The sequence below is a fragment of the Chiloscyllium plagiosum genome, chromosome 16, assembly GCF_004010195.1.
Source record: "Chiloscyllium plagiosum isolate BGI_BamShark_2017 chromosome 16, ASM401019v2, whole genome shotgun sequence".
Taxonomy (NCBI): Eukaryota; Metazoa; Chordata; class Chondrichthyes; order Orectolobiformes; family Hemiscylliidae; genus Chiloscyllium; species Chiloscyllium plagiosum.
This window is the reverse complement of record NC_057725.1, coordinates 10,679,246-10,751,334: the sequence shown is the minus strand read 5'-3', so window position 1 is coordinate 10,751,334 and position 72,089 is coordinate 10,679,246. Positions and strand designations below refer to the sequence as shown.

At 41.8% G+C, this 72,089-nt stretch overlaps 1 long non-coding RNA gene across 1 annotated transcript; it reads left to right on the top strand.

The window, feature by feature from the left end:
- Nucleotides 1-26,117: 26,117 nt before the first annotated feature.
- Nucleotides 26,118-50,084, top strand: LOC122558028. Its single transcript, XR_006314005.1, has 3 exons — nt 26,118-26,139; nt 28,840-28,846; nt 50,011-50,084. It is a non-coding gene; the product is annotated as an uncharacterized LOC122558028 (long non-coding RNA).
- Nucleotides 50,085-72,089: the final 22,005 nt, after the last annotated feature.

Below are 72,089 nucleotides of genomic sequence, written 5' to 3'. Positions count from 1 at the left end.
TTGCTATGGCGTTTCAGCAGAAGATGGAGTTTTGTTCTTTTAATTTAATGAATGTGATGCGAATCAACATGTTTGGATTACTATCTATTAACATCATTAATCCTTCTGGTTCTGGACATTTCTGCACTAGCGACTTGTCGCATCTCATTGATGCCCAGGCTCTAGGGCGTAAGGAGTTTGTTTACAGCATACCCAGCCTCTTCCTAGCACGGTATCTCTGGGGATTCTCCAGTTGAACTTTTATTGGGACACAAAGGAAGCATTGAAACCCTTCAAAGATTTGAGGGAAAGGTCCAATGTGTTTATTTTTCAAAATCAGTACAGAAATAGTTGGAGAAACACAGCAATCTGTCAGTATCTTTGAAGAGAAATCGGGGTCAATGTTTCAGATAGTGGTGAGCACATTGTGAGCAGGTGAATGCAGCCGACCAGATTGAGTAAAGTGCAGGTAAATCACTGTTTCACCTGGAATGTGTTTCTGGGACATGGGGTAGTGAGGAAGCAGGATCTATACAGGCAAATGTTACACCTTCAGCGGTCGCCGAGCAAAGTGCCACGGGAGGTGGGGGGGCCGCAGCGGAGGTGGTAGGGCGGTGTTGGAAATGAAGGAGGTGTGGACCAATGTCTCCTGGAATGAACAATCCCTGTGGAATGCTGACAAAGCAGAAGAGGGGAATATGTGTCTGGTGGTGGCATTCCACTGAAGATAATGCAAATGTCCTAAGTTATCCTTCCTTTTTACTTCATTCCTAGTCTGCCTTGAACTTTAATCTTGCACACGTGCTAACCTGCTGCTTATCTTTCTACTTGACTCCATACTCCCTGTTGCTTTTCCTTTCCCTTCCCCGCCACCGACTCAAAAGTTTAGAGTCCTGGTGACCATTCCACTTATCCTTTTTGCCAGAAGTACAGATCTCTCCAGTTCCAAAACTGATGCCAATGTCCAATGAAATGGAATCCCTCTCTCCCACACCAGTCTCTTAGCCACGTGTTTACTTCCCTAATTTTCTTATCCCTATGCCAATTAGCACGTGGATCAGGCAGTAATCTGGAGATTAGGACTCTTGAGGACCTGTTTTTTTGATTTCCTTCCTAGTGTTTGATCACCCCCGAACAGGTCCTCCTTCCTTACCTTGTCTATGTTGTTTGTGCCAACGTGGACCACAACAACTGTAGAACATCGAACATAAAACAGTACAGCACAGTACAGGCCCTTTGGCCCTTGATGTGCTGACCTTTTATCCTATTCTAAGATCAAATTAACCTACATGCATCTATCCAAGAGTCACTTAAATGTCTCTAATGTATCTGACTCTACTACCACCGCTGCAATGCATTCCATGCACCCACCACTCTCTGTATAAAGAACCGATCTCTGACATCTTCCCTAAACCTTCCTCCAATCACCTTAAAATTATGCCCTCTCATGATAGACATTTCTACCATGGGAAGAAGTCTCTGGCTATCTACTTTATCTCTAGTACCTCTCATCATCTTGTACACCTTTATCAAGTCACCTCGCATGTTTCTGCACTCCAGTGAGAAAAGCCCTCGCTCTCTCGATCTTTCTTCCTTGGAAAGTCTCCTCTGCACCCTCTCTAAAGCTTACACATAAGGAGGCAACCAGAACTGAACACAATATTCCAGGTATAATCTAACCACAGCTCTATACAGCTGCATCATAACCTCATGGCTCTTAAATCAATACCCTGGCTCATGCATCTGCCCCACAGAACTCATCTGTTCCTACCTTGATTTTTGCTCTCCTTATCAAGTCCCACAGGGGGTGAGATCACTGAGGAACTGAGGTTGGAGCCAGTCAGGAACAATTGGCCGAATGTTTGATGATGGGGTGTCAGTGCAGGGGGAGATAGGAAGAGGTATCCGAGAGCTGGAGCTCAGCTTCTGTAATGTAGAGGTCAGTCCACCAGACAGCAACAGCACCACCCTTATCGGCAGGCTTGATTGCATTATCAGGTTTGAACTGAGAGCACCGTGTGCAGTCAGTTCAGAGGGAGATCGGTTGGAATGGATATGGAGGGACAGAGAAATTAAGGTGAGAATGTGGTAGGAATTGGAAGTAAAATCCACTTCCAGACGGGAGAGAGGGAAGCTGCAGTGACGATGTAATCGATGTACTGGAGAAAGAGTTGTGGACGGGGACCAGAGTAGGACTAGAACAAGGAATGTTCCACGTTCCCCACAGAGAGACAGGCATTACTGGGATCCATGTGGATGCTCATGGCCAGCCCTTTGACCTGAAGAAAGTGGGAGGAGTTAAAGGAGAAGCTGTTCAGATTGAGGATAAGCTCATCCAGGCGGGGGAAGGTGGTGGTGGGTGGGGATGGCTTCTTTTTTTTCTCAGAAGAAGCAGAGCGCCCTGAGACCATCCTGATAGGGGATGGATGTGTAAAGAGTTTGCACGCCCATGATACAGAGGAGGTGGCTGGAGCCAGCGAACTGGAAACTCCGAAAATGACATAAACCGACAGAGGAATCACGGATGTAATTGGGAAGGAACTTGATAAAGGAAGCAAAAAGTGGTGAGTTCTGTGGGGCAGGAGCAGGCAGAAACAATGGGTCTGCCTGGGCAGTCCTGTTTGTGTATTATGGAAAGGAGGTAGAAGCGATCTGTGTGGGTTTGGTGGACGATCAGCTTGGAGGCAGTGGTGGGGGGAGATCAATGGATGAAATGAGATTGGAGACAGTCAGGAACAAATTGGCCTGATGTTCGATAATGGAATCATAGTGCAGGGGGAGATAGGGGGAGGTATCCGAGAACTGGTGCTCAGCCTCTGTAATGTAGAGGTCAGTCCACCAGGCGACAACAGCACCACCGTTATCGGCAGGATTGATTACAATGTCAGATTCGAACTGACAGAGTGGAGTGCAGTCAGTTCAGAGGGAGATTGGTTGGAATGAGTAAGGAGGGACAGAGAAATTAAGGCTGCCTATGTCAACAGCTCTCGAAGAATAGGTTGAGGTAGAGTAAAAGGCCAGAGGTGGGGGTTCCAGATAGAACGAGAGTGTTGTAGATAGATGGAGGGGTCTGTGGGACGGGGACAGGACTCTTGACGAAAGAAATGGGCACAGAGGTGAAGATGGAAGAATAGTTCAATATCAAGTCATCCCTGAAATTCGTGGAGGGATAAAACGAAGAGTTGTGCTGAGTGTAGAATGTTCAGCGTCAGAGGGCAGGAGGGATTGAAAACACTGAACAGGTTTCAGGGTTAGGAGATGCAATGGAGAGGGGAGGGAGAAGCGTGGGTATCTCAGAGTTATCCCAGCTTGCATTTCTCAATGCTTGAAAGGAAAAGAAAAAGATTCTTGTTGTAATGTCAATAAAGCTGGAGGATGAAGTGGAATGGGTAGAGCAGGACAGCTCACAGTGAGGTGATGCTGATGGACAAAGAGGTTGAGGGTCTACATATGGCAACACATAGTAACGAGTGTAGATCACAGGATGTAATCAACAGTGGGCAGCACGGTGGCAAGTGGTTAGCACTGCTGCCTCACAGCGCCAGAGACCCGGGTTCAATTCCAGCCTCGGGGACTGACTGTGTTGAGTTTGCACATTCTCCCCGTGTCTGCGTGGGTTTCCTCCGGGTGCTCCGGTTTCCTCCCACAGTCCAAAAATGTGCAGGTTAGGTGAATTGGCCATGCTAAATTGCCCGTAGTGTTAGGTGAAGGGATAAACGTAGGAGAATGGGTCAGTGTGGGCTTGTTGGGCCGAAGGGCCTGTTTCCACACTGTAAGTAATCTAATCTAATCAGATGTATTGTACATCACAGAGATACCTGTGATTCTGGTCGGATTCTTATCCTAGCTACAGTCTGTTCTGAAGATGGGTTACTGGACTCAAAATGCTAACTCCGCTTTCTCCCCACAGATGCTAGCAGACCTGCTGAGTTTCTCCAGCAATTTCTGTTTATATTTCATGTTTCTAGCATCCACAATTCATTGTGTTTTTTTCGGTATTTTTACTCTTATTTTCAAACTTGCTCCCACCTTTCAAACGTTCTTCACAGAACAGGAAATTTTCTGTTTCATTTTAGTTTTGAGCAAAATAGGTTGGGTATAAATTGTATTAGCTGGTCTCTGTTCAGTGCCACTCCTATCTGGTTTAATCATACCCAGTTATCAAAGAACGGTTGGGTATGTCTAAAATAGAGACAAGACCAGCTGAAAGATCAATTGACTAGTTGAAATAATTGTGCACTCAGACTTGACCAGGCGCTAGTTTTGATCTGTTGGAATTAAATACAATTCTTGAAATTTTTAAAGTAAGTTTGTTTTTCAGATGCTGTGAGACTATGCCCAGTTGTAATATACAGGGGGCATTGGGGATTTGGTATGCCAAATATTGGAAGTGGACCATTAAAAATGGGTGTATTGAAGGTAGAATACCCATTGATTGTTGCGTGGGACAACATAAACTCTGCAAATTATGTGATGATGTGGAAGAGCTGGTGTTGGACTGGAGTGGATAAAGTTAATCATTACACAACAGCAGGTTCTAGTCCAACAGGTTTTTCTGTTTACTAGCTTGCTAGTACTTCCAAATAAACCTGTTGGATAATAGTCTGGTGTGGTGTGATTTGTTTGGTATGCTTTCCTTTATTGGTCAGAGTGTTGAGTACAGGAGTTGGGAGGTCATGTTGTGGCTGTACAGGACTTAGGTTAGGCCACTGTTGGAATATTGCGCGCAATTCTGGTCTCCTTCCTATTGGAAGGATGTTGTGAACATTTAAAAGGCATCTGGATGGGTATATGAATAGGAAGGGTTTGGAGGGATATGGGCCAGGGGCCGGCAGATGGGACTAGTTTGGGATGGGATATCTGGTCGGCATGGATGAGTTGGACCGAAGGATCTGTTTCCATGCTGTACATCTCTATGACTTTATGACTCTATGTGAGTGAGGAAAGGTTGCAAGTCAGCTGAAAAGGTGCAGTGGTAGTGTTCCTACTTCTGAGCCAGGCGACCCAGGTTCAAGTCATACTCCTCCCAGAAGCATGCAATAATGTCGATGAAGAGGTTGACTGTGTTTATTTATGAGTCAACTAGCTTGAAATAAATGGTGAAGAGAAAAGAAATAGCTCGCACTTATCTGGATGGGAATGAATTATCAACAGCCTTGTTGTTTTACAAAAGAAATGTGCATACATCAAAAACATTCCGGATCGAAGAAGGGGAATGCCGGAAATCTGAAATGAAAACAGAAAATGCTGGAGAAACTCAATAGATTTGGCCAGGCGGAGATAAAAACAGAGTCAATATTTGATGTCCAATATATTTTTCTTCAGATCGGATGTCTTTATACTATTTCTTCTGACCTAATTCATGTTGAAACTTTGGCTGTAAATATAAGGGATATAATGGCCTAGTGGTAGTATTGTTAGGTTATTAATCCACAGATCCAAGCAATGTCTGGGGCCCTGGGTTCAATCCTGCCAAGGCTGATGGTGGAATTTGAATTCAGTAAACCACTGGGAATAAGGTTCCATTGATAACCATGATTAATTGGGGGAAAAATCATCTGGTTCACTCATGTCCTTTAGGATTGGAAAACTACCACTCTTACCTGGTCTGGACTCCATGTTGACTCTAAACTGACCTCTGAACAATTAAGGACAGGCAATAAATGTTGGCTTAGCCAGTGATGCCCACATCCCACGAATGTAGTTTTTAAAAAACTCATTTTTTTAAAAGTGAACAAAGAGAATTTGTTAGTTGCACTTTGTGATTAGCTGTTGCATGTGGAGAGTATTAACTGGGAATTCACTATAAATAGGAAGAGTGAGGGACCATGTGCTGCTGTGGTAGTGTACATACCTCTGGTCTGTAAGGCCTGGGATGTTTCAGTGCAGTCAATTATTTTATTTAACAAATTATTTCAGTTGTCCAATTTTGTCTTTTTGCCTTCAAGTCATTTTATTTTGGCTTGTTTCTTAAATTTGGGGTTTTGTCAAATGTTGTGAATTAATCTTATTAGTTTATCTCAGGTTTCTGGTCTCAGTTTCTGTTACAGAAGTATTGTCTGTTTTAAAACAGTTTAAAATAAATCCCTCCCTCCATTTCCATCGACTATCCATGAGTAGAGATTTGTTTATCTTCCTGTGATGATCTGAAGGGTGTGAATATAGTGCCATGCTGACATCTATTGACATGCTCCACTCCCTCTGTTTGTAGATTCTAATTTTGACTTTTTAAAGCCAACAATACCATCGTAAACTTAAACTAACAATAGAGTTCTATCTTATACATGCTTAGATTTGATGGGTGGTGGAGTCAGATGGTGGGGAGAGTGAGAGACAGAGGATACTTCACAATGCAGGTATGTTCACAAACATACCACAGAGACTGACTCAAAAAGGATTAAGAGATTATTCTGTTGCGTACATAGTCACTGAGGGATACCAGTTTATCAATTACCTTGCTTTTGAAATGGAGTCCAAAAGTCTGGAGCCAAATTTAACAGTTGGAAGTTCCTTTGTGGAATTTTTTTTTGGCTCGTCAACAGTCCAGGAGCTGCGAACAATTTCTTCTTGATAAAATTCTTTGCTGTTCCTTTGAGAAACATCGCTGAGCTATTTTTTTTCTGCTTTTGGATGTGATGAAAGAAAGATGATCACTTTCAGAAGTACATATGCAGATTGTTGGCTGCTTTTTATATGCCAGAGGCTTTCTCTTTACACCTGGAGTTAAAGGTTTTGATATCACAAACCGATGCTTCATGAAGCAGTGCAGACCCTCTTAATCACCTGTTGCATGGTTAAAGAACGGTTAGTTTCATCGCCATGGGAGTCACATGATCAAACCTTCAAGGGAAGTAGTTACCATCAAGGCAAAGGCTTGTAATGCAATAACCAATTGCCTGTGGACCATCTCAGGGGTTAGGCGGACCGCCATTTTATATCTTCTTAGAGGATAAAGATTACACTTGATACTTTTGTACAATGATCTTCCTGAGACACACTTTGTCTTTGTGGCTATTTGTGACACAGCTGTTGGCATTCAACTCCCATCCGGAGGTTCATGGGGAATTGATTGCCCAGCTGTCTTTGACTTCTGAGAAGCTTCTAGAAACCTACTGCAAAGTCCAGTCACATGATAATGCCAGCCATCTATGTTGGACTGTTGAATACTTGTTTTCGTAAAACAAAAATTACCCAATATTAAAGTTGGTTTTCAATCCTTTCATGACAGTTTGTCAGGATGCCTAGTATTCCACTGCACACCCCCGCTCCCATCCCCACCTCCCCCCCCCACACCTCCTTTTATAGCCTCAATGGTGACAAATAACAAAAACTAAGAAAATTCGCACAGGAACAGGCCCTTTAGTCCTCCAAGCCTGCACTGATCCAGATCCTCTATCTAAACCTGTCACCTATATTCTAAGGATCTGTATCCCTCTGCTCTCTGCCCATTCATGTACCTGTCTAGGTACATCTTAAATGATGCTACTGTGCCTGCCTCTACTGCCTCTGCTGGCAATGTGTTCCAGGCACCCACCACCCACTGCATAAAGAACTTTCCACGCATATCTCCCCTAAACTATTCCCCTCTCACTTGAATGCATGACCCCTAGTAATTGAGTGCCCCACTCTGGGAAAAAGCTTCTTGCTATCCACCCTATCTATGTCTCTCATGATATTGTAGAGCTCAATCAGGGTCCCCTTCAACCTCTGTCTTTCTAATGAAAATAATCCTAATCTATTCAACCCCTCTTCATAGCTAGCACTCTCCACCCCAGGCTACATCCTGGTGAACTTCCTCTGCACCCTCTCCAAACTATCCGCATATGTTTGGTGATGTGGTGACCAGAATTGCATGCAATTTCCAAATTGGCCAAACCAAAGTCTTATACAACTGTAACATGACCTGCCAACTACTGTACTTAGTATCCCGTCCGATGAAGGAAAGTATGCTGTATGCCTTCTTGACCAATCTATTGACCTGCATTGCCACCATCAGTGAACAATGGACCTGAGCACCCAGATCTCTCTGTACATTAATGCTGTCCAGCGCTTTTCCATTTACCGTATAGTTCGCTCTGAAATTGGATCTTCTGAAAGACATCACCTCGCGTTTGACCAGATTGAACTCCATCTGTCATTTCTCTGCCCAATTCTCCAATCTATCTCTGACAGTCCCCTTTACTATCTGCTACTCCACCAATCTTAGTGTCATCCGCAAACTTGCTAACCAGACCACCTATTTATGTAAAGCACAATCAGCAGTGGTCCCAGCACCGATCCCTGTGGAACACCACTGGTCACAGTTCTCCTTTTTGCGAAACTCCCTTCCACTACAACACTCTGTCTCCTGTTACCCAGCGATTTCTTTATCCATCTAGCTAGAACACCCTGGACCCCATGCGACTTCACCTTCTCCATCAGCCTACCATAGGGAACCTTATCAAATGCCTTACTGAAGTCCATGTATGTGACAGCTACAGCCCTTCTCTCATCTAGCAACTTTGTCACTTGTTCAAAGAATTCTATTAAGTTGGTAAGACATGCCCTTCCCTGCACAAAACTATGTTGCCTATCACTGATAAGCTCATTTTCCTCCAAATGGGACTAGATCCTATCCCTCAGTATCTTCTCCAGCAGCTTCCCTACCATTGATGTCAGGCTCACTGGTCACAATTACCTAGATTACCCCTGCTACACTTCTTAAACAAGGGGATAAAATTAGCAATTCTCCAGTCCTCCAGGACCTCATCCAAGTTCAAGGATGTTACAAAGATATCTGTTAAAGCCCCAGCTATGTCCTCTCTCACTTCCCTCAGTCGCCTGGGATAGATCCCATGTGGACCTGGGGGCTTGTCCACCTTCATGCCTTTTAGAATACCCAACACGTCTTCCCTCCTTATGTCGACATGATCTCAAGTAATCGAGCATCCATCTGTAACCTCAACATCCGTCATGTCCCTCTCCTCGGTGAATATCGATGCAAAATAGTCATTAAGAATATTACCCATTTTCTCTGACTCCACGCATAACTTTCCTCCTGTGTGCTTGAGTGGGCCAACTCTTTCTCTAGTTACCCTCTTGCTCCTTATATATGAATAAAAGGCTTCGGGATTTTCCTTCACCCTTTTTGCTAAAGATATTTCATGACCCCTTTTTGCTCTCTTAATTCCTCATTTCAGATTGGTCCTGCATTCCCAATATTCTTCCAAAGCTTTGTCTGTCTTTAGTTGCCTAGACCTTTTTCCTCTTAGCAAGTCGCACAATTTCACCTGTCATCTATGGTTCCCTAATCTTGTCATTTCTATCCCTCATTTTCACAGAAACATATCTGTCCTGCAGTCTAATCAACCTCTCTTTAAAAGCCTCTCACATATCAAATGACAATAAAGGAGTTGGCTCAAATATCTCCAGCTCCAGTTGTGTTAGAGTAGCATCTGATTGGCATGCTATAGACTTGAGCATCCTTTAGTCATTAGGAGTGAGCATTTGAAATGATTTATTCTTTTGATTTGACTTGATTTAATTTGATTTATTATTGTCAGATGTACCTAGTTACAGTGAAAAATTTTGTTTTAAGTGCAGTACAGGCAGATCACAACATAGAAAGTGCAGAGGGTGATTGAACTGAGCGAGGAATACAAAGTTACAGCTGTAAAGAAGCAAGATCAATATTCATTTTGAAATTTGAGAAGTCCATTCAGAAGTCTAATAACGGCGGGGAAGAAGCTGTTCTTGAAACTGTTGATGCGTGTGTTTAAGCTTTCATATCTTCCTGCCTGATGGAAAAGGTTACAAGAGACTATAACCATGGTGGGAGGGGTCTTTGATGATGTTGGTTGTTTTACCATCAGAGAAATTCAGTCTAATGAATCAGAGACCACAAACAAGGATTGTGGCAAAATTGACAAGGGGTTTATTTAAACCAAGCGACATCGTGGAAGAGAAATTGACCAGGCTGACACAGAACCGATTCTCTGCACAGATGGTCAGAATGCTCTTCCCTGAACAGAGGGTGCAGGCATGCTTTATCAGAGTTCAACACAAAGGTAATAATTGTAAAGCAGTTACAATACAATGGCGAAAATTGTAAAGTGATTGAAACAAGGATAAACTGGGTGGAAATTAATCAAGCGACCGGCAATAGCAATTCATTTGTAATCAACATAGGAGATTCCAGCCATCTCCGTAAGTGGATGAGAATGTCTTCTAGAAGATTCTTCATTGTATTCCCTGTCTGCATGAACATGTGTAAGTGTTTCTTCTCCGCGACCGGCAATAGCAATTCATTTGTAATCAACACAGGAGATTCCAGCCATCTCCGCAAGTGGATGAGAATGTCTTCTAGAAGATTCTTCATTGTATTCCCTGACTGCATGAACATGTGTAAGTGTTTCTTCTTCTGGCATTCAGATCTGTCCATTGTGTTCTTCGTGGGAGTGGAGTCTTTTGGAGTCTCTCAATCTGCCTGTTTGTTTATGCGGTATCCGGTTTATTGGGAATCAAGCCTGCCCTTAGGGTTTGGGACCGCAGTAATCAGGGCTGGAGCTTACTGTGAAGGCTGTTTGGGAAGTGTATTCTCTGGTCTGGGAGTAGCTTGACCATGTCTGGTTTCTATGTCAGCCTGTTTGGCCAAGACTGAGGCATTGTGGGTGTGTTCTGTGCATGTTGGCAGGCTTGATCCTTGTGTTTCTCTGTGTTTTTATGTGGTCATGCGTGGGTGGGCAGGGTAGCAGATCTTTCTCCCACATTTTCCAAGGCAGTGAGAAATGTAGATGGAGTCAATGGATGGGAGATAGGTTTGTGTGGCAGACTGGACTGTGTTCACAACTCTCTGTAGCTTCTTACAATCCTGGGCAGAGCAGTTGTCATACTAGGCCATGATGCATCCGGCTAGAATGCTTTCTATGGTGAATGTATAAAAGTTGGCAAGAGTCTTTATGGACAGGCTGAATTTCCTTGATAATGGAGCCAACATGAGGAAGAACATCCTTCCACCAGCACCATTTTGATCACTGGTAGAGCTCCTTTCAGGAACAGTAACGTCAATAAACTTTTCTGAAAGGAATACAGGATACTCTGAAGGGAAATGAATGAGTGGTACAGTATCTGTTGTATTTGGCATTAAAATAATCAACTTTAGCACATTAGACACTTTGATGATGTGTTGCCGTACAGCTTCTTGACGTTTTGTATGATTGGAATGTCAATGTTGAATGGTCTGAACCTTCTGCAATGCAGGATGAAGGCAGTGATGATGACGAATGTTGGAAAGCATGTTTTGCAGTGACATTCTTCATAGGTTCGCACAACAAGGATGTAAGAAGACCAATAAAATGGCAACTTTTTCATTAAGTAATGCAAAAATAGGACCTTAGCTACTTACATGTCACATTTTTACATGCTGTAGTATTTTATATTCAAAGAAACTGCCACATTTTAATAAACTTGACTAATTATATCTAGGGTATGAATGAAAACAGTGGGAATTGTAGTTGTTTTCCCTTCATTCACAGGGGTGCTAATGTATACCATCAGGATGTGTCTAAGTGTTGGATTAATTATGATTGATATATATGAGATTCATACTTTCAGAATGATTCAATATTTTCTTCTGTTTGTTGAATAATCTAACAGCATTAAATATAAATAACTTATTGGATTTTCAGCGCTTACCACCAATCTTATGTCTTCTTTCATCAGCTGTCATCACTGGATTTGAAAAGCTCTTAACCCCTTTAAAGTTTCATATTTTTATACAATTAAGGATGAGTCATCCTGTGTGTGGACATAAATATTCCCTAGGGCAACCACATACAAACCACATAAAATTACCATCGTAGCCTGTTAACAGTTCTGCCAATGGCAAGATAAGCTACCACATCAAAAACACATTTTTAATGATAGATTTAACGAGATGAAAATGACTTCTTTGACCCCTCTTACAAGCTAACTCACTGTTATGGAAAATGGTATTGTTAGGAGGATGGGAAAAGGGATTTCGGAGCAGAAAAATGCCACTCATCCTTCTGAAACGTGTTTGCCATTTCAAAAGATGGTGTCTGTTCTGATTGTGGTCAACATTCCTCTCTGCCCACCAACTCTTGATGCCCTTGTCTATCAAAAATCTGACTGAGCCTTGATTGAATTCAATGCCACAGTTTTCTCGGGAAACCATTCCACAGACTAATGATCTTCCGAGAGAAAGAAAGGTTCTTCTCATTGGAGAGGAGAGAAAGTGGAGAGAGTTTTATTTCGGTGTAAGGAATGGCAGTTTATTACCGCTGTCGGACCCTTATATTGTTGACGGATTATAAACCGGGAGAGTTGCAAAAGGTTCAAACCGTACGGCATTGACGTTCCAGTCATGCAAAATGAGAAGAAGCTGTACGGCAACTCTTCACCAGAGTGCCTAATGTGCTAAAGTTGGTTGTTTTCTAAAACGTTCAAAAATGTTTCTATGTTGTTAAGAAAAGTGTCAAAGGGAAGTGCATTGCTCATGAAGCTTGTGGATCGTCACTTGAAATCAGTTCAATATGAGAAGCAGAAAATGACAAAAATAATTTCAATTAAGTGCTTATTTTCAGTAGTTCAAAAGCTAAATGTGAAAATGAATGATTTACTGTCATGTGTTTTTTACAGTGAAATACAATAAAATATAGTGACAGGTTTTCACTTGTTACCATAATTCGGCGCCATTTTGATCGTTTAAGGATAAGATATAATGCAAAGATATGGCTTAACCAGAAGTCCATCAACGTACAAGTTCTGAACCGGCTCACATCCACTTTTGCCTCCCCCAACCCACTAACAGTGAAGCTGCTAATCCTCAGATGCCATCTTTCGCCACTGGGCCAATTCACCTTCGCTACCGCCTGGGCTGGTACATCAATATTGGAGACTATTGCCACTGATTCTGGTATATGCCTCTACAATAAAGTTAATTCAACTCAATAACTCAGAAGTCACAATTACCTATGTATGCTACAGTAAACATAACACCATTGCAAGATGGAAATATCTGGCTCAGATGACATTTACTTTCAGTCTATTGCGATATCACACATGAAAGAATGTTAGCTAGTATGTAAGGAATAATAAACAAGAACAGGCATTGCTGGAGAAACACAGCAAGTCTTGGCAGTGTCAGTGGACAGAGTTTTATTCCGGTGTAAGGAATGGCCGTTTATTACCGGTGGTGGATCCTTTCCAATACTTATTGTTTGCGGATTAGTCTGGAGTGCCAGTGATTCCAAGCAGACATTTTCACCATTGTAAAATACAAGCAAAAATTCTCAAACCCCATCCCCTACCAGTGCTGCAACCGTAAAAGGCATTTCATTCACTTACAGACCACAAAGAGTCTCCTTTCTTTGCCAGTGCCATCAGCACATAGAACATAGAACATTACAGCGCAGTACAGGCCCTTCAACCCTCGATGTTACACTGACCTGTGGAACCAATCTGAAGCCCATCTATTCTATACTATTCCATTCTTTTGATTAGATTCCCTACAGTGTCGTAACAGGCCCTTCAGCCCAACCAGTTCACACCGACCCTCCGAAGAGTAACCCACCCAGACCAATTTCCCTCTGACTAATGCACTTAACACTATGGACAATTTAGCATGGCCAATTCACCTGACTTGCACATCTTTGGATGATAGGACGAAACCAGACCACCTGGAGGAAACCCACACAGACATGGGAAGAATGTGCAAACTCCACACAGACAGCTGCCTGAGGCTGGAATCAAACCTGGGACCCTGGTGCTGTGAGGCAGCAGTGCTAACCACTGAGCCACTGTGCCGCCCTCTCATCCATATGCCTCTACAATGACCGTTTAAATGCCCTTAAAGTTGGCGAGTCTACTACTGTTGCAGGCAGTGTGTTCCATGCCCCCTACTACTCTCTGAGTAAAGAACCTACCTCTGACATTTGTCCTATATCTATCACCCCTCAGTTTAAAGCTATGTCCCCTCATGCTAGCCATCACCATCTGAGGAGAAAGGCTCTCACTGTTCCCAATCTAACCCTCTGATTATCTTATATAAGCAAGAACCAGATCAAACAAAAATATATTTGTGCTTAAATACAGAAAGAAAACAATGTATTACATCAACAATTTGAAAAGAACTTTGTTCAAGCAGCAACCTTTAGGTATCTATGGAGTTCTGCCTAATAAGGCATACAACGTCAACACTCTATCTTCAATACCAGTGTGTGGTTTTTATCTGACACACAAGGATAGCAAAATTTAATAATATTCTTGCACAGTGAATCAAAATCGATCCTGCTGGGATTTCCAGCCAGTATTAGTGCCAGTATGAGCCCAGATTGCTGCCTGCTCTACAGGTTAGTACAGCTGACTGGGGGCTGGGTTGCAATCTGCTCTAAAGGTTATTATAACTGACTCAAGGCAGGAGCACAATCTGCTCCACAGGTTTGATTTGCTGGCAGAGGGGTTAGATCGTGCTGAGTGCTTTTTTAAATGATGTGCAGGACGCAATGATGACTGTTTGATCCCATCATTTTAATCTCAGCTTAGCCAGATAAGTAATCATTTGGATGTTATACCAGCTGCTGTAAGAGAACCTGGAACGATCTTAGGAACTTAGGAATGGTAGGAGGCCATTCAGCCCCTTGAGCCTGTTCCACCAATTAATGGGATCATAGCTGACCTGCGGACTAACTTCATTCCCCTTAATATCTTCGCTTAACAAAACTTTATCTCTTTCAGATTTAAAATTAACAACTGATCCAGCATCCACTGCCATTTGTAGAAGAGAGATCGAAAAATCTGCCAGCCTTTGTGTGTAGGAGTCCTTTCTGAACAGTCCTGATCTCTCTGTCTCAGACTCTGTCTCCTAATGCTCGAATCTCTATCCCGTGGAAATGGTCTCTCTTTATTCAGCCTATCTGCCCCTGTTAATATCTTCAAGACTTTGACCAGATCACTCTTTAACTTTCTCAATTCTAAGAGAAAACAGGCCTCATCTGTGTAACTTAACTCCTGAAGTCCAGGTATCATTCTTGTAAACCTACATTATAGTCCCTTCATTGTCAATATATCCTTCATAAAGTGTCCAGGTCTGCTCACATTACTCCAGGTGGGATCTAATCAGGGTTTTGTATAATTGTATTGCTTTTGTACAGTATCTTAACCGGGACAAGGTATCATTGTTCAGTCCTATACGCATTGGGATGAGAATTCCAATTAAAATTCAATTTGGAGAAACCCCAGAGACCATACGTCAGCTGAAAGCTATGCCGTCCTTAGGGAATGCCTTCATGCTTGCCATGGATTTACTTCTTCTCCTTTCCCAATATTGTGACAAATGTGATCACACACGATCCAAAACACAGGCCTCATGAGGTAGCAACACTTACATTAACTTTAACTTGAGAGGAATCTCCCCTCTTGGTGTGGTTTGTATTAATTTATCGTTTCACGGGATGTTAGCAGCTGTGAATCTGCCCACTCCTACCCACTATCAAACTGAATGACTTGTGAGGCCTTTTCAGAGCAGAATTAAGAGTCAGCTACATTGATTTGGAGTTGCACTGTGTCCAGGCCAGGTATGGGTAGCAGGTTTAGAAACGGAGAGAATAGGAGCAGGAGTAGGCTATTTCGCCCATCAAACCTGCTCCACGATTCAATAGGATCATAGCTGAGCATCCAAGTTAATTCTGCATTCCACACTTTTACCTTTTGATCCCCTTCCACCATCTGATGAACTAGGTGGGTATTTACGACAATTATGATAATTTTATTGCCACTATTACTGAGATCACCTTTAAAGTCCACTTTTTTTTTGCTGTAAGAGCATTTAAATTCACCCTGCAGCCATGATGCAATTGGAACGCATTTCCACAGGTCATTCTCTGGGATTCTGGATTGCTAATCCAGGAATATTACTGTTACACAATCATCTTTCCCGTTTATTTCAAAAATGAGTGAATCTGATACAACTTCAGAAACTGTATTTCTTTAGGTGCAGTAGATTGTTAAACATAAAATGCACTTAAACAGTTTGTCTCAAGTTATTTTAGTTATTTCACATATTGCTTCTTTGGGCATACGAATTGAATTGAATTGAATTAACTTTATTGTCACATGTGTTCAGGTGAGTACAGTGATAAGCTTAAAAGTTCACTCTTAGGGTGCCATCTTAGGTACCTAAGTCCTTACTCAATGTGGGAATACTATTTAGATTCAGTGCAAAGGTAGAAGAGATGCACAAGTCACTGACAGTAGTGACACAGATTAATAAGGTGACAAAAAAAAACACAACAGAATGAACTTATAGGGAAATAAATTAAGGCATAGAAATTATGGTAAGACTTGTACACTGTGGCACTTAGCCCATTGTGCATACTCCTGTTCCTCATTTTATGAAAGAGATATAGAAGCATTGGAGAAGATGTAAAAAAAACTTTTCAAAGATGATACCGGGACTCAGATGGTTTGTTGGGGTAGTTTTAAAGCAAGTTTATCTGCTAAACATAGTTCATTCACTATAAGTTAATTATAAATAAGAGGAAATTAAGGAGCTCGGTAAACAAGCAAAGCATGGTGTGATTGAAGCAAGTAGGATAGATCTGTGATCTTCAACATGCGAACGTGATGGACTGGTGGATTGCAGAGCCTCTGACAGATGATCTCATCACCTGCCTATACCATCAGCATGCACGTATCAAACTTCATGCCACTCCCTGGAAGCTGCTCAGCTCGAGGGAAAACAAAAACATGCTCTTAACGGACTTTGCCAGCTTGTTGCATTATGTTTCAATTGGTTTCCAGATGGACGAGGAGAAAGTGAGGTCTGCAGATGCTGGAGATCAGAGCTGAAAATGTGTTGCTGGTAAAGCACAGCAGGTCAGGTAGCATCCAGGAAACAGGAGAATCGACGTTTCAGGCATAAGCCCTGATCCCTGATGAAGGGCTTATGCCCGAAACGTCGATTCTCCTGTTCCCTGGATGCTGCCTGACCTGCTGTGCTTTACCAGCAACACATTTTCAGTTCCAGATGGACGATCATTATAGCATGAAGTAAAGGCTGTGGTAGCAGTACACACAAATAAATGAGATATATATTAGGAACTGATGTGTAAAGCCAGGATATTACAGCAATAGAAACATGGGAGGCTATTCAGCCTATCATGGTTATGCAGACTCTGCAAAAGTGGCTCAACTAGTGCCATTCTTCTGTCAGTCCTCTGTAGACCTGCAGTAGCTTTTCTTCAGCTGTCTGTCTAATTGTTCTGCGCAAGATGAAGTAAAATTACAGGGACTGCTTCCAGATCCCCCACCCAAAGAACGCAAGACGACTAGGGCTCCCCAGAAGAAGAAGGGCTTATTCCTGAAGAAGAGCTTATGCTCGAAACATCGATTCTCCTTCTCCTTGGATGCTGCCAGACCTGCTGCGCTTTTCCAGCAACACATTTTTAAGCTCTGATCTCCAGCATCTGCAGTCCTCACTTTCTCCTAGGGCTCCCCAGAACAAATCACCATTTTTGTCCTAAACCAGCAGCAAAGGGTAAAGCCTGCAATGAAACAATCCTTGCCATCTTCTAGCAAAGCATAAGAAATCATTGTAATTAAATGAATAATAGCTGTTGCTGCTGACTTGTTATTGAAAGAATTTAAGAACAACAAAAAATGAATAGTGGAAATCCGCAGCATGCCCCACTGATTCTCGAACAATAGTAGGAGGAACAGAATCTTTGTATGAAGATGTCTTTCAGCAACTACGGCAGGACCTGAATACTTCTCACTACAGTCTGATGAATTCAGCTGATTGTTTACACGGAGCAAGTTTTTCAAGGACATAATAATGAAAGCGGATCTTCAAATTACACCTTAAAGACAGAATGAGAAGTGAAGATAGCTGCAATGAATTTGTTGCTTCAGTAAACAAATTCCAATTAACAAACTAGTTTCCGTTACAGCTGATGATGAGCCAGCAACAAATGTGGGTTTTGCAGAAATTCTCTCAATTCCCTTCTTTTGTCCATTGCCACTGCATTATCCAGCTGCAGGCACTGGTGAGTAAAGTTAGGGACCAATCACAGTTCACAATCTGAGGAATTCTCTGTTGCAAGTTGAGCTTCTACATATTTGGTCATTCCCTCAGGCAGGATTGAGGATGACTTGCCTCCCCTCCACAGGTGGAAGTGGGTTCAGTGGAGGCTGAAGGGTCTAATGTTCGAGCTACAGGGTAGCGGAGGTGGGTATGTGAGATGAGGGAGTTGGGGGAGGGTGGGGTGCGAAAGTGGGAGCACGTGGGATTCTCTGGATTCTCCACACTCTGGATTTCGCACATTCTTTTCACTGGTTGCACTTGGCTTCAATGATCTGGTGGGTGAGGGTGGTGCCTTCTCTGGTGCTCCTTCTCAAGTTTGTGCGTTCCAGGGCAAGCGATTTCCATATGAGGAATGTTGTATTAGTTTAGGGAGGCTTTCCTCAGCCTTCCCAGTGATAACTTACTATTGCGGAGCTCTCTTTTAGGGAGTTTTGTGTCCTGGATGCGGATAATGTGGCCCACCCACTGCACCTCATCACATGTGACCAGTGCCTCGATACTGGGCATATTGATGTTGGTATGCCAATCCTGACCATGGCTTTGTAGGATTTTGTGATGACTCTCTGAGAATTTGAGGTGTCTGCTATGTATGGTCCATGTCCCTGATGCATCCAGAACCTTGAGAACCATGACAGCTCTGTCGACCATGAACTCATTGCTGGGTTTGATAAAGAACATAGAACAAAGAAAATTTACAGCCCAGGAACAGGCCCTTCAGCCCTCCAAGCCTGAGCCGATTCAAATGTACTGTCTAAACCTGTCGGTCAATTCCTAAGCACCTGTATCCCTCTACTGCCCATCTACTCATGCAGTTATCCAGATGCATCTTAAATAAATCTACCATGCTTGCCTCTACCACCTCTTCTGGCAACGCATTTCAGACGCCCACCACCCTCCATGTGAAGTACTTGCCGCGTGTATCCCCCTTAAACTTTCCTCCTCTCACCTTGAAAGCGTGACCTCTCATTATTGACCTCACCCTGGGAAAAAGCTTGTCTCGATCCACCCTGTCTATACTCTTCATGATTTTATAAACCTCAGTCAGGTCCCCCCTCAATCTCTTTTTTTTCTAATGAACATAAACCTAACCTACTCAACCTTTCTTCAGAGCTAGCACCTTCCATACCAGGCAACATCCTCGTAAACCTTCTCTGCACCCTCTCCAAAGTGTCCATATTCTTTTGGTAATGTGGTGACCAGAACTGTACACAGTATTCTAAATGCGGCCGAACGAATGTCTTGTATAATGTTAACATGACTTGCCAGCTCTTATACTCAATATCCCGTCCAATGAAGCATACAATATGCATTCTTGACCACTCTATCCACCTGTGCAGCAACTTTTAAGGTACAATGGACCCCCAGATCTCTCTGCCCATCAACTTTTCCCAAGGCTCTTCCGTTCATTGTATAATTCGCTCTAGAATTAGACTTACCTAAATGCATCACCTCACATTTGTCTGGATTGAAATCCATCTGCCACTTTTCCACCCAACTCTCCAGTCTATCTATATCCTCCTATATTCTCTGACAGTCCTTATGCTTTCTGCTACTCCACCAATCTTATAACATGTATCGTATGTGAAATGTTTCAGGAATCCCCTTCTGTACATTCTGTAAGGAATGCCTAGATTTGTCAAAACAGTGTGACTCTAATGTCAAAGTCCTTAGTTGTTAAACCTCAGGGACAGATCATCTTTCTTCCTGCAAATAGACAGGAACTGTCTATTCCTGCAAATAGACAGTAGTTTCATAACTACTGTAAAGTACTGCCAAATAAAATGACCACTGCTCACATGAGGCATTGGTGAAATTAGTAACAACTCTAAAAGGCTGCATGTGCATTGGTCTATTTTAATTCTTCTTTAAAATGCACATGAAGTACGAGGGAATTCAATATAAAAAATGTGGGCTGGTTCAATGTAGAAAATGCCTGCAGAATGGGCTAATAATTATTACATTGTTCTTCAAGCTTGGTAGAAAGATTCTGTAGACAGGGAGTAAGTACACATCACTGCTGTTTGGCTCTGAATGTAATATTAAAGAAAATCAATGTAAGTGCTTTGCTTTGCAAGAACTGCCCTAATAATTGGCTTAATTATTGTTTTAGTCTGTATAATTATGTTTGTGATTGGATTAATATCAATGAGAGGCTGCATTGCTTACCATAAATGTTGCATTACCGTCAGTGGAAACATACTGCAGTATACAGCAAACACTGTAACATTACTACACACTGTGCTGTTCTGACAGGTGAAATCTATTTGTTATACAACCTTTCTTTTAATTGAGCTAAATCTGAGTAAGGTATCTTGCAATATTTGCACTTTAAGTTGAATAAAACCTTTAGAAAGTAAAGACCTTCAGAGGTCAACCAGATAATTTTACCTTTAATGTATTAATTCATTCACAAATACATTGTCAACTAAAATCATGAACAGAAATAATTTGCACATCAAGCGTAGATTAGTAAATGCATTTCAAAAAGGTTGATTGTGCAAGACTACTGGAGATTACGAAGGCCTTGGGAATGTTAAAATTATTTCCACTGCAATCTGTTTTGACTAACAAGGATCTGTCAGATGGCTGCTACGGAGCCTGTTGATGTTAGTGTTCTGGGTGACAAGCCGTAACCACCCTCCAGACAATTTGAAGCCCAGTCACTTGTGTACAGTGGTAATAACCTTGTGTCTCACGCTCCTATGCCTCATTTCCTCAGTTAATGCCCTTTTCATCTTGATATTTATATTTTTTAATATTACATTCAGAACCATACAGTAGAGTGACTCACAATCATTCCCTCTCTGCAGAATTTTCCTCCTAGGCTTGTAGAACAATATAATAATTTATAAAGGCTTTCTGCAGACGTATTACACAGCATCGATTGTTCTTTATTACCGTGATATTTAAATGAGCCTTCAATTTAGTTCTGCAATGAACCACTAGGAAAATCACACACAAAGTAACCTTTATTTTACTTGAACTTTGCTGGTTTAAAAAAAACAGTCATGTGGATGAGACTTCAATGTTACTATTAACCCCAAGACATTCTGTTTGTCCATTCATAGTTAGAATAGATTGTTTCTCAAATAACATTTAAAATATCTGTGTCAAATATTGCCCGATACCTTGTTGAAAATAGATTTCCCCATGCACCGAATATGTTTCTGAATTATTTTAATACATAGAAATGAATGAATGCTTTGTTTCTGTGAATTATTTTGAATCTATTTCTAACTGCATATTTATTAACCTTTCCCAGAATGTACTGATAGAGAAGAAAATCTTGTACATTTTGGTTAGCTCGTTAAGAGGTTAAAATAAGATGTTTAATGTAAATGACCTATTTCAACATGATGAGTGTGTATATTCCTGATTAATCACTGATAAGTAACTGATTGGTCATACTAACTGAGTAGGAAACCCGACAGGTTTACCATTGCATTTGGTTTCTCTGGAAAAAAAGCAAAAGGTTAAATGCAACTGAAATGAAATGTTCTCAAAACTAGCTTGTTAATGACTTGGAACAAAGTCTTTGTGCAAAAATCAAAGTCTGGAAGTCAACACAACAAAGAGTCTCAAAGGAAAGTCAAATTGACTACTGGGGATTGATTAATGGCGTTACAAATTTTGTTCAACTCTGAGCCATTTTGAGTGAAAATGAAAGGCAGCATTGATGCCCAGAGAGGAAGAGTCCATTGTTAGATGTGAAATGTTCTCCTCATATAAGTGTTCTCTTATTGTAACCTTGAGCTTTCATAAATCCACGCTGGGAGTGACAAACAAAAGTAGATAATTGGTTAAACCATGTTATATTTTATCACAGTTCCTTGGTAACCTGGTGTTGATGCTCCTGGGTGGTGTTACTGTTCTAAGAGTCCCTGTGTTTGTTTGTGTAGGTGGCAGGAAAGTTATATTATCTGATTCTAACGACTCTTGGTGACCCTGGTTATATTAAAGCCTATGGTGTCTCAGTGGTTAGCACTGCTGCCTCATAGTGCAGGGACATGGGTTCGATCCCAGCATCGAGTGACTGTTTGTGTGGAGTTTGCACATTCTCCCTGTGTCTGTGTGGGTTTCCTCCGGGTGCTCCGGTTTCCTTCCACCGTCCAAAGATGTGCAGGTCAGGTGAATTGGCTGTGCTAAATTGCCCGTAGTGTTCAGAGATGTGTAGATTAGGTGCATTAGTCAGGGATAAATGTAGGGTAAGGGAATGGCTCTGGATGGGTTACTATGCAGAGGGTCAGTGTGGACGTGTTGGGCCAAATGGCCTGTTTCCACACTATAGGGATTCTTTGAAAAGCACTGCAGTATACATTAACAAATAGTTCTAATGTGTTCAGACCACCTCTGGAGCTAACAATGGCAGAGGCTGTGAATATAAAGCCTTCTCAGAGCCCCATTTTTCCAGCCTGGGTGGTGTGATCACTGGGTCTATCTGAACTGGCCATCAATGCATTCTTCAGCTTCCTGTCAACAGATAGATCTCACAGAGGAGAATGAAAGTCAGGATTGTGAAAGTAGACTTTTTTTGAAACAATATTTCCATTTACCTATATTATAGGAGGAACGTGAGCACTGGAGAGGGGGAAGAGGAGATTTACCAGGATGCTGCCTGGAGAGTTTTACTTATGAAGAGAGATTGAACAGACTAGGGTTGTGTTCCTTAGAGCAGAGAAGCCTGAGGTTGGACATGATTGAGATGTTCTAAATTATGAGAGTCATAGACAGGGTAGGCAGGAAGAAATCTTTCTCCTTGGTGCAGGAATCAATGACCAGAGGGCAGGAGGTTTAAAGGAGATGTGAGGAAACATTTGTCCCCCAGAGGGTGGTGGGAATCTGGAACTCTCTGCCTATGAGGGTGCTAGAAGCAGGAACTTTCCACGCATTTTGGAAGTATTTAGATATACACTTGCGATGCCAAGGATCTGGGCCAAGTGCTGGAAAATGGCAATAGAATAGTTAAGTGCTCACAAACATATAAACAAGGAACAAAAATAGGCTACCTGGCCCTTTGAGCCTACTCGGTTATTCAATAACAACATGGCTGATCTGATTTCAAACTCAACTCTACATTCCAGTATATCCCTGATAATCTTACACTCCTTGGTAATCAAGAATTTATCTACCTTTTAATTCAAAACATTTAAAAATTCTGCATTCTGCATCTGTCTTTTGATGAAGGAAATTCCAAAGACTCAGCACCTTGAGAGAAAAGCAATAATGTTTTAAATAGGTGTCCCATTATTTTTAAACTATGACCCCTCATTCTAGATTCTATCATAAGAGGAAACATGCTTTCAATATCAAATTGGTCAAATCCCCTCAGGATCTTATACATTTTAATTATGTCACCTATGACTCTTCAAAAATCTACAGGATGTAGACCTAGTCTATCTAGTCTTTCCTTATAAGGCAATCTATTCAATACTGGGATTAGTCTAGGAAATCTTCACTGAACTGCTTCCAATGCATTAACATCCTTGCATAAGTACGATAATCAATACAGTTTTCCATGAGTGGTCTCACCAATGTCCCATGTAACCGAAGCATAACCTCCCTACTTTTACATTCAATTCCCCTCACAATAAAATATAACAATCTTTTATCTTGTATTTAACTGGCACAAACTTGATGGGTTGAATTGTCTCTTTCTCTGCTAGAGACCACTATGACTCAATGATTCCCTTTCATGAAATAAGAAGAGAAGAAGACTGAATCACCAATTCTTACAAAGAGCACAGTAGCATAATTATTTTTATTCACTCATGGGATGTGAGCATTGCTGGCTGGCAAACATTTAATGCTCTTCTTTAGTTGCCCTTAAGAAAGTGGTGGTGAGCTGCCTTCTTGAACCACTGTAGTCTGCATGCATGTATTTTTAAAAACTCTGAGTCAATGATATTAAAGTTGTTCCAAGGACTGGTTCTGAAGGGTGATATGGTATTAAAAGGTAAAGTTGTAGCTGCAATTTTGCAACAAGATTAAAAACACATCAACCCCATTCCAACACATCTTTAGGCAGATGGGACTTAAACTCCATATCTCTCATTTAGGGGTAGGGATGTGAACGTTGTGCTATAAGACCCCATTACAAGTACAGTTCATGAACTCTTGAAGTTACTGCATATTCTACCTGTGTGACATCAGGGCTAGGTGAGAATCATAGAATCCCTACAGGGTGTGGAAACAGGTCATTTGGCCCAAGTCCACACTGAACCTCTGAAGAGTATCTCACCCAGACCCATTCCCCTACCCTATCACTCTACATTTCTCCTGACTAATGCACCTAACCTACACATCCCTGAACACTATGGGAAATTTAGCATGGTCAATTCACCTCACCTGCACAATGGACTGTGGGAGGAAATCTGCTCAGACACAGGGAGAATATGAAAACCTGACACAGACAGTTGTCGAGGCTGGAATTGAACCTGGGTCCCTGGCGCTGCGAGGCAGCAGTGCTAACCACTGAACCACTATGAGCGCAATGACATGTTTGGATATCTAGCCAAGAGTGGGAACAGATTTTGCCAATCACAATGACTGAGGTAACTGAGCATCTGCAACTCTACTTAAGTTCAGTTGTTTCTTTGTGGCAAATATTTTCCCTAAAATCTTTTAAAGTGTGGATCCATCTGCAAATATAGAATCAATATTGGCATATGGACAGAGTAAATATCTTGTTGATGTCTGGCAGCCCAGAAACGAAACTTAGTGAGTCTTTATAATCTGAAGAGAAAAAACCTTGTTTCATTATTCATGCATTCACCAGCTTTAGTTATCTGGATCAAATCTTACATTTTCCATGCAAAAGCAACAGATATAACACCAGCTCAGGTATATCTTTCCATAACATGGTAAATGCCTTGAGCACTCCTTCCACAGATAGCAGCAATATTAGTGTACTTCTTCGAATCTGTTGCATTATATGAGGGTGGGGTGTAGTTTAACTCAGTTGACAGGACAGTTGGTTTGCAAAGTAGTGTTATGCCAACAGTGTGGGCTCAATTCCCTTCATGGGCTTAGGTTATCTCCTTCTCAACCTATCCCGTCTCCTGAGGTATAGAGACTCTTGGCTTAAATCACCACCAGTTGACCAGCTGTGCACGTGTATCTCTCTCTCTCTCTAATGCAAGAGCAGCCCTATGGTATGGTGAGTCGAAAACTGTGGTGCAGGAAAGTTGATGTTTTGGGCATAAGCCCTTCATACGGAATGTGGGCAGGGGGAAGGGGGTTAAGAGATAAATGAGGAGGATGGGGCTGTGGGAAAGGTAGCTTTCAAAATGATAAGTAGATGCAGGTGGGGGAGGTGGTGATGATAGGGTGGAGCAGATAGGCAGGAAGGACAATAGACAGGTAGAACTGTTCAAGAGGGCAGTGCTGAGTTGGGGGATTGGATCTGGGATGAGGTAGGGGGACAGGAGATGACAAAACTGGTCAAATCGATGTTGAAGCCATTTGGTTGGAGGGTCCCAAGGTGGAAGATGAGGCATTCTTCCTCCAGACATTGGGTGGTTAGGATTTGGTGCTGGAGAAGGCCCAGGACTTGCATGTCCTTGGCAAAGTGGGAGGGGGAGTTGAAGCTCCTCGGATGCTGCCTGAACTGCTGTGCTCTTCCAGCACCACGAATCCAAAATCTGGTTTCCAGCTTCTGCAGTCATTGTTTTTACCTGGGGGAGTTGAAGTATTCAGCCATCGGGCTGTGGGTTGTTTGGTGCATGTATCCCATTGATGTTCTTTGGGAAATCCCACGAATTTGCATCCTGTCTCACTGATGTACAGGAGACGACATCAAGAGCAATGGACGCAATAGATGAGGACCTTAGAGGGAGTTGTGGTCACAGGTCTTACCCCTCTTGCGGCATCAAGGGAAGGTGTCAGGTGTGGAAGGTATGTTGGTGGGGCCGTGGATCTAACAAAGGAGTTGCGGAGGGAATGGTCTTTGTGGAATGCTGATAGGAGTGTAGAGGGAAATATATCTCTGGTGGTGGGGTCTGACTGTAGGTGGTAGAAATGGTGGAGGATGATGCAAAGTATCTGGAGGTTAGTGGGCTGGAAGGTGACGACCAGTGGGGGTTCTGTCCTTGTTGCTTTAGTAGGGATGGGGTTTGAACGTGGTGGAAGCGGAGGGATTGGGAGGAAGTGATAACATTTTCACAGGAGTGGGGATGGGAGGAGGTGTAGTCCAGGTAGCTGTGGGAATTGGTGGTTGTGAAATAGATGTCAGTGTTGAGTTGGTCACCAGAAATGGAGTCAGAGAGATTCAGGAAGGGGAGGGAGGTGTCTGAGATGGTCCAGTGAACTTGAGTTCAGGTTGGATGGTGTTTGTGAAGTTGATGAACTGTTCAACCTCCTTATGGAAGCATGAGGTGGCACTGATACTGTCATTGATGTAGTCGAGGAAAAGATAGGGAATAGTACCATCCCAAGAGGTGTAAAGCCTGTGCCAGCATCTCCGCCCTCACCTCTATCCAAGACCCAAAGGATCTTTCCACATCCGACAGAGATGTTCCTGCACACTCAATCACCTCATCTACTGTGTCAGTTGCTCTTGATGTGGCCTCCTCTACATTGACAAGAGAGGACACCAACTCATGAAACATTTCCTGTGGATTCACTTCAATGCCCCCTCCCATTCTGCCAAGGACATGCACATCCTTGGCCTCCTCCACCGCCAAATCCTAGCCATCTGCCAACTGGATGAAGAAAGCCCCACCTTCTGCCTTAGGACCCTCCAATTTGGCAACATCAACATTGATTTCACCAGTTTCCTTATCTCCCATCCCTCCACCTCATCCCATATCCAACCCTCCAACTCAGCACCACCCTCTTGAGCCATCCCACCTGTCCATCTTCCTTCTCACCTATCTACTCCACCCTCAGCTCTGATCTTTCACCATCACACCTCACCTGTATCTATCTATTGCATCCCAAGCCACGTTCCCTCCAGCCCCACCCCACCTTCTATTTATATCTCAGCAACCCTCCCCCCCCAACATTCCTGATGAAGGACTTGTATCCAAAATATCGATTCTCCTGCTTCTCAGGTACTGCTTGATTATTTTGACATGGTGGTGAACCCTTCTGCTAATTAAACCGAACATCCAGAAAGGCTCACCTCACCTCATAATCTGCTAAAGTAAAGGTGGCAGAGAACGCCCAACTTCCACTATTTAAAGAAAAAAAATCAATTTATTCTTTAACTATAAAAGTGAACATTAAACAACAACAATTTACAATCCTAAGCCTTCTTTCTTTTTAAGGTTTGTTATCTACCTTCCACTTCACAACAATATACTATTCCAATAAAAGCCTGTAGTAAAATTACATCAACTTAATTCTCAAAACCAGACAGCGGCTGTCATCTCCAGTGTCTGTCTCTAGCTGTAGATCTCCCTGGGTTGTCTTCAGTCTTTTCTCACAAAGACATTTCATATGAAAAGGTACTTTTGATAGAGAGTGTTTTGGTCACAGTTACTCTGGTTATGGCAGTTGGTCACTCCTTCTCTGGCTAACTCTCAAAATGCTGGCATCCTTTCCCCCCAAACATCAGATTGTCTCTTTGGTTCAGTGTTGTCAAAACTATAAAATTCAAATTCAATTGGGTTTTAGTATCCTGGGGCATAATTTAAACTGAAATTGTGCTGCTGGAAAAGCGCAGCAGGTCAGGCGGCATCCAAGGAACAGGAGAATCGACGTTTCAGGCATAAGCCTCCTGAAGAAGGGCTTATGCCCGAAACGTCGATTCTCCTGTTCCTTGGATGCTGCCTGACCAGCTGCGCTTTTCCAGCAACACATTTTCAGCTCTGATCTCTAGCATCTGCAGTCCTCACTTTCTCTCACATAATTTAAACTGATTGGTTCAATTCGAACTGTTGTGAAAACATAGCAAACAAAAGTCAGGTATTTGTTTCAAGGCCAAATGTTACATATTTCAATTTTCCAGTACACTCTGAGACTGCTAGTCAGTCACATGACAGGTACCTACAAGTTTTTCATGCAAAACACCCTTTACACTCTCTTAAAGGTACAGTACGTGCCTACAACGTCATAACACTGAGCTGCTGTGCTTTTCCAATGCCACTTTTCGACTCTGATCTCCAGCACCTGGAGTCCTCACTTTTTCCACAGACTATGGTGACTTGACTTGACTGCATCACTCCATGGTGAATTCTTTCCCACATTGAGAAAGCAACTGCTGAGTCTTATTTCTTCCATATTTAAGTTTGATCCCAACCAATTTTCATTTGACCCCTCTCTGATTATCAAATCTTTGGTCTCCCCACATTGTGCATCTCTTATTTCATGGGACATTGATAGTCAAGATGTTGTTTGATGGTCCTGTCTAATTGAGCACTTGCTCGGACCATTGTAAAGGGCAGTTAAGAACCACATCACTGTAGGTCAGATTCTTAATGATGGCAGATATCCTTCAGTGAAGGACATTAGTGAAACAGGTGGGCTCTTACAACTATAATTGCTAATTATGGTCTCCATTAATAAGTTAAACATTTTTGTGTACTAGATTTAATCATTAAATTTGAACTCCATTAGAATTCATGATAGAATTCGAGCCTATGTCCTCAGAACATGAACTTGGACTTTCTGGATAACAAGTTCAGTGATTAAAATCAGACATTGCTGGAAACAGAACTGAAGAAGACTCTGTCGACTCAAAACATTAACTTTTTTTCTCCAAATATGCTAACAGATCTGTTGATTTCTCCAATGAATTTTGTTTTGTTTTGTTTGTTGCAGATCTCCCGCTTCTGCAGTTCTTTGGTTTATTTGTAGTTCAGTGACATTACCATCATCTCCTCTGTGAGTCTGACTCAACTCAACTTGTGAAGAATGTCCTCTCCAGTCTCTGAAATATGGACTGACTTTCACAACTTCTGATCTTAACTATCTGTTTCATTCCTTTAGAATGAGCTGTGTGTGTTTCAGCTCATCTGGCCCATAGTTTTGATCAATCTTTTCTCTTTTTGGGAGCTATTCAATATGTTTGCCATTTTCAGGGGTTTCTACTTTATTTTAAATTTTCAAGCTATTGCAATTCTTCCCATTTATTTTCCAGTTTAACGTAGCTCCATGTACAGCAGACTGACCCTTTCTACATTTCTCCAAAGCTTTTTTTTAATGTTTTAATTATCTATTTTCATATCAGTTCATTGCACTCTTGATCTCAGGGTCAGTTTTCACCTTGAAATCTTGGATAATTATCTTTTCACCACCTTTCATAGTGGCAAGATGCCCCAAAGCACTTTGCACCCAATTAAATGTTTTTGAAGTGTAGTTAACATTGTAAAGTTGGAAGCACACCACTTAATTTGTACACAACAGCTCACACAGACAGCAATGTGATAATGACCACATAAATCTTGTTTCATATGATGAATAAAGCATATGAACTAGTTAGAATCTTGACATCTCTGCTGTTATCTCCTATAGAGCCATGGGGATCTTTTATGTTCAGTTGCAAGGGCAAGTTGTGGCTCATTTTTGTTACTAACTCCCCATGTAAAACCCTCCACCAGTATCACACCAACAGGCAGGAAATTTTGCTCAGATCTCTGCAGTGGGATTTTAAACCCACAACATTTTAACTCAGATGGGGATTGTGCTATCAACTCCGCCACAAATGATTGCTGCCTTGTACTAACATTGACACTCAATATTTTGTCCCATCTCAATAAAAACCGACAGAACTGCAGAAGTTGGAAGTCAGAAACAAGAACAGAAATTGTTGGAAAAGTTCAGCAGGTCTGGCAGCATCTGTGAAGGGAAATCAGAGTTAACATTTCAAGTCCAGTCACCTTTGTTCAGAACAGCTCTGAGGAAGGGTCACCGGACCTGAAAGATTAACTCTGATTTCTCGCCACAGATGCTGAGACTTTCCAGGGATTTCTGTTCTTGTTTCTGTTTTATTCTATCTCTTTTAGTGACAAAGCTTTGTACAATCTTATTTAAACTGATCTTTTGTCATTTAGATTTCATCTTCTTAGCTGCGCTAGATAACTGGACGTCACATCTAAAGATGGTTGATCCATTAACAGTCAATTTGAAATTCCATTTGCAGATTAGAAATAGTCATGTATCATTCTATGAAGTACATTTTACCCATGTACGATCTGTTCAGGTAGATGATAAATATCCCACAGCAATATTTAATTCTTCAACTCTTTGATTCCAAGGAAATCTGCTTATGTAGAAGTAGCTCATTGCAAGCATGAAGCACTATTGGACATTTTCTAGAAGGCATTAAAGGGTGAATTCGTTAATTCCCACATTCCCAGTCAGGAGCTAGATTCCAAAGACGTATAGGTCACAGACACGGTGAATAACACTGCAATCCCAATTTAAAAACGATGCTCCCTTTGAACATACACTTGGCTAGGACTATGGGGACACAGAATATGCTCATCTCTCATTAAAAGTCCTTTTCTCTTTTTCCATGGTAGTTTAGTTCTCAGAAAAGACTAGATACCTCGCTGTGTAAGCATTGAAGTTTATTAATGTGCTTATTTTGTTAAAGTGTTGAATATTTAATAAGTGGTGAAACTAGCGCAGTAGGTATATTACACATGTTACTTGATCTATGTGGGTGGCATATATTTACAAGAGTAGAATCAATGTGTTACTAGTTTATTGGCCACTCAGGAAACAGTTCTAACATTGATACTGCTTTCAAATTACAAACACCAATGATCAGCAGATAGTTTAATTCCAAGCTCTCCCATTTATTTTTTTGCTCACCTTTAACAAATAAACAGTCTAGATACCTTCTGAGAATTGCAGCATAATCTTTTGTAAGAGCAAAGAAAATAGTGAACAAAATTGTGAGGTGCTGGAAACTGGAGGTTGGCTAATGGGGTGTCATTACTTAAGAAAAGAAAAGCCAGGGAACTATAAGACTGATGAGCCTATGTCAGTGATGGGTAAGTTATTGGAGGGGAATCTTAAGGACAGGAGAAAGGCAAGGACTGATTAGGAATAGTCAGCATGGCTTTGTGTGTGGAAAATCATGCCTCACAAACTTGATTGAGATTTTTTTAAGAGGTGACAAAGCAAATATATAATGGCAGAGCAGTAGATGTTGTCTATATGGACTTCAGTACAACATTCGACAAAGTTCTGCATGGTAGACTGGTTAGTAATATTAGATGACATGGGATCCAGGAGGACTGAGCCAATTGAATACAAAATTGGCTTAAAGATAAGAGACAGAAGGTATTGGTGGAGAAGTGATTTTTGTAGTAGAGGCCTGTGACCAGCGGTGTGCTGCAAGGATCAGTGCTAGATCCACTGTTTCTCGTCATTTATATAACTGATTTAGATGTAAATGTAGGAGGTGCGGTTCGTACTTTTGTCAATGACACCAAAATTGGAGGTGCAGTGGACAGTGAAGAAAGTTGTGTCCGAGTACAACTGAACCTTGATCAGATGGGCCAATGGGCTGAGGAGTGGCAAATAAATTTTAATATATGTAAGGTGTTGCATTTTGGTTCGGCAAACCAGAGAAGGACTTAGTTAATTGTAGGGCCCTGAGGAGTAGAGCCAAACAAAGAGACCTAGGGGTGCAGATGCGTAATTCCTTGAAAGTGGAGTTGCAAGTAGACAGGGTGGTGAAGAAGGCATTTGACACATTTGCCTTCAATGGTCAGAACATTGAGTATAGGAGTTTGGATTATGGTGCTGGAAAAGCACGGTAAGTGAGGCAGCATCTGAGAAGCAGGAGAATTGACGTTTCAGGCATAAGCCCTTTATCAGGATTCCTCTTGACTCTGATCTCCAACATCTGCAGTCCTCATTTTCTCCTATAGGAGTTGGGACGTCATGTACAGGACATTGGTAAGGCCATTTATGGAATAGTCTGTGCAATTCTGGTCACCCTTCTACAGGAAGCATGATGTTAAACTTGAGAGGATGCAGAAAATATTTAAAAGGATGTTGCCAAGGTAAGAGGGTTTGAGTTCAGGAAGAATAGACTGGGACCTTTCCCCTGGAGTGTCAGAAACTGAGGGGTGACCTTATAGAGGTTTATAAAATCATGAGGGGCATGTTGAATCATCAAGGTATTTTTCCTAAGATGGGGGACTCCAAAACTAGAGGGCATAGATTTAAGGTGCAAGGGGAAAGATTTAAAAAGGACCTTAGGGGTAACTTTTTCATGAGAGAGTGGTGCGTGTATGGAATGAGCTGCCAGAGGAACTGATGTAGGCTGGTACAATTACAACATTTAAAAAGCATCTGAAAGGAAACGTGAATAGGAAGGGTTTAGAGGGATATGGGCCAAATGCTGGCAAATGGGATTAGGTCAGATTGGAATGTTTGGTCAGCCCAAACAAGTTGGACTGAGGGGTCTGTTTCTGTGCTGTACAACTCTATAATTCTATAAAATAGTTTATTGAATATTTACAAGTTGGAGCCAGACAGATATTTAACAAAGAAGGCAAACAATGGTTATTGCTGGCAGATGGGAAAGTGGTGATGAGGTCATAATCAGGGTAACCATCATATTGAATGGCAAAGTACTGAGCTGAATGGTCTACTCTGGTTCCTAATTTGTGTATTCAAATGTACTTAGAATAGTAAGAAAACTGATGTCTGAACCCGACATATTTCTCGAAATGCCCTTCTTTTAGTTCATTATTTTCAGACCTTGCAACTTCCAAATGATCAAACGAACGTTATACTTTGAGGTCTGCATTGAATTATTTCCTTACTCTGAGACCACGACAGAAAGGATGTGTCTTAGCAAAGACAAATAATTCATGGAAAGAAGGAACTGTAGTAAATGGTACCATCTGCACTTGGTTTGTTATGCTCATTAAATGCAGAGAGTTGCCAGTTTAATTTCTGTGTTTTGCTTGTCGTCTGGACAGGGTACCCAGCAACAAGACCTCACCTCATTCTGACAGAAAAATAAGGCGATTATCACATCTGTGGTCAGGCCACATCTGATCCATGTTCACGCAACTAACAGGAAAGGTGCCTGGAAATAGGCAGATTTTGACTGTATCAGCAGCATGGCCATTGCAAGGAAAAAGACAAGAAGTGAGATCCCACAGCTAGCCAGCACACTCTATTTACCTGGAATGGAAACAGAAGCAGCAGTATGTTAGAATGGAATATGCACGGAATCCATTGAAATTAATGGGAGAGCCACTATGTAAGATCTTAATGACACATCATAGCAGGTAGGTCTTAAACTCTGTATCAAGAAAAAAAAACAGAGACATTGCAGCAGGCAGCTGTCCTTAAACTTCACACTTCCCAGATAGAGAGGGCAATATAACAAAATTTTGGGGATTCGCAATTTAGGAACATCTGACTTGCAAATGCTCTTACCAACAAGAATGTCCCATACAGGGATGTAATTTTAAGAACCCTGCAATATGAATACTTCCTGTACTTTTGGAAGTCTGCTTTACATTGTCCTGCATTGTGCTCCAACTTACGCGCAAATTGTCTTGAGAGCAGACCCATTTGCAACTCAAGGACTGCCTGTACCCTAATCTTCCAATATATTACACTCCCTCCCAACTTAAAAAATTGCTTTAAAATATAAAATGATACTTGTCCATGGGTTCCCAGGCTGCAATATCCCTAAACCAATATCAATAGGCCAGGTTATAGTCCAACAGGTTTATTTGAAATCACAAGCTTTCAGAGCGCTGCTCCTCCCTCAGGTGAAGAGAAGGGAAGCACACACGCACAGAACTTAGAGGCAGAGAGATCAAATATAGTGCAAATGGTGTGAGTGGAGTGTCACCAGGCTGAATAACAAGTCTCTGCAGGTGACCAGAAGTGTCAGACGGTGTGAGTAAAGTGTCAACGCTGAAGCAAGTGAAAGGATGAGCTATGATCCGATGAATTGAGGCAGAGAGATAATTACAAAAAATTAAGAATAACATCTTTCATTGGATGCAGGTGTCAAGGGCAAGACAAAGATATTTGTTGCTCATTTTCAGTTATCTTTGAAAGGAGCATCTCATTTGGCCATTTCAGAGAGACAGATAAAAGTCAATCTCTGCCATTGCTGAGAATCTGAAGCCAGACGTAGATTGCATTCCCTAAAGGAAGTGAACCCAATGGCAATTGATAAGGCTTTAATGATCACCATTACAAAGACGGATTTCAAGTTATATTATTTAAATGTAAATTCCACTAGTTAGATTGGGATTTAAACTCCTGTTTTAAGAGAATTGGATAACATTACACAACACTACACCCTACCCCTGTAACTAAGACTTGTATGAATCTCTCTCCAGTCTTAAATGTCTGAATGCACCTCATCTCTTACAACAATTCGAATCACATACTTCACCTTATCAGCTCGGTGATTTTTCAACATGACCTTCTGGTCAAAACTGAACAGTCAAAGTTTCGTGTCTCTTGTATGATGATTCATCTTTACTTTGGCTTGCTTTTCTCTTGTTATTGACGTCAAGGCTTAAGCAAACTAAACTCCATCCTAAGAATTTGCTTGAGTCTAAACTCATTAGGCAAGGAACTGGTCTGAGACTGTGGGGTTATTCTGTAGGAGAACTGAAAATTTTCAAGCTCTATTTCAAAGGCAAACAGCAGGTTGGATGTTATGGGATTATACATCAATTATACATCAACACCCTTGATTAAAATGTTGGTAGAGAATGCATCCTGCAAATAGGCAGCCAACGCACAGTCAGTCAGTATTAGTTACTTAATGTCTAAACTTGTACCTTCATCTGGGGAAAACTCCCTTCTGAAGAACCACTGACCAATCAGATTAATCTGTACATTTGTAACCCCAGCAGCATCAGGTTTGAATAGTGATTATTGTTGGAGTGAAACTAGTCCCAAGGAAACCAATTTGAATTTCAAGGATTTGGCAAGGCCAGACAGCAAGGAAATGGTTGGAGGAATGGGGGACTGGGTTTGGGGAAAGGTGGATGTGTGACCTGGACATCTGGTGCCTCCAGTGGATACAGGGACACCAACCTGTTATATGTGTGCCTAGCCTTTCAGAAAGTTCACCTTTAGGACCTTTATGTTCTGCGTGTAGGCCATGTTGTAACTCTGCCTGCCTTTGATTTTTATGGATTTGCATAAGTTGCATACACAAAAAAAAATCAGTTGGTTTTCTGTAATGTCTGTTTCATAACTTACAATGTATCTTACTGTTTTGATTAAGGGCCATTTGTTGTAGGAGAAGAAGTGAACAATTTGGTCCATCAAGTCTGTTCCACCATTCAGTGAGAGCTTGGCTGATTAATAATCTTCACCGCCAAACTTACAAACATACAAACGAGGGATAAGTAAAGGATACCTGGACCTTCAAGCCGTTCCATCATTCAAGAAGATCATGGCTTGTCTGATTGTAACCTTAACTCTACATTCCTGCAAATCACAAGTAATTTTTATATTCCCCTTGGAATGTATCGACCTCTGTCTTAAATATATTTCAAGATTCTGCATTGATTGCATTTCAAGAAAAGAATTGCCAAAGCTCTCAACACTCAGAGAAAAAAAATAATGACCTCATCTCTGTCTTAAATGGGAAACCTCTCATTTTTAAACCATGGTCCCTAGTTTTATATTCTCCCACAAGGAGAAACTCAAATTTCCTGCCTTATCCCTATGAAATGCTTTGATTCAAAATCTGTACATAGATGTTTTTATTCAAGAGATGTTATGACACTCCTTTAGACCAGGTCAGACTTGAACCCAGACTTGAGTTATGAAGAAGGGTCAATGGACCCAAAATGTTGATTCTGCTCTCTCCCACCAATGCTGCCAGAACTGCTGGGTTTCTCCAGCTATTTCTGTTCTTCTCTCAGATTTCCAGCATCCACAATTCTTTGTTTTTTGAACCCAGACCTTCTGCCTCAGAGATAGGGACACTATCACTGCTCCACAATAGCCTCCAGAATCTGTCAGGAAGAGAAAGTGAGGACTGCAGATGCTGGAGATCAGAGCTGAAAATGTGTTGCTGGAAAAGCGCAGCAGGTCAGGCAGCATCCAGGGAACAGGAGAATCGACGTTTTGGGCATAAGCCCTTCTTCAGGAATCCTGAAGAAGGGCTTATGCCCGAAACGTCGATTCTCCTGTTCCCTGGATGCTGCCTGACCTGCTGCGCTTTTCCAGCAACACATTTTCAGCTCCAGAATCTGTCAGTAAACTAACCGACAGAATTAATCAATTCCTGATAATTGTTTGATTATTAAAAGAGTATCATTGACATGGGCATTCTGGCGAAGTTCACCGATGATATGAAGTTAGGTGGACAGGCAGGCAGTACTGAGAAGGTGGGGAGGCTGCAGAAAGATTTAGACAGTTTAGGAGAGTGGTCCAGGCAATGGCCGATGAAATTCAACGTGAGCAAGTGCAAGGTCTTGCGCTTAGGAAAAAAGAATACAAGCATGGGTTATTTTTTAAACGGTGAGAAAATTCATAAAGCCAAAGTACAAAGGGATCTGGGAGTGCCAGTCCAGGATTCTCTAGAGGTTGATTTGCAGGTTAAAACTGTGATTAAGAAAGCGAATGTAATGTTGTCATTTATCTCAAGAAGGTTGGAATATAAAAGCAGCGATGTGTTTCTGAGACTTTATAAAGCTCTGGTTAGGCCCTATTTAGAATATTGTGTCCAGTTTTGGGCCCCACACCTCAGGAAGGATATACTGGCACTGGAGCGGATGCAGCAGAGATTCATACGGATGATCCCTGGAATGGTAGGCCTAATATATGATGATCAGCTGAGGGTCCTGGGATGATATTCATTAGAGTTTAGAAGGGTGAGGGGAGATCTAACAGAAACTTACAAGATAATGCATGGCTTAGAAAGGGTGGACGCTGGGAAGTTGTTTCTGTTAGACAGGGAGACTAGGACCCATGGGCACAGCCTTAGAATTAGAGGGGGTTCAATTTAGAATGGAAATAAGGAGATATTTCTTCAGCCAGAGAATGGTGGGTCTGTGGAATTCATTTCCATGGAGCGCAGTGGAGACCGGGACGTTGGGAGCCTTCAAGGCAGAGATTGATAAATTCTTGATCTCGCAAAGAATTATGGGCTACGGGGAGAGTGTGGGTAAGTGGAATTGAAACACCAATCAGCCATGATCAAATGGCAGAGTGGAATCGATGGGCCAAATGGCCTGGCTTCCATTCCTATGTCTTATAGTCTTATGGTCTTATGGACATGACACAGCACACACAGTAAAGGCAACCAAGCTATTAGTCTGGTGTTGTATTTCCCCCACTCCCCCGCTCAGGGTAAATGGGCAATAAGGGTTAAATAAAGCACTTAATGGACCATTGATTGGAGACTCATGGACCTTGACAGTTTAAGAATGAACAGGTTGCCAGATGCCGCAGCCACCCACAGCAAAATGAGAGGCAGCTGAGAATGTGATGAGAGCATCATGCACTGCATTCCACAACTCTCCAACATCAGACTTGCCGTGGGGCACCATTTTTTGAAGCACAATGAAATAACTTCATGGGTTAACACCCGTCAAGTAGTTGAGAAATTACCTTTTTAAACTATGCACTCTTCATTCTGCAGCATCACTCATTACGGAGTGATGTGATGCTTGTGTTTAGAATTGTTTCACTCCACGTTTGCTTAGAAATATGTCTTAATCTCCTGGCATGAACTGTGGACCATGATCTGACTTCAACACTGCTGGCAGCTCATAGACTTCCTACCAACTTCTCAAAACCCGAATAGTTTTGGTACTTGTGCTATTGGGCATTGACTCACGATATACACACTTGTTAAAGCTATTGACCCAAATAAGGTACTCTTTCTTCTTCTTCTTCTTCAAGTAACCCAACACTTACTTGTTGCCATGGTTTACTTGAAATTGACTGTGGCATGAAAGGAATCTTAGCTGGATCATTTCTCATTCTGACACGCATGTGACAATTTTTATTTAACCAACTCTTCAAATTTCAAACTACCTTTTGGATACCAAAAATAGTGTCTCATTGCTGCTTTGATACAGGCTATTCCTGAGGTTTTTTTTTCTGAATTCATTCACAGGATTTGGGTCATTTCTGGCTGGGTCAGCATTTCTTGCCCATCACAAATTGCCCAAAGGGTAGTTAAGAGTCAGTCATATTGCTGTGGGTCTGGAGTCACACCGAGGCAGAACTTATAACGATGCCAGCTTCCTTCCTTTGACAAAGGGTCAGTTAGACTCGAAACGTCAGCTCTTTTCTCTCCTTACAGATGCTGCCAGACTTGCTGAGATTTTCCAGCATTTTCTCTTTTTTGGTTTCAGATTCCAGCATCCGCAGTAATTTGCTTTTATTAAGAATAGTTCAATGGTAACCATTAGACTTATTAATTCAAGTTTTTTTATTGAATTCAATTTCCATCATCTGCCATGGCAAGATTTGAACCCAGGTCCCAAAAACAATTGTCTGGGTTTCTGGAGTAAAAGTCATGCAAGGACATCATCGGCTGTCACCTCCATTTAAAGTGAAGTTAATCCAACAACCTTTCACTAAACTGTGGTGGAGTATAGCTCTTAAACTCCCATTTGAGTCTTCCTTAATATGCACTCAGCTCAGTTGTACAATTAACTTCCTGCAAACTCTCACAGCCACAATCTCTTGGGCTGCCATTTATTATGTGATCAAGCATGTTTCTGTGCATCAATCCTTGTGAATTGCTTCATCATTTTCTCAGATAGACACATTACTTACGCACATAAAATAATTCACAGCAGGTTAAAAGGAAGCTGAAAGGAAGGCCCACATTTCCATGATTGGCTAAATATGTACCGATGTCCAATTTTATTCTCCCAGCTTAATTCTTATTTTGTGCTCTCTTAGCACTCACCCCACGACAGACATGATCTTACTGAACCCTATTATGAGCAATGCAGCTCACTTTTACCCTTTCTTAAATTCATTAATGGGATATAGGCATCACTGAATAGGTCAGGTTTTATTGTCTATACCTAATAGCCCAGAGGGCTGTTAAGAGTTTTCAACAATGCTTGGGCCTGGAGTCACATATTGGCCTGACCAGATAAGGCTGGCAGATTTCCTTTCTTAAAGGATATGAAGCAGATGAGTTTTTAACAACAATTGACAATCGTTACATTATTTTCATCTCCCTGACCTCCCCCTCCTCCAGATTTTTACTGAGTTCAAATTTCATTCTCTGCTGTGATAGGATTCCAACATGTGTACCCAGGACATTAAGCTGGGCTTTGGGATTTCTAATCTAGAGTCATCACCACTATGCCATCAACTCCTGTTTATGTTCTGAAGCCAACTCCATGGGTGGGGGCAGCACAGCAGCACCCTTTACTACATCAGGGAATAACAAATTGGTGATACTGCTGATATCTGGCTCAGATGGGCAATAGGCCCAAACTGTCATTTTAATGGGCAAAGAATGACTTGGTGTAGGTTGACTTAATGAACACCTATACCAACAGGAACCTACCACAGCAAGGTTAGTGTATAACATCAGTGATTTTGGAACAGGCAGAAACTAAATTGAGGGAGGTTAAATCCTATTCCCTACTCAACTCTCCCATGCCTCCATTCCAAGGGGATGTTTATTTGCACGCATTTGTAATCACTTGCTTTATGTGACCATGGGACCTCTCTAAGGCAGGGAAATATCAGCTTGTGCTGATCTCCAATCATATTCCCTCTCTCTGAGGCATATAATCTCTCTCTTTACAAGATGCATTTGTATGAGTCGCACACCAGCTTCAGAGTATCTGATTCTATCAGCCACATTTTCTTGTACTCTCCTGATATTAGATTCAATACATTGCCAGTAGGAAGACAGTATAATCTTGAGAGATAATCAAACCATTTGGGGAGCTAGTGTCAAGCTAGTGACTTAATTTTGAAGGGTCAGTATAAATCAAGTGCTTTGATTGATTTGCTGAACATGTTTTTCACACGTTGAATCACTGAATACAACAGCAAGCTGGTAAAGATTTATCTGCTAAGGCCACTGAAAAATTGCTCGCTGTTTTGAAACCCATTCTGGAAAAGAGATGAGAACAATAGAATATGGGCAATAAGATTCACAAGTACGATGCCAGGACTATCTTCAATGAAGGTTAGGGAAGAATTTTTTTCACAATTGTAAAAGTTATAAATGTTCTGATGGCAAACATTAAAAGATATCTGTACTTTGTCCTGATTAATAATGGAAACAGAAGTAGAGTGTAAGAAAACTTTAACTGTGCGAAACATTATTCTGAGTACCCATTGAATTGCAAGTTGTTCCATTATAACATGTATTTCGTTAACGTGAATTCACTGCAATGTGATTGACAAAATGGGGACACTGTTCCTAAAGCATGAACTTTTAAAATGTGTGTTGACTGTAACATGATTATATCCCCCCAACACTTAAGTACTATTTCTAAAGTGCGATTTCTCTATGCGGTATTGCATAAGAACACAACCATTGTGTTACAGAAGAACTACCTGTATTGTCAATATGAACATCTGAGGCAGAACTTAAAGAAAAATGTCAAGAAATACTGAAAAATAGCAAATTGAATGGAAGTAGTTAGCTCTTGTAGCCCACCTACTAATTAAGGCAAGCATTTTGGATTTATTGGCATTTAATTACTAAGGTCAAGATGAAGATTGAAGAACTAGGATATGTTGAAGCATAGATTTGGCCAATTTGGCACAACAAAGCCAAAATAATATTGTCTAATGCCATGCTTCCATGTTCCTCTCACACTCAAAATGGTGATTACATTAACTGTGAGGTGAGTAAGTTACTTCATGTCATTTTTAGCACAATCCTGACACACAGAGGGTGTCAATCTTATCTATGGTCATGAAACTCTATCCCTGAGCAATCTCTTCTTATATATCAATTTCACACTCAGAAGGTACAAAGGTTGGGTCACAGAGATGATGAGGAGGTGCCAATGTTAAACTGGTCCAACAGGTTTATTTGAAGATATTAGCTTTCAGAGGGTTGCTCCTTCATCAGGTAGATAGTGGGGCAGGATCATAAGACAAAAGAATTTATAGCACAAGATCATAGTGTCATGCAACTGATACAATATATCGAACAGCAATCTAGGTGTGTTATGATCCTGCCCCACTAGCTCCCTGATGAAGCAGCACTCAGAAAGGTAGAACTTCCAAACAAACCTGTTGGACTATAATCTGGTGCTGTGTGATCTTTAACCGGATCACAGAGAGTCAGTGTTTAAAAGTCAGTCCAATCTCTGGGTTCAATATTCAAGTTTTAAGATAGTGTCTGCTGAGATGATGTAAAGTTTTTACCATTTCATTTGAAGCCTGTCAGAGGATTCTGCAAGCAAATACTACTGCATTCTTGTTGGTCTAATTACTTTTAGTGGACAATAGATTGTTGGGATACATGCTGTTCCTTGAAGACTATCTGGGAAATAATGGAAGATTTTGGATATGCTGTGCATTGAGAAGCACTACAATGTCATTTATTGGAAATGAAGCCAACAGTTTAATGTATGCTGTAAGCTACCTTCTGTTTTTACTAGAAGCCAAGTCACTTTAGAGAAGAAGATACACATAAATGTCAAGGAGATAAAAGATGAGGTGTATGGCCATAAGTACAGAATTAAAAAGTAACTTTGAGTGCATTAGGTGGTCCATGTTGATTGTTGCTTAGCAACCCTCTCTGTTATTAGGGTACTGCTGTAGCTGATGTTATCAGGGAATAAAGAAGACATTTCAATTAGATTCTCTATAGTATGGAAACAGGCCCAACAGGTCCACACTAACCCTCTGAAGGCTAACCCACCCCAACCCTACATTTACCCCATCTAAAGCTTCAGGCAATTTAGCATGGCTAATTCCGCACATCTTTGGAGTGTGGGAGGAAACCCATGCAGACACAGGGAGAATGTGCAAACTCCACACAGGCAGTCACCCGAGGCTAGAATAGAACCCAGGTCCCTGGTGCTGTGAGACAGCAGTACCAACCACTGAGCCACCATGCCACCCAAGCAATTTGCTGACTCTCTGTGTGTCTCTCTCTCTCTCTTGAACTTCTGTTTCTTCAAAGATGTCATTTAGAATCTGATTGAGTTTACAAATACTAATATTTCCAACTACCTGGCAAAACCTGACATAGCAGATGGTAACCAATTCTTAACAACTCAAATCTAAGCTGTTTACAATCAGAACTGGACATTTGTCATCAATCTACAATTCACCTTCATCGACAGGGGCTCCAGTGGATGCGAGATGTTCTATATTTCCAAACCCTTGGCCCTCAGGAGTTTTCTTTTAGGATTTTGCCTTCTTTTAAAATAAAAAGCCCATCATCTCTGCCAAGACTTACTTTCTTCTCTGCATCCTTGTGTGCGTACAACAAATGTGCCCAGGACATTAGTGAAATTGTACCTGGAGTATTGCATACAATTTTGGTTCCCTACTTGAGGAGGGATGTAATTACATTGGAGGCAGTTCAGCAGAGGTTCACTAGATTGATTGCAGAGATGAGGAATTTGTCTTACGAAGAGAGATTGAGCAGCTTAGGCCTATATTCCCTGGAGTTTAGAAGAATGAGGGGAGATCTAACTGAGGTATATTGATACTAAAAGAAATTGACAAAGCCAATGCTGAAAGGATGTTTTCTCATGTGAGTCAATAAAGAACAATAACTTTAGCAGATTTAAGACAGAGATGAGGAGAAATTACTTCTCTCAAAAGGTCGTAAATCTGTGAAATTCAGTCCCCCAAAGTGTGGTGGACGTCAGCATTTAAAGGGTTGATAGATAGATTTTTAATTAGTAATGGATTGAAGTATTATGGAGAGCAGGCAGCAACGTGGAGTTGAGGCCAAGATGAAATCAACCACGATCGCATTCAATGGCAGAGCAGGGTCAAGGGGCTGAATTGCCTACTCCTGCTCCTAGTTATTATGTTCTTATGTATATGGAATTCAATGGATACATTTTTAATACCAGAATACAGTTTAAAAGTTATTCAGAATTTGCCACTTGGTTTAAGATGAATGGATTATTTTGAGTTCTTGGAAGAAGGTTATTTCTTCTTCAATTTGTGGGATGTGGGCATCACTGGCTGGGCCCAGCATTTATTGCCCATCCCTAGTTGCTCCTAGAGAAGGTGGTGGGGAGAAGCCTTTTTGAACTGCTGCAGTCTGCCTTCAGTGGGTTGACCCACAATGCCAATGGGGAGGGAATTCCAGGATTTTGACCCAGTGACAGCTTGGAGAGGAACTTGAAGGCGGTGGTGTTCCCATGTATCTGCTGCTCTTGGCCTTCTAGATGGAAGTGGTCATGGGTTTGGAAAGTGTTGTTTGAGGATCTTTGGTGAATTTCTGCAGTGCATCTTGTAGATAGTACACACTGTTGCTGCTGAGCGTCAGTGGTGGAGGGAGTGGATTCTTGTGGATACAATGGCAATCAAATGAGCAGCTTTGTTCTGGATGGTGTCAGGTTTCTTGAGTACTGTTAGGGCTGCATTCATCCAGGCTAGTGGGGAGTATTCCATCACACTCCTGCCCTGTACCCTGTAGAAGATGGACAGGCTTTGGGGAGTCAGGAGGTGGGTTTCTCGCCGCAGTATTCCTAGCCTCTGACCTGCTCTTGTAGCCACTGTGTTTATGTGATGAGTCTAGTTAAGTTTCTGATCAATGATAACCCGCAGGATTTTGCTAATGGGGGATTCAGTGATGGTAACACCATTGAACGTCAAGGGGTTGTGGTTAGACTGTCTCTTGTTGGTGATGGTCATAGCTTGGCATTTGTGTGGCATGAATGTTACAATCCACTTGTCAGCCCAAGCCTGGATACTGTCTGGATCTTGTTGCATTTGGACACAGACTGCTTCAGTGTCTGAGGAGTCACGGATGGTGCTGAACATTATGCAATCATTAGCGCACATCCTCCCTTCTGTCCTTATGATGGAGAGAAGGTCATCGATGATGCAGCTGAAGATTCTTGGACCTAGGCCACTACCCTGAGGAACTCCTGCAGTAATCTCCTGGAGCTGAGATGACTGACCTCCAATAACCACAACCATCTTCCTCTGTGTCAGGTATGGGTCTAACCATCAGAGAGTTATCCCCTGACACCCATTGGTTCCAGTTTTGCTAAGGTTCCTTGATGCCACATTCTGTTGAATACAGCTTTGATGTCAATTTATGGCTTTTTTTTGTTTTTGTTAATATTGCAGGAAAGAAGCGATTGTCAATTTTGGTACTTGAATTAACACAAACAATAATGCTCAAATGGTCAAGTTATGAGGCTTGATCATCAACAAACATCCTCCAATCACAGTTGCAACAGACACTTTGGGAGTGTGGTGGCATTGTGGCAATGTTAAGGGAGTAGTAATCCTGAATCACTGCCTAATGTTTTAGTGACCTTGTCCAAACTGCAACCGGTGAAATTTAAATTCAACAAAAATCAGAAAATAAATGCTAGCCTAATGGTAACCATGCAACTACTGTCAGTTGTTGTAAAACAAAACACTTGGTTCACTCATGTCCTTTAGGGAAGGAAATCTACCATCCTCACCAAGTCTGGCCTATATGCAACACCATAGCAATATGCTTGACACTTATTTGCCCTCTGAGCAAATAGGGATGGGCAATAAATATTGGCCAGTCAGTGATACTCACATCCCATGAACAATTTTAAAAAGACACATATGTGGTTGATTATTCAAGGGTTATCTTGGAAAAATGTGTTGCAATTCTGTTGCTGTTTCTCTTTCACTTGTGCTCTTGCTTGAGGACAGAAATTATTGCACAGTGTATTTTCTTGATATAACCAGTGTTATTTGATATTGTTGGATGGTCCCCTTGATACTAATGATGTGATTTATCTCTGGTTTGGGGAGGTAGGTAGTGAAGACTCTAATGACCTTGATGCTAGTCATATTGAATTTCATGATTTGCCTCAGTTCATGTTGCTGCTCCTGTGGATTTTGTTAAAAAGCCATGACCTGCACAGCAGAAGTCAAAGCAGGAAGGCAAATACTTTGATAGAAACATTACAAAAAGGATAAAATATTGTTGGATGTGGTCATTGTATCATATCGAATTTGTGGGAACACATTACACATTATGGGCAGCACAGTGGCACAGTAGTTAGCACTGCTGCCTCACAGCGCCAGAGACCCGGGTTCAATTCCTGCCTCAGGCGACTGACTGTGTGGAGTTTGCACATTCTCCTCGTGTCTGCGTGGGTTTCCTCCGGGTGCTCCGGTTTCCTCCCACAGTCACAAAGATGTGCAGGTCAGGTGAATTGGCCATGCTAAATTGCCCGTAGTGTTAGGTAAGGGGTAAAGGTATGGGTATGGGTGGGTTTGGCTTCGGCGGGGAGGTGTGGACTTGTTGGGCTGAAGGGCCTGTTTCCACACTGTAATGTAATATAATCTAATCTACAACAACAAGCTCAATCAGGTCAGACAAGAGAGCGGAGATAAATACAGAGCAACAAAGTAAGATAAGAAGCTGTTAGTTTGGAATGCAGTACATGAAGATTTGAGACATGTCCTGTGATAAATATAGCAAGCTTAGGAGGAAGGATTTCCCGTAATGTAATCTAATCTACAACAACAAGCTCAATCAGGTCAGACAAGAGAGCGGAGATAATTACAGAGCAACAAAGTAAGATAAGAAGCTGTTAGTTTGGAATGCAGTACATGAAGATTTGAGACATGTCCTGTGATAAATATAGCAAGCTTAGGAGGAAGGATTTCCCTATCCTCATGTATGTATCGAGTGTTGATTATTTATTTTTATTTCAGATAGAATCATCGAGTCTTACAGCACAGAATCAGAACCTTCAGTTCAAACAGTCCATGCCAAATATAATCCCAAACTAAACTAGTCACACCCATCTATGCTTGGCCCATATCCCTCCCAAGATTTCTTATTCATGTATTTATCCAAATGTCTTTTAAATGTTGTAGCTGTACTTGCACCTAACACACTTCTTCTGGAAGATCATTCCACGCACGAACCACTCTCTGTGTTAAAAAGTTGCCCCTCAAGACCTTTTAAAATCTTTCTCCTCTACCTTAAAAATATGCCTCCTTGGAATCCCCCACCGTAGGAAAAAAAGTCATCTGCCATTCACCTTATCTATACTCCTCGTGATTTTATAAATCTTGACTGGGTCACCCCTCCACCTCCTACTCTTCCAATGAAAATAGTCCCAGACATAGGCATCACTGCCAAGGCCAGCGCTTGATGCCCATCTCTAACTGACTTTGAACTCAGTGCTTTGTTAATGCCATTTCAGAGAACAGTAAAGATTGTGCATTGCATTGCTTAAATCTACTGTTGCTGTGTCATGTGATAATCTATAAATTAAAAGATAAATCAGATGAATCTCAGTGACCATTTAACAGCTCCTATGTTCCTCAGATAATGTACTGTGAGAATATTCTCATTTCCTTTCACGTTATATGAAGCTAACACAGTAAAAACATTTATGCTTGCTGTAGTGGTTGTAAGGAGGTCAGCCAGGTGGACCTCATAGAATATGAGTTCCCTGATTGGGACTGTTAATCTGGTGCAATCAGGGAGCCCAAGCTGACAGATGCAAACAGGAGTGTTAGAGTTTCTGTTCACTGTGAGAGCTGACTCTGAGGAAGCCAAGCCAGTGTCAAGTACTATGCATGTGTAAATAAAGGGTGACTTAGTGATGGGATAGTGGCCTCTGTGGAGTTATTCCATCTGTTTTAGTGGTTTATCCATGATGCTGTGACATTATTACCTAAAATGTAAACTTCAGTCACTTCAATGCCATCAGTTTTGAAGCATTCAATTTTGAATGTTTCATTTGCAATTTTCTTTGTTGAAAACATTTAGGTGGAATGCTGCAATGTGGTTTCCTTCTCTTCTCTTGGCAAGTAGGGGATTGATGCAGTTAAGCCTTGTAGAAAGCAACTTTTTGTTTTGTCATTGTCCCTTTGAAAATGTACATCTAAGGCAAAGTATAATAACATTTCATCAGTCAACTGACAGTGTGTAGGAGTTTGAGTTGACAGAAAAGAAATTCCAAACCAGTTGAGTAGTTCTGTGGATTGGCATTGCTATTTAAGAGTTATATATCTTCTAAGGCTTACTCTTGCCAGAAAAGAACCTTGTTCATTTTTTGTTTGCTCTGGACCCTGGTTTGTTTTGATGACCGCTTCCTTCCTACGTACATGCATAAAGATAGACAAAGAAGGAGCAGGAGTTAGCCATTTACACTTTTGAGTCTGCTCTGCCATTCAGTAGGATCATGACTAATCCGATTATTCCACATTCTTGCTAATCCCCATTAATCTTTAATCCCCTTACTTCCACCGCTTTTGAAGAAGAAAAGTCTAATGCTGCCAGCACTCCAAAGGAAAATAATTTCTTTTTTGTTGTCTTAAAATGTACCCATCTCTATGGGCACCCCAGACCTCCTTATTTTTATAACGGCAATCTCCAATTCCAATTATGCCCTTTCCACACCTACCATGTCAAAACTCCAAAGGATCTTATACAGTTTGGCATTCTGAGAGAAAGTGACCACTGCAGTTGCTGGAGAGTCAGAGTCGAAAAATTCAGGATGTGGTTCTGGGAAGAGGAGATGACCCAGGGAGTGCATTGGGAGAGAGACTGGCTGAGATCTGGCATTCTGGCCCAGATGTATGTCTCTTTTCCAGACAGTGGCACCATTGGCAAGGCAGCATTATTACTCATACCTCCTTGGGCTCGAAGAGTTCAGTGCATTGTTTGAACATTGCAGGGCAATGTTGGGATTGCAGATTCCCTTCCCAGAGAAAGATCGATGAGTCTGTTGGACTTTACTGAAAATTCAAAAACTTTCACTGTCATTATTTTTCATCTGCTGCTATCCCACAAAGTGTTGGATCGATTGTGTTCAATTTCACAAGGCGTGGTGAGACTTGAACTTAGGACCTCAGGCTTCACTAAGCCATTACCATAACCATGGCCTATTGAACTCTGATCTGACATAATTCCTGCTGACAGGATCTTAGTAATGACTACTGGGAGTTCATATGATCAAGTGAATGAATTTAAAGCTGGAAAGTCTGCTACAAATGAATAGGTTGCTGTGTACATTAGAATCAACACATTTTTTCGTAGCAAGTGCCTGAACAATGCTTTGTGGCAAAATTATGTTTTCACCTCCAGCTGATGCGAAAGCTTCACTGGCTTGTATCCACGAGTCTTGATGTCAATTTTCAGTTTCCTGGGTTTAGCTTGGTTGGAAAAAGTCAGTTGGAAACAAAAACTGGTGAAGAACAGCCTCAGAACTTCTGTGGATTACCAGTTTAGATGCTGAAGTCCTTGAACACATCTGAATGTCCACCAACAAATTATAAACAAAATCATGCGCTCTGAGCACAGTTGACAATGATTGCCAATTCTTAATTGTCCTGGGGAAGGTGGTGGTGAGCTCCATTTTTGAACCACTGCAGTCTTTGGGGTGTGGGAATAGAAGGGAGTTCCAGTATTTTGACCCAACATCAATTGAGGAACGGTGATGCAAGGTGGTGAGTGGCTTGGAGAGAACATGCAGAGGGTGGTGTTCCCAACTAGCTGCTGCCTTGGTCAATCTGCATGGTAGGGGCTGTGTGTTTGAAAAGTTGCTGTCAAAGGATCCTTGTTAAGTTACTGTACTCCATTTAATGAATGGTGCATCACTGTGGGTGAGCAGGGAAGGTACTGAATATTTAAGGGAATGGAGAGGATGAAGAGCAGTAGTTGCTTCATCCAGGATGACCTTGAGCCTCTCAGATGTTGCTTGAGTTGTACTTTCCCTGGAAGTGGGGAATATTCCAGCACGGTCCTGATATAGATGGTGAATAGGCTTTGGAAAGTCAGGGTCGGAGTTATTTTTCACAGGATTCCCAGCCTCTGACCCATCCATGTAGCCACAGCATTTAGTTACCCAAAGTGATTCATTTTCTGTTCAATGGTAAATCTCAGGAGGTTGATGGCGGGAGATTCAGTGAGAGTAATGTCATTTAATATCACAGGGAGGCTTTTGGATTCTCTTTTGTTTGGCACTGGGATAGTACAAGTCACTTACTAGCCAAAGCCTGAATTGCTGTGCAGGACCTGTTGCAAGTGGACATGGACAGTATCTAAGGAGTTGCAAAAGGTGTTGAACTTTGTGCAATCATCGTCGAGCATCCCACTTCTGACCATATGATGGAGAGAAGGTCATAGGTGAAGCTCCTGTTGATGGTTGGGCCTTGGACACTACCCTGAGGAACTGCTGCAGAGATGTCCTGGAGCTGAGGTTATTAATCTCCAACAATCACAGGCATGTTCTTTTGTGAACTGCATGAGACCAAAGAGTAGAAAGTGTTTTTTTTTGCCAGATTCTCATTTACTTCAATTTTCATGGAACCTTGATGCTGTAATCTCTCACTTCTGTGCTGAATTGTCCACTTAGATTATGTAGAAAGCTTCTCCCCAGCCCCACCCCCCCTCCCAATTATCTCTCCACCCACAGGCTCCCTACCTCATTCCTGATGAAGGGCTCTAGTCTGAAACATCAATTTTCCTGCTCCTTGGATGCTGCCTGACCTGCTGTGCTTTTCCAGCAACACAATCTCAACACTTAGATTATGCACTGAAAATAAAATCAGAAATTGCTGGAGAAACTCAGCAGGTCTGGCAGCAGCTGTGGAGAGAAAAGCAGATGCCAGGTTTGAGGTCTAACAACCCTTCCTCAGAACTATTAGTAGCTAAGAAAAGCTTGTGTACATGCTGAAGACAGTAAGTGTGAGAGTTTTGGGGGGTGGGAGTGGAAAAGGAGTCCATAATAAGTGAAGTTGGAAACCACAGAAGGAGAACAGTAGTCAGGCAAATAATGGGATGGATAATAGTCAACCAGGGAAGGAGAAAAGCTGAGAATAGGAACCATTATTGGGTGAGAATGGGGTAGCTGTGCTGAAACAGCCCTGTGATGACGAGGATGTAGGAGTAGGTAAAGGACATGGGAGAAGGTGTTCAGACCGAAAATTAACAACTTGATCTTGAGTCCGGAAGGCTGCAGAGTCCCCAAGTGGAAAATGAGATGCTTTTCTTCCAGCTTGCGCTGAATTTCACTGGACCACTGCAGGGCCGCATGATGGTGTGTCGAAGTGACAGGCAATTTGGAAGCTGACCAAGAAGAGAAAATACAAACCATGAGCTAAACTGGGACTCAGCTATTAATCTGCTAATGAGATGATATTTGCAGGAACTGCATATATAAAAATCGTAAATGTCCATGGTATCATTCAGTTAGTGCCCCGGGGTAATAATACTCACTGTCATTAATCATTGAAACCGATAGGCATCTCTGAAGTTTGCAAAAAGACATGCAAATCATAAAGTTACTGTCAGGCATTCCATCCTTCCGTTTAGTCCCATGGTAGTCAATCAGCAGTAGATTCCCATATAGATAAGAACTACTCTGTTATATGTTAGTTTCTATGCAAAAAACCTCATTCACTACCACCTGATGAAGGAGCGTCGCTCCAACAGCTGGTGTGCTTCCAATTAAACCTGTTGGACTATAACCTGGTGTTGTGTGATTTTTAACTTTATCCAACAAGGTGTGACATTTGCAGGCTTTATACAGAAAACGAGTAATTGTTGTATCAAGGGGGGCTCAGCAAAACTGAAGTCAATGGAAATTAGGCAAAAAAATGCCAGTCCACTGTTTGGGGTCACACCCATTGCAAAGGAACATGGTGTTCAAGGTTAATCATCTCAGTGCCAGGTCATCTCTGTAGGTCATTCGTGAGGTAGTGTCCTAGCCCAGACATCTTAAGCTGCTTCATCAATGATATTCGCTCCATTATAAGGTCAGAACTGGGGGTGATTGTAGTTTATTACACATAGTTCATCACTATTCACAACACAGTCACAGAATCTCTGCAATGTGGAAACAGGTCACCCAGCCCTACAAGTCCACACTGAGCCCCCAAACAGCATCCCACCCAGACCTTATCACTGTAATCCTGCATTTCCCTTGGCCAATGTACCCAACCTACACACCCCTGGTCACTATGGGCAATTTAGCATGGCCAATCCACCTCTTTGGAGTGTGGGAGGAAACTGGAGCACCCATGCAGAAAGGGAGAGAATGTGCAAACTTCACATAGATGGTTGTCTGAGTATGGAATTGAACCTGGGTCCCTGGCTAGCATGGCCAATCCACCTCTTTGGAGTGTGGGAGGAAACTGGAGCACCCGGAGGAAACCCACGCAGAAAGGGAGAGAATGTGCAAACTTCACATAGATGGTTGTCTGAGTATGGAATTGAACCTGGGTCCCTGGCTCTGTGAGGCAGGAGTGCTAACCACTGAACCACCGTGCCGTCCTCATATGCTAACATAGTTGAAAGGCTTCAAAAGAGAATCTTTTGACATGCAACCACATTGCCATCTTGAAATGCCCCATTATCTATAACCTGGCAGTAACCATTGACGTGAAACTAAACTGGATCAGCCATATAAATGCCGTAGCTACAAGAGCAAGTTCGGGACCAGAAATCCTGCAGTGGGTAACTCACCTCCTGACTTTCCAAAGCCTGTCAAGCATCTTCAAGGCACAAGTCAGGAGTAGGATGGGGTACTCCTCACTCACCTAGATGACTACTGGTCCAAAAACAATCAAGAAGTTTCCTTAGCCACCAGGATACCTGAACACCAACTGGCCATCCAAAGACATGACCCACTGTCACTAGTTTCTGTACATACAGACAAAGAAGGACACCACTTTGGGAGAACATACACATCATAGCAGAGGCGAAACAAAGACACACATGAGAATTCTTAGAAGCATGGCATTCTAACCAGAACTCTATCAATAAACACATGATTTAGACCCCATCTACCTTGCTTTGAAAGGAAAAAAAAGAACTGGAAATGACATCAGCCACTTTAGGAAACCAAGACCTATAAATAGAGAGGTAGGACATATCACCAGCACTTCACTGGACACTCTCACTGATGATGTTACCTAGTATGGTAATGAAAGGTCTGAAAGCAAACCTTCCAGCTCAGCAAGCTAACTTACATAGTTATTATCAACCTGAGCTACAAATCTTCTCAAAAATCACTAAGAGGTTTCCTATTTGATTGGCACTATATCCACAAACATTCACTCCCTCCATCACAGGATGCTCAAAAGCAGCAGTGTGCATGATCTACAAGATACCGAAACTCACCAAAGCTCCTTAAACAAACCTTCCAAACCCACAATCATTATCGTCAAACAGGACAAGGGCAGCAGACACATGGGAATGTCACCACGTACTAGTTCCGTTCCAAGCCACTCACCATCCTGGCTCATTCCTTCATAATTGCCAAGTCAAAATCCTGGCACTCTCTCTCCCTAACAATTGAGGGGGTACCTACACCAAGTGGACTGGAGAGGTTCAGACATGAGCTTATCATCATCTTCTCAAAGACAATTAGGATTGGGAAGGAAATGTTGGCCCAGCAAGCATCGCCCACATCCCTTGAATTAATTGAAAAAACCTGAAAAACAATACAAATACCTCCACTTGTTTTTAAAGTTTATGATGCATCAGAGTCTACCTCATTTCCATTTTTATAGCACAATCATTTACTTTGCCCTTTAAGTATTCTAATTAAAAGAAAAGTAATCAGTGCACCTTCCTTTCTGATGTGCTGCCTTTGAGAATGCTTCATTTTACTGCTTACCCAACATGATGACATCATCATGGCTGGATATCTGGAGACTCTCTTAAGCTGTCGTTTGATTCAAATTTGCTTAGAGACAAAATAAACTGTAGATGCTGGAATCCAAGGTTGACAAGCAGGAGGCTGGAAGAACACACCAAGCCAGGTAGCATCAGGAGGTGCTGAAGAAGGGTTACACTCAAAACGTTGACTTATTCACCTCCTGATGCTGCCTGGCTTGCTGTGTTCTTCCAACCTCCTGCTTGTCTACCTTTGATTCAAACTGACATTCAGAAAGGAACAATGCTTGGATCTTTGAGGTAAATGGAGAGTGTCATCATTTCAGCACTGACAGTGAAACCTGGACGCATAGAGCTTTTATTCCCCACTTAAAGATGAAATCCACACACGGTCATGGAGTCATACAGCTGTACAGCATGGAAACTGACCTTTAGTGTACAGGGTTTTAATGAGACCAGATCTGGAAGACTTCATGCAGTTTTGTCTCCATATTCAAGGAAGGATACGTGTTGCATTAGAAGTGGTGCAGTGAAACCTCACTAACTTGGTCTGCCATGTGAGGAGTTGCCATCTGATAAGAGGGTGGGTAAATTAGGTTTATATTCTCTGTAATTTAGAAGAATGAGATGCTATCTCATTGAAGTGGACAAGATTTTGCAGGGGCTTGGAAGGGCAGATGGTCTGAAGTTGTTTTCATGGATTCACAAATCTGAAATATTGGAGATGAATCTCAGGATAAGGTGTTAATCATTTTGGTCTGAGATAAGGAAAAATGACTTCACACAAAGGTTTGTGAATCTTGGAGTTCTCTACCTGAGAAGACATGATTGCTCCATTGTTGAATGTATTTAAGATGGAAACCTGCAGATTTACAGTCCATGGGAACATTGAGGGTCAAGGCAAGTGGGGAGGAAAATGATGTGCAGACCAAGATCAATCATGATTGTATTGAAGTCTGGAACAGGCTCAACAGGATACATTGGTCTACTTCAACTCCTGCTTTTGATGTGTTCGTAAAAGTCCTCTTGAGAGTTAGAGGCAGTTTGCTATTTGGTGAACCCAGTGCTTTGTTCACAAGAAAATTTAATTACGGTATGATTTATCTAAAGGTAATAACCTTCAATATGGTACCTCCCCATTTAGGTCATGGTATTGAAAAATGTTAAGATGAAACAAGTGGAATTTTCATGAAATATGTTGTGAATGAGCTAAGGAATTCTATTTAGTCTTGCTGCTCATATTGCCTCAAACATTGCCTTTTTAAAACTTCAGGTTTAGTTTTTGATGTTATGTGGATAACCATTGGTATGGCATTTGACATACCTGTGATATGCATGCATTAATAAAATAGACATTACCTCACGAATACAAGCCTCCTCTTCCATATTTGGAAATAAAAATAATTATCCATCTTCGCAGTTGGGTTTTGATAAATGAAGGATGGTGTTAATGAGTTCAACTATCTTATTTTTCAAATCAAACATTTGCTTCAAAATGCTGTTTGTCTAGCCAGAAATTTGTAAATTTATTCCATGATACATTATATTCACATAACCGTGTTAGGCAAGGTAATGCCCAGTGGCATTTAGGAATTTAAATCATTTCAGGTTTCATTAAAACAAACACATTTGGAATCTTTGACAATCTTAGAAAAAGCCTAAGTATAAAAATCACCAGGTAAGATGATATGACCCCAAAACATAGCAAGGTGCATATGAGGTCAAAACAAACATGGAGTGCTTGAGCATCATACGAATCAGGGACATTTCAGTTTCAAACATTACACTCATAAATTCTGCATTATCCTCATTAAATATAACTGTACTGGACATTTATTAAAGCCACCTTTGGAATACTGCATTCAATTCTGGTCTCCAAGGAACTTGAAAGGGTTCAAAAAGGATTTACAAGGATGTTGCCAGGGTCGGAGAGTTTGAGCTATAGGGAGATGTTGAACAGGCTGGGGCTGTTTTCCCTGGAGTGTCGGAGACTGAGAGGTGACCTTATAGAGGTTTACAAAATCATGAGGCGTATGGATAGGGTAAACAGACAAGGTCTTATCCCCAGAATAGGGGAGTTCAAAACTAAAGGGCATGGGTTTAAGGTGAGAGGGGAAAGATTTAAAAGGGACCTAAGGGGCAACTTTTTCACGCAGAGGGTGGTGCGTGTATGGAATGAGATACCAGAGGAGGTGGTGCACGCTGGTACAATTACAACATTTAGAAGGAATTTGGATGGGTATATGAATAGAAAGGGTTTAGAGGGATCTGGGCCAAGTGCTGGCAAATGGGACTAGATTAGGTTAGGATATCTGGTCATCATGGACGAGTTGTAACTAAAGGTCTATTTCCATACTGTACATCTCTATGACTCTATGACCATGTGTGAATTTCCTCTATAAAATGAGTCAGTGGGGAATAAACGCTCTATTCATCCAGGTTTCACTGTCAATGCTGAAGTGATGGCACTTTCTATTGACTTTGTTTAGCTGCAACAGAATTGTTTTATTCTTTTTTTTAATTCCTTGGAATAAGAGCAAACATGCTGAATCATCCTGGAGAATGCCACTGAGCAGAAACTGAACAAACTATCCATATCATTACTGCGACGACAACAGCAAGTCAGAGGCTAGGCATTCTGCAGTCAGTAACCCAACACCCTGACTCTCCAAAGTTTGACAATCACCCACAAGGCAGATGTCAGGAGTGTAGTGGAAAACTCCCTGCTTGCTTGGATGAGTGCAACTCCAACAACCTTCCAGGATCAAACAACCTTAGACTCGGGAGTAACAATGGGCACCATTATCAAGATGTCTAGCAAAACTCCTCTGTCGACAGCACCTTTCAAACCCACAACCACTTCCATCTGAAATGATAAAGGCAGCAGCTACATGGGAATACCATCACTTGCAATCTCCCCTCCAAGGCACCCACCATCCTGACTTGGAAATATATCACCAAAGTCACTGCGTCAAAATCCTGGACTTCCCATTTTTATGGCATTGTGGAGGTATGTAAACCGATTGGGTATAGCAGTTCAAGAAGACAGCTCACCATCACCTTTACATAAAAAATAAATGCTGCCCATCCAGTGAAACACACATTAACTGAACAAATAACTTAAACAATTATCTCCTATTTGCTTGTTACATCTGCAGGCTAAATACCTGAGATTCTTGTTGAAACACACCAATGTCTCTTCAATCATCAACATGTATATGTTTTGGAAAAAGGTCTCTGAACCTGAAATGTTAACTCTGATTTCTCTCCACAGATGCTTCCAGATCTGCTGAGATTTTCGAGCAATTTCTGTTTTTGTTTCAGATTTCCAGCATTTGCTGTTGATTTGTTTTTTTTTGTCAACATTTATAACTCTCACACCTTTAAGAAAAGGTCTACTTTCTGGCCTTTTGCCCAAAGTGAATAACTTCACACCTCCCTACATCATATTCTGTTCGCTATCCCATTGCCCATTCACTTAACATCCCTTTCCAGCCTATATGTATCCATCCCACAACATACCTTTTCATCTATCTTTATATCATCAGCAAACTTAGATACATTACTTCTGCCCCTCATCCTAAGTCATGAATGTGAATTGTAAATAACAGAGGCACCAGCACCGATCCTTGCAAAGCTCCTGTTTGAATATACCTTTCTTTATGGACACTCTTTACTTCTTGCCTGACAATCAATCTTCTTCTCAAGCTGATATCGCCCCTAACTCTGTGAACCCTTAGTTTACTGATTTGCATTTTGTGTGCCCCAGATATATTACATCGCTTGATCCTCCTTTATTCATCCTACGTATTGTGATAGTTGCATTTTGAGGAGAACGTTTTAATAGAAAAATGTATTTTAATTGACAGTTCTTTGAAAATCTGGTTTGTAGTTTTTTAAATGGTCAAGAAGTCACCATGAACCTTAAATTAAAACAGCCTTTACAAGACATCATATTGTTTTAGCGAAACAACAAACAGCTCACTTGGGGATTACTAGGATATTTTCTGACTTGGGTTTTATGATCCTCAGTATGAGTGAGGGGCCTATAAACTGCTTTATTCAGAACAAAGAGGTCACAACAACAGTCCATAACAATACTTGTTCTGAGATAACTTTACCATTTGTCAATTCCACAACCCATTTCTCCAGAAAACTTTCAAAAAATTTTTTTTCTGCAGAATTCATGTTAAAATATTGATGCTCAGCAGATAGTCTGTGACATTCATAAAATTAGCACATAAGTGTACTTTATATTTCTTCAAATGTTTTCCCACTTTGGTGTGTCAAAGTGCATATTTAATCAAATGCAACATTTCTGATGTGAATTTCTTTCATTTTAAAATCTAAATCAATTTTGTTGTTGCTTAGAGAAAGAGATAAAAGGTTGTAGATAATGATCAATTATTTATTCAAGCTGTCCCAACAATATTACAACACTGGAATCCAATCACTAACATGGAAAATTGCCTAGACATGTCCTATCCAGAAAGAAACAAGCCAAATCCAATCCAGCCAGTTATTGCCCAATCAGTCAACTCTCAAACATCAGTAAAGTAACAGAAAATATTGGCTGAAGTGTGGTCATTTGGCACTTACTCAACTCTTAATAATGTGCTCACTAATGGTCAATTTAGATTCTGTCAGTGCAATTTTGATTCCAGGCCTCATGACAGCTTTAGTACAAATAAGGGCAAAAGAGCTGAATCCCAGAGATGAGTGAAGGGTAATTGTCATTTCCATCCAGGCAATATTGGACTGAATGTGGCATCAAGGAGCCGGAGCAAAATTGATGACAATGGAAATCATGAAGAAACCGCCTCGCTGTTTGAACTTAAAAATTAAACCAGAATGAAGGAGGACAGTCATGGCTTTATAGACAATCAATTCAAATATTTAAGAGACAACTCGATAGGTAAATAAATAGGAAGGGTTTAGAGGGATATGAGCCAAATGCTGGCAAACGGGACGAGATTAATTTAGGATATCTGGTTGGCATGGACGAGTTGGACCGAAGGGTCTGATTCCGTGCTGTATATTTCTATGATTCTATGACCTCAGCCCCAGCATATTGTTGTGGAAGTTATTCAGGGTAATGTCTTACACTCAATCACCTTTTGCTATTTCAGTCGTCTTCCCTCCAACATATGGTCAAAAGTGAGATCTTCACTGATGGTTGTACAGTGTTTCATATCAATCAGAATCCCTCAGATAGTAAAGCTGTCCGGCTGGCAAAGTCTTGGGCTCATAAGTGACAAATAACATTTGCAAGTGCCAATCAATGACCATTTTCAACAAGAATTAAACTAACCCTTTTCTCTTGACAATCACAGCTGGGTTCATCATCATCACTGTCTGGGGGAGTAGCATTGACGAGAAACTTAATTGGATCAGCTAGTGGCTCCAATAGCTGGTCAGGAACTACTATTCTAAAGGAAGTAACTCACCTCCTGACTCCTCAAAGATTATGAGGAGAAAGTGAGGTCTGCAGATGCTGGAGATTAGAGCTGAAAATGTGTTGCTGGAAAAGCGCAGCAGGTCAGGCAGCATCCAGGGAACAGGAGAATCGACGTTTCGGGCATAAGCCCTTCTTCAGGAATAAGGGCTTATGCCCGAAACGTCGATTCTCCTGTTCCCTGGATGCTGCCTGACCTGCTGCGCTTTTCCAGCAACACATTTTCAGCTCCTCAAAGATTATGTCCTATCTGGGAGGCACAATTCACAGGTGTGATGGAATATTCTCAGCTGGATGAATGCAGCTCCAACAACACTTAGTTCGCTCAATACTATCCAAAGGAAAGGAGTAATTGGTACTGCATCTACCATCTTAATCATTCATTTCATTCATTATCAGTGCACAACATCAGTACAGTCCCTTTACAAGATGCAGTGCAGCAATTTGCCACATCTGTTTTGACAGTGACTTGCAAATCTGTAACCTTCACCATCATGAAGGACGAGGTCACCAGGCACATGAAAACATTACCTGCAACTCCCTGCCCTGCAAATCTTACAAGTCTGCCTCAGAACTATGTTGCTTTTCTGTGGCTTTCATATTGAGTTAATATCCTAGAACTCCCTCCCTAACATCACAGTTGGCGAGCTTGCAACATGTAGACAACAGGAGTTCAATAACACAAATCGAAACAGCCTTCTCAAATGGGTAGCAAATGCTGGCCATACTTAGACATTTATATCTCATAAACACATTTTTAAAAATCCCACATATTGTTGCAGGTAGCAGCACATGATCCTCTCCATCAGAGGGTTGTCAGTGGATACAAGCTCTACCTCGGAAGCTGAGCATATCTAAATTGATAGCTCAATGCAATACTTGGCCCGTAGAATATTGCCTTTCGAGAAAGCAATAAGCAGTGACTCTATACCTGTCTGTTTAACTAAATGTAAAAGATCCTTTGACATTAATTGTGGAGCTGTCACTGCCAACACCACTACCTCAAATTAATTCATTATTTGTTTCAATTGCTGCTGTTCAGTATTTGCTGCACACAAATTGATAGATTTGTCTTCATACCAGTAACCATTTTAAAGTAATTAATTGACCAGGAGGATGAGATGAACTACAGTCTACTGACAAATTCTCAGCTCAAATTCACCTTTACGAAGATTCCACATCTGTGCACATTTCCTTGTGATCATTCAAATGTTATAATCTTATTTATGGAATTATTGGTATGTAACCATGGTAATATTGTTTTGTTGTAAACACTTAAGCATCAACTTTGTGATTCAGATAGTACAGGTGTTGAAACAGGGCTTTCATAGAATCTGGCAAAAATAAATTACAGGTGGAGGGACTCTGTTCTGAGCTCATACAGAAGACATTTGTAACCTGCAACCTAGTCCATAACAGGACCAAGGACAAGGGCGTAAATAGGAGTGAGATCCTGGAGACAGCAAGGAAAAAGATTAGCAAGCAGGGCCTCAAAGCCTCCAAGTTACTCCCTGCATCATGCACTAGTGCGAACAGATATAGGAAGATGCAGCAAGCCAGCACACAGTTTAAGGTGGTACAGGAGGAAGAGCTTTAGGTTTTTGAGACATTGAAACAGGTGTTTGGGGCATCGGAGCTATGCCATTCGGAAAGGTTGCACGTCAAAAGTGACAGGAGCACTGTTTACACTGGGCCCTGTGGTTAGGCTTCAGAGAAAGATTTAAATTAACTTAATAAGGGATTTGGAACCAGGATGCAGCATTAAGAAGGAGAAACAAGGTGCTAAAAGGATTGGCAGAGACAGACAGCACAGGAGTTTAAAAAACATGTGAAGTATTAGAGAGGGTCAGAGTAAGAAGGAATGAATTAAGAATTACATTTAGCTTCCAAAGCATCTATGTGGATATACAGAGAATGATGAATAAGATTGAAAATCTGCAACTACAGATGGATGTTATGATGATATTAGAAACCTTACTCAAAGAAGGTGCCCTTGGGAAATGCCTGAGCATTCTTTATTTTGTTAAAGGTGCTGAATAAATGCAAATTATTATTATGTTTAAGTTTCTTTCCCACTTTTATTGGACTGTTTACAAAGCAAAATAAGGACATTATCTTAAACCTGTGTAATTATATTTAATAGTGTTGGTGTTGTGTGATCCTTCATTAAAGCAAAACATCAAAACAGAAATTTCTTGAAAAGCATTTTTTTGTTTAAAACATAACCTGCTACCTCAGAGAAATTTTAAATTGTGGCACCACATATAAATTATTACAAATGGATAAAGTTACCTCAATCCAAAAGAGAAAATGTTGGAAAATCTCAGCAGGTCTGGCAGCATCTGTAAGGAGAGAAAAGAGCTGACATTTCAAGTCTAACTGACCCTTTGTCAAAGCTAAAAAAAGGGAGAAATAGAGAGGTATTTATACGAGGCTGGCGAGTCGTGGCTCCAGAAGCAAAGGTAGCAATAAAGAGGTGATAATGACAATGCATGGAGAGATTACAGGGAGATTAGGAGCTGTGAATGACCAAGGCTGAAGCCAGTGCTATGTGACAAAATATGTGGGGGATGGGTGAAGCAGAGGCAAAATGGAAGACAGGGGAGAAGGGTAGCAAAGGGGGAAGAGGAGAGGAAAAAGGTGATGAGGGAGTGGGGAGCAAGAGAAAGAGAGACAAACAAGAAATAAGAGGTACAGACCAGGGAAAAAAAAATAAAATAAATGAAATAGAATTACAGAGCAGAATGAAAACAGAGGGGTCGAGATGGGATAATCATCTGAAGTTGTTGAATTCAATGTTGAGACCGGCAGGCTGTAACGTGCCTAGTCGGAAGATGAGATGTGGGCGGCACGGTGGCACAGTGCTGGCACGGTGGCACACAGAGGCATTGCTGCCTCACAGCGCCAGAGACCCGGGTTCAATTCCCACCTCAGGCGACTGACTGTGTGGCGGTTGCACGTTCTCCCCGTGTCTGCGTGGGTTTCCTCCGGGTGCTCCGGTTTCCTCCCACAGTCCAAAGATGTGCAGGTCAGGTGAATTGGCCATGCTAAATTGCCCGTAGTGTTAGGTAAGGGGTAAATGTAGGGGTATGGGTGGGTTGTGCTTCGGCGGGTCGGTGTGGATTTGTTGGGCCGAAGGGCCTGTTTCCACACTGTAATGTAATCTAAAAAAAAAGAGATGCTGCTCCTCCAGTTTGCGTTGAGCTTCACTGGAACATTGCAGCAGGCCAAGGACAGACATGTGGACATGGAAGCAGGATTGTGTGATGAAGTGGCAAGCCACTGGAAGGTCCGGGACCTGATTGCGTACAGACCGAAGGTGCTCAGCAAAGCGATCACCCAGTCGGCGTATTCTCTCTCTGATATAGAGGAGACCACATTGGGAGCAATGAATGCAATAGACCAAATTGAAAGAGGTACACGTGAAACGCTGCTTAATCTGGAATGAGTATTTGGGGCCTTGGATGGTGAGCATGGAAGAGGTAAAGGGACATATGTTGCACCTTCTGCGATTGCATGGGAAGGTGCCGTGTGTGATGGGAGAGGTGTTAGGTGTGATGGAGGAGTGGACTAGGTTGTCCCTGAGGGAACGATCTCTGTGGAATGCAGACAGGGGGAGGGAAGGGAAGATGTGTTTAGTGGTGGTGTCGTGTTGGAGTTGGCGAAAATGGCGGAGGATTATTCTTTGCATGTGAAGGCTGGTGGGGTGAAAGGTGAGAACAAGAGGGACCCTGTCCTTGTTCTGGGAGGGGAGGGAGGGGGTGAGGGTCATGGCGAGTGAGATGGACCGCATGCTGTCGAGAGCCCTGTCAACAACTATAGGTGGGAAGCCACGGTTGGAGAAGAAGGAGCACATATTAAGAGCACCACTTTGGAAAGTGGCCTCATCGGAACAAATGCAGCGGAGTCGAAGGAGCTGAGAGAAAGGGATAGAGTCCTTACAGGACATAGGATGAGAAAAGCTGTAGTCCAGGTAGCTGTGGGAGTCAGTGGGCTTGTAATAGATATTAGTGGATAGACCATTGCAGGAAATGGAGACAGAAAGATCAAGGAAAGGAAGGCAAGTGTCGGAGATGGACCAGGTGAAGGTGATGGAGGGATGGAAACTGGAAGCGAAGTTTATGAATTTTACCAGGTCAGGACGAGAACATGAAGCTGCACCGAAATAGTCATCGATGTACCAATAAAGCAGTGGGAGGGGACCCGGGTAGGCCTGGAACAAGAAACGTTCCACATACCCCATGAAAAGGCAGGCATAGCTAGGACCCATGCAAATATCCATTGCTACACCTTTGATTTGGAGAAAATGGGATGAGTTGAAGGAGAAGTTGTTGAGAGAGAGCATAAGTTCAGCCAGGCGGAGGAGAGTGGTGATGAAAGGAGATTGTTCGGGCCTCTTTTCGAGAAAGAAGCGAAGAGCTTTCAAGCCGTCTTGGTGTGGGATGGAGGTGTAAAGAAATTGCACATCCATGGTGAATAGAAGATGATTGGGGTCTGTGAATTTTTCTCTCCTTACAGACCTGCTGAGATTTTCCAGCATTTTCTCTTTTGGTTTCAGATTCCAGCATCTGCAGTAATTTGCTTTTATCCAAAGTTAACTCAATGCTCGGCAGTGTGGGATCATTGGTCACCTGATGATCTAAAATCTAAGATTACTCCTAGATTTGCTCTCTTACTAGTATTTTTCTGGAGGCTATTAAAGATGTCTTTCTTGTAACATCTACACTGTAATTCAAGAGTCCGTTGTGGTGTGTCTTATTTTTTCAAATTCCAGATATATATGCTCTGTATGGACACACTGTAAATGTGTTGCAGAAGCTTAGAATGAAATATATAGAAGCCATAATGTTCACCACATTAGAAGCATACATTTTAAAAATATTAAAGACCAATGTGGTTGTTAGTTCCTAAAACTGCTGTGTCATACATCTTCTGTATATTTCTTGCTAAGCTTCTGCAACACATTTACAATATGTCTCTATATAGAGCATATGTGTATGGAGTTTAAAAAAGTGAGACACACTACAACAGACTCTTGAATTACAGTGTACATGTTACAAGAAAAACATCTTTAATATCCCCCAGAAAAATGCTATGAAGAGAGCAAATCTAAGAGTAATGTTAGATTTCAGACCTTCAGGTAATTAATGCTATTGATCCTATACTGCCCAGCATTGAGGTAACTTTACCCATTTGTAATAATTTGCATCTGGTGCCACAACTTAAAATTTCTCTGATGTAGCAGATTCTGTGCCTTTGTACACGGCAGAACTCAAATTAAACAGGGGTAGCAGGCAGATTATCTCCTGAAAGCCCCCCTAAACATCAGAGAAAATCCAATCATAGTAGTGACCAATCAAATCAAAGCCAGCCCTGTAAATAGAATCAACAGAACTTGTGATGAGGTGCTCCACCAATCACAGGTCAATCTTCATCACATTTGCTGCTGATAGACTTGGCAACAAATGCACAAAAGCTTGCCATTGGAGGAGCAGCAAGCAGACAGCTAAGTGAGATAGAATGTGCACAGATCAGCCATTTTTCTGGGGACAGGGAGAGGGAAGAAAGGGGATCTGAATGCCTTTTGCTGGGGCCAGGGAAACTGACTGCCAGGGCCTAAAGAATATTGAGAACTGTACCTTTACTCCGGGCATGTGCAAAAAGGAAAAATGTCATATTAACATCAGGTCACAAGGAACTAGAGCCTGGATCTCAGAGCTCCAGTCAAGATGTCCTCTCTTTTATACTAACGTTCAATAAAGTTTGTTGCTGTCCCCTCAAGTGTGTACAACCCACATTGCTATATGGTGGCAGCGATGATCAGACTCTCAGAACTGCAAGCAGACAATATGTTTCTGAAGTAAAGCTCAGTGAAGGCAGACCATGGGGTGAACTCAGTAAGGTCAGCACAGAAGTGTGGAAAATGGCCAAAGTGAAACTCAGTGCTTGTAGAAACAAAAAGAGAAGTTGCTGGAAAAGCTCAGTAGGTCTGTCAGCATCTGCGCAGAAAAGTCAAAGTTAATGTTTCGGGTCCAGTGACCCTTCCTCAGAATGGACTTCAAGGCACACCTAGACATTGAACTGTAAAGCTGAAACATAAATGTGATATTGCCCATGATGGATACATGGTCAGCTTCAGAAAGAAACTGAGACATATTCCGGAAATAGAACTACTTGCAGAGATAGACAAAAACAGCACTAGAAAATATTCTTTCAATGACTCAAAGAAATTGGGCATGGTCCAAGCCTAGCAGTGGGAATGCAATCCAGCCAGGTTTATATAGAATCAGAGTACAAAGAGAAATTGCAATAAGGCTGCAGCTTCAGTGCAGGAAGTTAAATACAGGTCACAGAAATCTGCAGGACTCCTAATGTCAAGCGATGTACAGTAATGGAATGAGTTCTTCCTGAGAAATGTGACATGCAGAACGTAGGAAATTAACATTCTTTATGTTACAGGTGAGCAGGATGAATTTTGGGACACAGAAATAAAATAATAGGAAAAAAACTACATTCAAATTAGATATTGGAGTTGAGGTACCAAACTTTTCAGCCAACTTTAGCAAGACTTCTTTGTTTTAATAATCCATTATCTTTGAAATAAAAGTCACTCTACTTGCCTTCCCAATTGCCTGTTGAACTTGGGGGTGCTGTGGTGGGGCGATTTATAAAACTTTTCACTGTATTTTAATTGTAAAAGTACACATGACAATAAATTTCTATTCTATTGTAACTTTTATGCTAGCTTTTTGTGAATTATGCATGAGAACACCTAAATCCCTCTGAGCTGCCACTTTCTGCAGTCTTTCTCCATTCAGCTCCTCTATTCTTCTTGCCAAAGTACATAACCTCACACTTTCGCATATATTCCATCTGTCAAGTGTTTGCTCACCACTTAATCTATCCATATATCTCTGTAGACTTTTTGTATCATCCTCTTTTCTTGCTTTCCCACCTTATTTTGTATTACCTGCAAATTTGATGATAGCACATTCACTAGCCTCATCCAGGTCATTAATATATATTGAAAATAATTGTAGCCCCAGCACTGATCCTTGTCACATTCCACTACTGACAGGTTGCCATCCTGAAAATGTCCTCCTTGTCCCTAATCTTTGTTTTCTATGAGTTAGCCAATCCTTTGCTTATGCTAATATAAGTCTTCTACACCATGGGCTCTTACCTTATGAAGTAGCTTAACAATGTGATACCTCATTAAAGGATTTCTGAAATTCCAAATATAGTACATCCACAGTTTCTCCTTTATCTAATCTCCTTGGTGCCTTCTCATAGATTTTAATGCATTTGTTGAACATTCTTTTCGCTTTGTGAACCCATGCTGACTGCTTATTCATTGAATCCCTACAATGTGGAAGTAAGCCAATCAGCCCATTGAGTTCACATGGACTTCTGAAAAGTCTCCCATCCAGACCCACCCCCTTACCCTGCATTTCCTATACTAACCCACCTAGCCTGCACATCCCTGAACACTGGGCAATTTATCATGTCCAATTCACTTAGCCTGCACATCTTAAGACTCATAATCATATTATGTATTTCTAAATGCTTTGCTATTACCTCGTTTATAATATGTCTGTTATTGCCAAATAAATTAAAGTTGATTATGCATTTCTAAGAGATGAAACAACAGCAGTCACATTTACAGTCCTCAACTGGAAATCCAGATGACTGCTAGGAAGCAAGAAAATAACCTTGTAATCGTTCAGTCTGTTTCTCTTTATTTATTCTTATCAAAACTCTTCATGATTTTATAGAACATAGAACATAGAACATTACAGCGCAGTACAGTCCCTTCAGCCCTCGATGTTGTGCCGACCTGTCATACCAATCTGAAGCCCATCCCACCTACACTATTCCATGTACGTCCATTTGCCTGTCCAATGGCGACTTAAATGTACTTAAAGTTGGCGAATCTACTACCGTTGCAGGCAAAGCATTCCATACCCTTACTACTCTCTGAGTAAAGAAACTACCTCTGACATCTGTCCTATATCTATCACCCCTCAATTTAAAGCTATGCCCCCTCGTGCTCGCTGTCACCATACTTGGAAAAAGGCTCTCACTGTCCACCCTATCTAACCCTCTGATTATCTTATATGGCTCTATTAAGTCACCTCTCAACCTTCTTCTCTCTAATGAAAACAGTCTCAAGTCCCCCAGCCTTTCCTTGTAAGACCTCCCCTCCATACCAGGCAACATCCGAGTAAATCTCCTCTGCTATATCTCCCACAATCCCATTCCTCCGTATTTTGTACAATAGCCTACTATGGGGAACCTTAGCGAATGCTTTGCTGAAATCTATATACACCACATCAACCAGTTTACTCTCATCTACCTGTTTGGTCACCTTCTCAAAGAACTCAATAAAGTTTGTGAGGCACAACCTACCCTTCACAAAACCATGCTGACTATCCCTAATAAAATTATTCTTTTCTAGATGATTATAAATCCTATCTCTTATAACCTTTATCAACACTTTACCAACAACTGAAGTGAGGTTCACTGGTCTATAATTACCAGGGTTGGCTCTACTCCCCTTCTTGAACAGGGGAACCACATTTGCTATCCTCCAGTCTTCTGGCACTATTCTTGTAGACAATGACGATTTAAAAATCAATATCAAAGGCTCGGCAATCTCCTCCCTGACTTCCCAGAGGATCCTAGGATAAATCCCATCCGGCCCAGGGGACTTATCTATTTTCACACTCTGCAGGATTTCTAATACCTCCTCCTTGTGAACCTCAATCCGACCTAGCCTAGTAGCCTGTATCTCAGTATTCTCCTCGACAACATTGTCGTTTTCTAGAATGAATACTGTCGAAAAATATTCATTTAGTGCTTCCCCTATCTCCTCTGACTCCACACACAACTTCCCACTACTATCCTTGATTAGCCCTAAACTTACTCTCGTCATTCTTTTATTCCTTAAATACCTATAGAAAGCCTTAGGGTTTACCCTAATCCTATCCACCAACAACTTCTCGTGTCTCCTCCTGGCTCTTCTGACCTCTCTCTTTAGGTCTTTCCTGGCTACCTTGTAATCCTCAAGTGCTCTAACTGAGCCTTCACATCTCATCCTAACATAAGCCTTCTTCTTCCTCTTGACCAGAGATTCCACTTCCTTTGTAAACCACGTTTCCCGTGCTCTACAGCTTTCTCCCTGCCTGACAGGTACATACTTATCTAGGACACTCAGGAGCTTTTCCTTGAATAAGCTCCACATTTCTAATGTACCCATCTCCTGCAGTTTCCTTCCCCACCCTATGCTTCCTAAATCTTGCCTAATCGCATTGTAATTGCCTTTCCCCCAGCTGTGACTCTTGCCCAGTGGTATATACCTATCCCTTTCTACCACTAAAGTAAACATAACAGAACTGCGATCGCTATCACCAAAATGCTCATCTACTTCCAAGTCTAACACCTGGCCGGGCTCGTTACACAGTACCAAATCTAATGTGGCTTCACAAATTTTTGTCCTGTCTACATACTGTGTCAAGAAGCCCTCCTGCACACACTGGACAAAAACTGACCCATCTATAGTACTCGTACTATAGTGTTCCCAATCAATATTTGGAAATTTGAAGTTCCCCATGACAACTACCCTGTCTCTCTCACTCCTATCCAGAATCATCTTTGCTATCCTTTCCTCTACATCTCTGGAACTATTTGGAGGCCTATAGAAAACTCCCAACAAGGTGACCTCTCCTTTCCTGTTTCTAACCTCAGCCCATACTACCTCAGTTGTCGAGTCCCCAAACATCCTTTCTGCAACTGCAATACTGTCCTTGACCAAAAATGCCACACCTCCCCCTCTTTTACCATCTTCTCTGTTCTTACTGAAACATCTAAATCCTGGAACCTGCAATAACCATTCCTGTCCCTGCTCTATCCATGTCTTCGAAATGGCCACAACATCGAAGTTCCAGGTACCAACCCATGCTGCAAGTTCACCCACCTTATTCCGGATGGTCCTGGCATTGAAGTAGACACACTTCAAACCAACTTCTTGCTTGCCAGTGCCATTTTGCGTCCCTGAAACCTGATTTCGGATCTCCTACTCTCAACCTTTTCTATACTCGAACTACAATTTTGGTTCCCATCCCCCTGCTGGATTAGCTTAAACCCACCCCAATAGCCTTAGCGATTATCCCCCCCCAGGATATTGGTACCCCTCTGGTTCAGATGAAGGCCATCCTGCTTGTAGAGGTCCCACCTACCCCAGAAAGAGCCCCAATTATCCAAGAATCCAAAACCCTCCCTCCTGCACCATCCCTGTAGCCACGTGTTCAACTTTTCTCTCTCCCTTTTCCTCGCCTCACTAGCACGTGGCACCGGCAACAAACCAGAGACAACTCTGTTCGTCCTAGCTCTAAGCTTCCATCCTAGCTCCCTGAATTTCTGCCTTAAATCCCCAACTCTCTTCCTACTTATGTCGTTGGTGCCAATGTGGACCACGACTTGGGGCTGTTCCCCCTCCCCCTTAAGGATTCCAAAATCACGATCAGAGACATCATGAACCCTGGCACCTGGGAGGCAACACACCAACCGTGAGTCTCTCTCATCCCCACAGAACCTCCTATCTGTCCCCCTAACTATGGAGTCCCTAATGACTACTGCTCTGCTCCTCTTCCCCTTTCCCTTCTGAGCAGCAGGGACAGACTCAGTGCCAGAGCCCTGTGTCCCACTGCTTTCCCCTGGTAAGTCCCCCCCCCCCCCACCACCAACAGTATCCAAAACAGTTTACTAATTGTTGAGGGGAATGGCCACAGGGTTCCCTGCACTGCCTGTGGGTCCCTTTCCGTCCCTGACTGTAACCCATCTGCCTTTTTGCAAGCTCTTACTAAATTCCCCTTTAAACCTCTCTGCTCTTAGGAGAAACAACCTCATGAAGTCTGCTTCAAGCTACTAATGTTCCTAATTCTTAAAAATCACACAACACCAGGCTGCAGTCCAACAGGTTTATTTGAAAGTCCAAGCTTTCAGAGTGCTGTTCCTTTGTCAGGTACCTAGTGAGGCAGGATCATAGGACACAGAATTTGTAGTAAAAACATCATAGTTACCTGCTCTCTGTCTTCATTCCAGCTTTGGATAAACATCTGTTTTTGTCCAGATTTCCAGCAACTGAGTACTTGCTAAATACATTTAAGACTGGGAGAGACAGATTTTTGGAATCTCAGGAGATGTTGCAAGAGACAGGAAGATGTAGTTCAAACCCAGGATCAGCCATGATTGTACTCTATTATGATGCAGGCTTGAGCAGCAGTATGGACTAATCCTCTTCCTAATTCTTATCTACTTACATTCATTTCAGCAATGTAATATTGAGCTTTTAATTGTAGTTGGCAGCTAGTTGACCTACTGTTGTGTTTTGTCTACTCTGGGACTGGTGAGTGTGATGAACAATAATACAAGAGGTCAGTTTACATAAATATACGTGTCTCTTTTATCTACTTTTGTCTCCCCACAAGATTTATTCAAGCCTGTACAACAGAAGCGGGCAATTTTTCTTTCAATCTCTGCGAGCATTTCAATTACACACAGCTGCGTTAGAATGTTAAATTGAAATTGAAATTACCTCCCAAAATAATTCGAAAATAATTAGCCACTTTTAATTTATTGTTAAAGGTAAAAGCTTGAAGTTTACTTGTGTCGTCAAGTATGGAAACGGCCTGGGAAACATCCCTGAACATCTCAAATCATTTCCAGAGGGAAAATCTAGAAGCACAGAATCCGAGCAAGTCTCTGGTGTTTTGAACTGGTCCCAGAAATTTTGGCCATTGCACCAGTAAGACTGGTTATGGTGCAGTTCTGCAGCAGAAAGCTTCACCTAATGCCCTCCATGTTTGCCAGACAAGGGTTAGCAAGAGGCTGTATGGGTTGGCTTTTCTATAGCAGAGGAGAAAGTGAGGTCTGCAGATGCTGGAGATCAGAGCTGGAAATGTGTTGCTGGAAAGGCGCAGCAGGTCAGGCAGCATCCAGGGAACAGGAGAATCGACGTTTCGGGCATAAGCCCTTCTTCAGGAGAGGTGTATAGCAGAGGTGTATCTGCCAATGTCAAATGTACCATACATTTAAGAATCTTTAAAGAATTGATTTTTTTTTCATGATAATACCTTATTGTAATAGATTAGGAAAAGAATGTCCACAAAATGAAAAGAACATAAGTGCAATTAATAAGAAAATAATGACAGTCTTCCCTCACACCCCCCTACCCCAGCCCCCTCCCCACCTCGAAGCCCAACTACACAATGCTCACATACTCCAGTTCCCTCTTATGGGTCTATCCACATCCTCTTTTTGTCAGATATAAGTGGACCTGGGTTGGCATCAATTATTAATTCTTCAATAACTGGAATTTTGAACCTTATTACGTGTGGGTTAAGTCTGCAACTTAAATTGCCTCCTGAAAGAGCTGTTTCTGCAGGACTTCTGGGATTTAGCATCTTGGCTCTCTGTTGGGGGTGAATAACATCCCCTTTAACAAGTAGAACCCAAGAACTCACAGGCACCATTTAAAGGCATGTAATCAGTCTCACTTGGCACTAGTCAGGCAGCAATATAACTCCCCAAATCCAGTTTAGCAGATGAACACGCAATGTGTAAGCTGCTAATCAGTGAGGAGTGAATGATTGTTCCTATCTGATAGCAGAAAAATCAAGTATTGGCCAATAGAACCTTCAAAGTGGGATTTACATAGTGGGTTAACAATTCCACTGATTTGAATTGCTTTAAAGACATTGGAAGAATTTTAATTAGTTTAAATTCATTCATGGGATGTGGGCATTGCTGCCTGGGTCAACATTTTTTGCCCAACCTTAGTTGCCCATCAGTAAGGTGTTGGTGAGCTACCTCAAAGGTCTGCGGTCTATTTGATCTAGGAATCTCCACAATATTGTTTGGGAGGGAGTTCCAGGATTTTGACCCAGCGACACTGAAGGAACAGCAATATATTTCCATGTGAGGATGATGAGTGGCTTGCAGGAGACATGGCAGGTGCTGGTCCTCCCAAGTATCTGCTACCCTTGTCCTTCGAGATGGAAATGGTCATGAGTTTGGAAGATGCTGTCTAAGGATCTTTGGTGAATGTCTGCAGTGCATCTTGTGGATGGTATGCACTGCTGCTACTGAGCAGCAGTAGAGGAACGAATGCATGCTTGTGGATGTGGTGCCAATCAAGCGGGCTGCTTTGTCCTGGATGGTGTCAAGCTTCTTGAGGGTGGTTGGAGTTACATTCATCCAGGCAAGTGGGAAGTATTCCATCACACTCCTGCCTTGTGCCTTGTAGATGGTGGTCAGGGATTTGGGATGTCAGAAAGTGAGGTAATCATCACAGGATTCATAACCTCTGACCTGCTCTTGTACAAGCAGTTCAGTTTCTATTCAATGGTAACCCTCCCCAGGATGTTATTACTGGGGTAGTCAGTGATGGTAGTGCCATTGAATATCAGGGGGGCGATGGTTAAATTCTTTCTGTTTGGAGATAGAATCACAGAGACTGAGAGCAATGAACAAAGGTCTTTGGCCTATTTCATCAATGTCAATCAAAAACAACTGCCTAACTTAAAAAAACCCATCAGGTTATAGGCCAACAGGTTTAATTGGAAGCACTAGCTTTTGGAGTGCCGCACCTTGACAACCACCTGATGAGGGAGCAGTGCTCCGAAAGCTAGTGTTTCCAATTAAACCTGTTGGACTATAACCTGGTATTGTGTGATTTTTAACTTTGTACACCCCAGTCCAACACCGGCATCTCCAAATCATAACTGCCTAACTATTCTCTTTCCATTTTTCAGCACTTGGCCCACAGCCTTATGTACCTTGGCATCACAATCTAAATACTTCTTCAATGTTCTCAGAGTTTCTGCATC